General features: G+C 42.6%; 4 protein-coding genes across 7 annotated transcripts; 1 reads left to right on the forward strand and 3 right to left on the reverse strand.

The window, feature by feature from the left end:
• Nucleotides 1-24234: 24234 nt before the first annotated feature.
• LOC146635221 (low affinity immunoglobulin gamma Fc region receptor III-like) lies at nucleotides 24235-26426 on the reverse strand. 2 transcript variants are annotated; one of them, XM_085345754.1, is made up of 6 exons: nucleotides 26396-26426; nucleotides 25619-25654; nucleotides 25057-25320; nucleotides 24732-24977; nucleotides 24480-24659; nucleotides 24235-24395 (listed from the first exon to the last, which is right to left on the reverse strand). In XM_085345754.1, exons 1-6 carry the CDS (start codon nucleotides 26424-26426, stop codon nucleotides 24292-24294), a joined length of 861 nt encoding a protein of 286 aa, XP_085201880.1. In that variant the 3' UTR covers nucleotides 24235-24291. The 2 variants fall into 2 exon arrangements, with proteins under 2 accessions (XP_085201880.1, XP_085201890.1); XM_085345764.1 differs by having other exon boundaries at nucleotides 24235-24365; nucleotides 24468-24659.
• Nucleotides 26427-29918: 3492 nt separating this feature from the next.
• Nucleotides 29919-32103, reverse strand: LOC146635222 (low affinity immunoglobulin gamma Fc region receptor III-like). Its single transcript, XM_085345801.1, has 6 exons — nucleotides 32073-32103; nucleotides 31229-31264; nucleotides 30676-30939; nucleotides 30351-30596; nucleotides 30107-30286; nucleotides 29919-30022 (listed from the first exon to the last, which is right to left on the reverse strand). The coding sequence occupies exons 1-6, from the start codon at nucleotides 32101-32103 to the stop codon at nucleotides 29919-29921; spliced, it is 861 nt and encodes a 286-aa protein (XP_085201927.1).
• A 4604-nt stretch (nucleotides 32104-36707) lies between these two features.
• Nucleotides 36708-45810, forward strand: LOC146635223 (junctional adhesion molecule C-like). 3 transcript variants are annotated; one of them, XM_085345574.1, is made up of 5 exons: nucleotides 36708-36882; nucleotides 39927-40280; nucleotides 40389-40748; nucleotides 43054-43097; nucleotides 45325-45810. In XM_085345574.1, exons 1-5 carry the CDS (start codon nucleotides 36810-36812, stop codon nucleotides 45340-45342), a joined length of 849 nt encoding a protein of 282 aa, XP_085201700.1. In that variant the 5' UTR covers nucleotides 36708-36809; the 3' UTR covers nucleotides 45343-45810. The 3 variants fall into 3 exon arrangements, with proteins under 3 accessions (XP_085201700.1, XP_085201703.1, XP_085201695.1); XM_085345577.1 differs by lacking the exon at nucleotides 43054-43097; XM_085345569.1 differs by lacking the exon at nucleotides 45325-45810 and having other exon boundaries at nucleotides 43054-43746.
• Nucleotides 45811-59142: 13332 nt separating this feature from the next.
• LOC146635224 (Fc receptor-like protein 5) lies at nucleotides 59143-60447 on the reverse strand. The gene is made up of 5 exons (XM_085345789.1): nucleotides 60372-60447; nucleotides 59892-60158; nucleotides 59567-59812; nucleotides 59319-59498; nucleotides 59143-59216 (listed from the first exon to the last, which is right to left on the reverse strand). Exons 1-5 carry the CDS (start codon nucleotides 60445-60447, stop codon nucleotides 59143-59145), a joined length of 843 nt encoding a protein of 280 aa, XP_085201915.1.
• Nucleotides 60448-70969: the final 10522 nt, after the last annotated feature.

Here is a 70969-nt window from a genome sequence, read left to right on the forward strand (position 1 = left end):
TAACAAAGTCAAGGCCGACATGGGACCAGGGACGTCTCGGCACAGGGAGAGGGCGAAGGTCGCCAGCGGGCGGCTGGGTGGAGGACTTGGCCCGAGCACAGGTGTCACAGGCGGAAACGAAGTCACGGATGTCCCGAGTCATGGAGGGCCACCAGAAGGCACGACGGAGGAGTTGGAGGGTCCTGTCGGGCCCCGGGTGACCAGAAAGTGGGGAGGAGTGAGCCCAGAGCAAGGCCTCCTGACGGCACCGGGATGGTACATAGAGCCTCCCAGCCGGGGTGTCAGGCGGAGGCGGTTCGGCGGTCAGGGCATCCCGTATAGAGTCCTCCAAGGGCCACCGAAGGGGGGCAGCGAAACAACGAGATGGTAGGATAGGTCCAGGGTCCGACGTGAGGCCGTCCTGGGCGAACTGCCTGGAGAGAGCGTCCGCCTTGGTATTCTTGGAGCCAGGGCGGTAGGCGAGGTGGAAGTTGTAAGGTTCGAAGAATAAGGCCCAACGGGCCTGCCTTGGGTTGAGCTGCTTGGCAGAACGAATATGGATCAGATTCTGATGATCAGTCCAGATCAGAAACGGTTCTTTCGCTCCCAGGAGCCAATGTCGCCACTCTTCCAGGGCCCACTTGATGGCCAGGAGTTCTCGGTCGCCGACACCGTACCGTTGCTGCGTGTCAGAGAATTTCCTCGAGAAATAGCAGCACGGGTGAAGTTTTCCATCCGGGCCGTGTTGAGAGAGGACGGCGCCAGCGCCAACATCGGAGGCATCCACCTCCACCACAAAATCTCCGGCAGGATCAGGGTGGAGCAGGACGGGAGCCATAGCAAACCGGCGGATAAGGTCTTGGAATGCCTGTTTCGCACTTGGGGGGAGGCAGAAGGGCTTGGGCAGGTTAGCTGGTTTGGTGAGGGATGTCAGAGGGGCGACAATGGTGCTGAAATTGCGGATAAAGCGCCGATAGAAATTGGCAAAGCCCAGGAAGCTCTGTAGCTGCTTAAGGCTGGAGGGCTGAGGCCACTGGGTCACGGCTTGGACCTTTTGCGGGTCCATGGTCAGGCCGTTGGAGGAGATGGTGAAGCCCAGGAAGGTGGTGGACAGCTGATGGAAGGCACACTTTTCCAGTTTGCAGAACAGCTGGTACTCGAGCAGCCTGCTCAGCACGGCCCGCACATGGCGAACATGGTCCACTTCGGTGCGGGAGTAGATCAAGATGTCATCCAGATAGGCAAACACCCACCGGCCCAGCATGTCCCGCAAGACATCGTTGATCAGATGTTGGAAGACAGCAGGGCTGTTGCAGAGGCCGAAGGGCATCACCAGATACTCCCAGTGCCCGTGAGGGGTGATGAAGGCCGTCTTCCATTCGTCCCCTTCCCTAATCCGCACCAAATTGTAGGCGCTGCGTAGGTCTAGTTTGGCATCCTCTTCCACTGCTATCCACCACGCTCGATTCCCTCTCCCAGGCCTGCATCTTCACCGGTTCTTAACAGTGACTTTATTCAAGCCCCGGTAATCTATGCAGGGGCGAAGCCCGCCGTCTTTCTTCTTGACAAAGAAGAATCCCGCAGCTGCAGGGGAGGTAGAAGGGCGAATGAAGCCCTGTTGGAGAGCCTCAGCGACGTACTCCTCCATGGCTTTGTTCTCTGCGGGTGACAGCGAGAACAGGCGACCACGAGGAGGGACCGCTCCCGGGAGGAGCTCGATGGCCATGTCGTAGGAGCGATGAGGAGGGAGAGCAGAGGTTCGCCTCTTACTGAAGACCTCAGACAGGTCATGGTAAGCCGGAGGGATCTTCTCCAGATCAACAGGCTCCGGGGGTGACGCCTCTTCTGTCTTTGAGTCCTTTTCAGTCCGGAAGAGAAGGCAGCGGCGTGAACACCGGGGACCCCAGTCCAGGATCTGGCAGGAAGACCAGGAGACGTGGGGGTCATGTTGACGGAACCAGGGGTATCCGAGGATGAGAGGAGAGGAAGTGGCCGAGACTACTAGAAACCGGATCTCCTCCTGATGATCCCCGACAGACATGCGGACTGGCTGGGTCTGGAACTGGACCGGGTAGGGTTGGAGTGGTCGCCCGTCTACTGAGGTCACCGGGAGGAATCGGTCGACGGAAGTCAACGGGATGCGAAGCCGAGAGGCTAGTTTTTGGTCGATGAAGTTCTCAGCGGCTCCGGTGTCCAGGAGGGCCTCAGATGAGAGCTGTTGGTGTTTCAGGTGAAATGTGACCGGTAACAGAAAACGAGAGGGGTCAGAGGAGTGGGAAGGGCCAGGTGGGACACCCCCGCAGTCTACCTGGCGTCGTCGTTTCCCGGCCGTAGCGGGCACTGGGGACGACGGTGTCGAGCTGATCCACAGTAGGCGCAGAGGCCCTCACGCCAGCGTCTCTCTTTCTCCTCTTTGGGGAGTCCACCCAGCTGCATAGGCTCCTCGCTGGATGTGCGGCTTGGGCTAGCCGTGGCTCCATCAGAGGGGGGAGGAGGTCGCGACGACGTGGTCCTCTGAGGCTGGAAGGGTTTGAAGGCCCGAGGGGTATGGCGAGGCCGCGACATCACACGTTGGTCGATCTTCAGGGCAAGGTCCACGGCCTCATCCAAAGTCTTTGGGGCCTCACGGCCGGCCATCTCATCTCGGATGTAATCGGCCAGTCCATCCAGAAAGATGGAGCGCAGAGAAGCATCTCCCCATTGTAGCTTAGCAGCCAGGGTACGGAATTGGGAGGCGAAGTAACAGACAGGTCGACTGCCCTGGCGTAAATGAAGCAGCTGTGACTCCACTTCCACTTCACTGCTCGGGGGAACAAAAGTCTTTTTTAACTCCTCCACAAACAGGGCATAGTCATTACACGCTGCAGATTTATTGTTGTAGAGAGCCGCGGCCCATTCCTGAGCCTGGCCAGACAAGAGAGAGGTTAACATTGCCACTTTTGCACGGGCAGTGGCGTATTTAGTGGGTTGACATTCAAACATCATGTCTAAGGTGGCGAGCAACCCATCAGGCCGGCCGTCTACTCCGTTCCACTTATCTGGTAGTCCGATCCGGGGTTCAGCGCTCACCGGCGCTGGCTGACGTTGCAGCGAGGTGACGGAAGAGGAAAGTTGGAGGACAGTTTCGGTGAGAGACTCCATCTTTGTGCTCATCCGATCCACCACACCGCGAAGATATAATACTTCGGCTTTCAGCCGTTCGAATTCCGCTGGGTCTATGTGGGGCTCAGACATCCTGTCACGGTCGGGCGGATTACACACAGTAATTCGGCGTGCCCGTGTGGCGTGCTGGCTAGACCCAAGCGCGGCGAAGGTTAGCGGTGGGTTTGGAGCAGACACGCAGTTGTTCTAGTAACGATCAGGGCACGAAGCGTGGCTTCGGAGCTGTCGTTACCGACAGAGAGCGAGCGGAGCCAGGAAGAGAAAAAGGATTGAAAGGGAAAATCACTCACGGTTGCTGAATCAGGCGGAGACTGACGTCGGCAGAGTTTCGGAGCTCCTGACACTAAGAGAATGATGTCTGAGCGGCGAACAGGTGGGTGGCGTCTCTCTTTTAACCCCGGCCCCGTGATCAGCTGATCACAGCTGATCACCGGCTGACACATTCTTTTTAAAGAGAATCGCAACACCTCTGGCCTTACTGGTAAAAGGAGCTTGATACACTTGAGATATCCACTTTACTCTTAATGTTTGTTGGTTGTTAATATTTATATGAGTTTCCTGAAGGAATATTACATCTGCTTTAAGTGATTTAAGATGTGAAAAAACTTTACCTCTTTTAATTATACAGTGGGGCAAAAAAGTATTTAGTCAGCCACCGATTGTGCAAGTTCCCCCACTTAAAATGATGACAGAGGTCAGTAATTTGCACCAGAGGTACACTTCAACTATGAGAGACAGAATGTGGAAAAAAAAATCCATGAATTCACATGGTAGGATTTGTAAAGAATTTATTCGTAAATTAGGGTGGAAAATAAGTATTTGGTCACCTCAAACAAGGAAAATCTCTGTCTCTCACAGACCTGTAACGTCTTCTGTAAGAAGCTTTTCTGTCCCCCACTCGTTACCTGTATGAATGGCACCTGTTTGAACTCATCATCTGTATAAAAGACACCTGTCCACAGCCTCAAACAGTCAGACTCCAAACTCCGCCATGGCCAAGACCAAAGAGCTTTCGAAGGACACCAGGAAAAGTATTGTAGACCTGCACCAGACTGGGAAGAGTGAATATACAATAGGCAAGCAGCTTGGTGTGAAAAAATCAACTGTGGGAGCAATCATCAGAAAATGGAAGACATACAAGACCACTGATAATCTCCCTCGATCTGGGGCTTCACGCAAGATCTCATCCCGTGGGGTCAAAATGATCATGAGAACGGTGAGCAAAGATCCCAGAACCACACGGGGGGACCTGGTGAATGACCTGCAGAGAGCTGGGACCAAAGTAACAAAGGTCACCATCAGTAACACACTACAACGGCAGGGAATCAAATCCCGCAGTGCCAGACGTGTTCCGCTGCTGAAGCCAGTGCATGTCCAGGCCCGTCTGAAGTTTGCCAGAGAGCACATGGATGATACAGCAGAGGATTGGGAGAATGTCATGTGGTCAGATGAAACCAAAGTAGAACTTTTTGGTATAAACTCAACTCGTCGTGTTTGGAGGACGAAGAATACTGAGTTGCATCCCAAGAACACCATACCTACTGTGAAGCATGGGGGTGGAAACATCATGCTATGGGGCTGTTTTTCTGCCAAGGGGACAGGACGACTGATCCGTGTTAAGGACAGAATGAATGGGGCCATGTATCGTGAGATTTTGAGCCAAAACCTCCTTCCATCAGTGAGAACTTTGAAGATGAAACGAGGCTGGGTCTTCCAACATGACAATGATCCAAAACACACCGCCCGGGCAACAAAGGAGTGGCTCCGTAAGAAGCATTTGAAAGTCCTGGAGTGGCCTAGCCAGTCTCCAGACCTCAACCCCATAGAAAATCTGTGGCGGGAGTTGAAAGTCCGTGTTGCTCGGCGACAGCCCCAAAACATCACTGCTCTCGAGAAGATCTGCATGGAGGAATGGGCCAAAATACCAGCTACTGTGTGTGCAAACCTGGTAAAGACCTATAGTAAGCGTTTGACCTCTGTTATTGCCAACAAAGGTTATGTTACAAAGTATTGAGTTGTATTTTTGTTATTGACCAAATACTTATTTTCCACCCTGATTTACGAATAAATTCTTTACAAATCCTACCATGTGGATTCATGGATTTTTTTTTCACATTCTGTCTCTCACAGTTGAAGTGTACCTCTGGTGCAAATTACTGACCTCTGTCATCATTTTAGGTGGGGGAACTTGCACAATCGGTGGCTGACTAAATACTTTTTTGCCCCACTGTATGTCCAAGACCTTTTACATTCCAAGAGACTATTTTTACATCGTTTCCCTCAACACACGACTCTTTGTTTAACCCAAACATCATGTATCAACTCGCTCAGATATCGACTTCCATCGCCATCCACGTACAGACACACACATACAAAAAAATAAATAAATAAATAAATAAATAAAAAAATAAAATAAAAGAGAAATAACCCCATAGGCACTCCCCACTCCCCATCCACCCCCACCCCCGCATAAAGCACTTCTAAACTGAAGTACTGGCGTCCCTCTCGGCTCAAGGCCACTGGGCACACGGCCTTCAACACATTCCTCCACGGAGTATTCCGTTCAATCAGAGAAAAGAAAACACTACGCTTAACTACGTGCTCAAACAAACTGTTAAATAGGAAAGGAAAAAGAAAAAAATCAATATACCGGTCTCTCAGAACATTAAGGAATCTTTAACAAAAGAAGCTTAACTCATACAGCTCAATTACATACTATTCAGCTCGGAGTTTATAAACACAGACACCTCACCCGGTGTAGCAAAGACCTTCAGATGTCCATTGTATTTCACATGAAGTTTAGCAGGATACCGAAGACTGTGTTCCATTTTTTTCTCCCGCAATGTCTTCAACACCTCGCTGAACTCACGTCGTTGCTGCCTCACCTCCGGTGTGTAATGAGTTCTTTATCCCGATAAAAGTAGATTCGTACAATAAATGGTCTTGGTGCTGCGCCCACCGCCGGTGGAGGTCTCAACGAGCGGTGTGCTCGGTCAACAATAACCGGGGATTTAAAATGATCCTCCCCGAGGAGTTTAGGGATCAAATCTTGAATGAATTCAGCCGGTCTGGGTCCCTCTACTTTCTCAGGGATGCCGATGATCATAATGTTATTTCGGCGCGATCTACCCTCCAAGTCATCCACTTTTAATGTCAATGCTTTATTCTTGCTCTCCAAGATGGAAACCACTTTCTCCAAGCGGGACAGTCGATTTTCCTGATTTAGGGCCTGCTCTTCCATAGATTTCACTTTCTCCAGTAGATCTCTTTGGGATTCCTGTAGTGCATGAAGAGTATGATCCAAATTATCAAACCTTTCATTTATATGACGGAGAATTTTGTTAGAGATCTTCTCCCATAGTAGCGGCATCTCTTCAGTATCGCTGTCTTCTTTGTCCTCGGGAGAGACAATGCTAACGGTAGGGTTAGCCTCAGCACTAGCAGCGTTGACTGAAGTCATAATTCGTAATGAAGAGTTAGTCTGTTTACCCGGTTTTCTGGGCATCCTTAGTTGTATACAGTAAAGACTACAATAGTTGGCTTTTTTTTTTTTTTTTTTTTCTCGAATTAGGAGACCGTAAAAATAGATTTCTAAGTTTGGCACGGAGGAGCGTCAGGGAACGCGTCTATTCCATGTGCTACTCCGGTAGTGACCTCAAGTGGTTAAAAATTTGACACACGTTATTTCTTATTTTAGTTAAACAGGCTTAAAAATAATAATAATATGACACAGAATGTAATAAATTCAGATGTAACGTCCAGAAGCAGCTGAACAGAGGATCAGGAGAGACAGGAAAATCCATCGAAGTGGCAAAAATGTGGCAGCATTCATTTATACCCTGAGTTCCACCATCAGACTGAATGCTGGAATAATTCCCAAGTGGGTGCTGTGTTTCATGGACAACATGAGCACAGTGTATACTTGAGAGCATCCTCACCTGCTGCATCACTGTGTGGTATGACTCCTGCACTGGGTCCTTCCCGAAAAAGTTATAACAGGTAATGGGAGCAGCAGAGAGGATTGTAGGTACTTCTCTTCTCTCCCTTCTGGACATCTACTGCACCCAGGCTAGAACCAGCAGACTGACAGACAGCTTTGTCTATCAGGTTATCAGGATGCTGAATTCACTCCCTGCTCTCACACGAACTTCAGACCTGCATTCACCTCTTCCTCCCTCTGAACCCGCCAGCTCCCCAAAACATACAAAGAACATTATGGAAAGCGGATGCTCAGATTGGCTGAAGTTTTCTTACTGCATATCTTGGGCTGCATAAATGTGGATGGGAAAGTGAAGAATCTGATTGATTGATTGATTGATTGATTGATTGATTGATTGATTGAGCTGATAAATTGCCACTAGCAATATTACAATTACATGTTACATGCAGTGAAATATGACCATAAAGGCCAGAGAGACATATGATGGTATGAAAAATAATGCAAGTCCACAATACACGAGGGAAAAGGAGGGTATAAAAGAACTAAGCATCTGATGGGAGAGCAGTTCGAGAACCGAAAAAGTCAGGAAGATGTAGCAGACACCACAAACACACAACGTTTTAGTGTGTCAGCGTCCCTTCTATACCACATCCTTTGTTTTACTTCTTTGCTGAAGTTTTTGTAGAGGAACTGGAAACCACAGGAACATTTTCACATCCAGTTTAGAGTTTTACATTAGCATTTGGAGTGGTAGCAGCATGCAACTCTGTAATTTGACATTAACAAATATGACATTTGACAAATATCCTTGCCTTGCAACTTAAAACCTGTAGGAATTTCACACTGAAATTTGCTGCATCAGCTGTTGCACATCCATATGTGCCCCTCCCAGGCTGTGCGTATGTTCCCCAACCAAAAATTGTATTTATTTAATTATTTATTTTTAAATTTGTGTAAATATATCTTTTATTAGAAGCAAGTATCGCAGTTGTTACACAGTAGAACTTATGCCTCCTTTTTCTCTAAACAAAACAAACAAATAAACAAAGAGAAAAAAAAACCCTCTATGGGCCCCATCCCACGACTGCCAAAAATGTATATTTTCCCAAGATATGCAAGTAAAGGATGCCAAATTAGTTCAAAATCTTTCACATTGCCATTCATGGTATATCTTATTTTTTCAAGGTGAAGAGTATTTTTAATTTGCAAGCCACATCTTTAGCACAGGAACCTCTTTACCTTTCCAAAGCTGCAGGATCAATTTCTTTGGGATAATCAATGCATATGATATAAACCTATTTTGAGAATGTTGTAAACTTTGTGTGTCTTTGGAGATCCCAAAGATAATTACTGTTGGATTTGGCTCAATCTTGTTTTTAAGAATATTATTAGAATATTAGACAGGTAAGTAAAAATGTCACACCAAAAACCCTTAAGCCTTGGACAGCGTGCAAAACTATGTAACAGATTTCCATAATGTATGATACATTTTTCACAGAGAGGAGAGCAGCCTGGGTACATTTTGTGAAGTCTTTCCCTTGAATAATGTAACCTATGTACAATTTTATACTGAATTAAACAGTGACAGGAATTAATAAAAAGCATATTTATATTACGTAACACCTCCTGCCAAAAGTCTTCCGGTAGGGAAATCCCAAATTCCTTTTCCCACTCCACTTTAATTGAGTGAGTTGAAGGTATACTCATCTCCTGTTCGGACCCCCAGTTATCACTAAGGCATCTATCCAAGGTGTCAGACGACATGCTTTCAAACTGCGGCAGATGTGTGCAGATATAATTTCGTAGTTGAAGATATCTAAAAAAATGGCTGCGCGGTAGTCCAAATCTATCTATTAATTGTTGAAATGACATGAAGGTGTCATTTGAATGTAAGTCTTTACGAATTCCCAATTCCTGCCACACGTTTAAGGCTCCGTCTGCACATGATGGAAGGAAAGAGGGGTTAGCTGTAACTCATACTCATTGATAATGGTTTCAGTTTAAAGTTCTTAACTATTTGTTTCCAAATTCGCAAAGTGGTATGGATCACTGGGTTATAATTATAGTATGCATTTGTCAAGGGAGTGGGAGAAAGTAATATTCCACCAACACAGTAAGGAAGGCAGTCCTCCCGCTCCATCTGCAGACCATGGGGGAGTAACGCTGTATCATCCAGTAGAAGGGATATTATTCTTAAATTTGATGCCCAGTAGTAATGCATAAAGTTAGGTAGTGCAAGTCCACCAAGGGATCCGTGTTTACATAGATGTTCTTTTTTTTATTCTATGTGTTTTGTAGTTCCATATAAATGGCATAATAATGGTATCCAGCTTTTTGAAGAAAGATTTGGACAGGAAAATTGGGATATTTTGGACCAAATACAGATATTGGAGAAATACCATTATTACCATTATTGAATTCAGTCTTCCTATCAATGAGATAGGGAGTGTCCTCTAAAACTGGATGTTGTTTTTTAACCTCTCCAGTAGAGGGAGAAAGTTTTCTTTCACTAAGGAACTATATTTTCTTGTTATTGTGATGCCCAGATATGTAATTTTTTCATAAGTTATTTTAAATAGAAGAGATGCAAGCCACTCATTGCTTTCCAATTTGATGGGCAGTACTTCACTTTTCCCCCAGTTGATCTTGTAACCAGCAAAGCTGCCAAATTTGTCAAAAATGGAGAAGATTGCTGGGATGGAAGTTTGGGGTTTTGTTATGTATAGTAAAATGTCATCAGCATAGAGCGATATAGTATTAGAGGTATATACTGTGTCGTAGCCATGTATATCAGGGTGAGTACGAATAGTCTGTGCCAGGGGTTCCAGAGCCAGAGCAAACAATAATGGACTGAGACCACATCCCTGTCGTGTCCCTCTGCTGAGCTTAAACTGAGTGGATAATGTTTGGTTTGTGAGGATTCTGGGATTCTTGTAGAGTAATTTTATCCAGGAAATAAAATCTTGTCCCAGTTGAAATTTCTCTAAAACAGCAAAGAGATAGGGCCACTCCACATGATCAAATGCCTTTTCGGCATCTAAGCTAAGTACAAGTAGATCCTGTTGCACTTTGGAGGAGTAAATTATATTAAATAGACGCCTAAAATTATTAAAGGAGCTCCTATCTGGTATGAAGCCTGTTTGATCTGAGTGTACCAGTTTATCTATTACCATATTGAGTCTACTCGCTAGAATTTTAGCCAGGATTTTTTGATCCGAATTTAAAAAAGAAATAGGTCTATATGATCCCACTTCCTCCAAGTCTTTACCTTTTTTTGGGAGTACTGTAATAATACTTTTAATTTAATTTTAATGGGGAGTGGACCCGGCCCACTTAGATCGTGAAGGCCATGTCCTCAGGTGAACACAGCCTCTGACACCCCCAGCCTGTTTCCGGCTCAACAATAATAACGGTGACAATTAATTTATTTTATCCAATAAATAAACACTGAAAGATTCAAGGTTTTTTGTATATATCTATATTTATACCACTCCCCCCACCAACAGCCCTTTTGAATGTCTCCCTAATTCTCAAGGTTGGCAAGTATGTGCTAGGCTTTGGCCCACATCAGTCTAAAATTGTATGTAACCATGAATAACGTGTTGCCATGTCCACCAGGAGAGACTGGACAGTATAGATGTAAAACAAAATATGCCAGCAGTTTGTCTCAGTTAATGAGAGGAGAAGGCATGTGTTTGGCTCCTTCACATAGTGGACATTGAGTTGTTGTGTGGGCACCAGTAGTCCATGTCTGTTGCTGTAACAGTAGTTCATGTTTAGAATAAAAAATCCCAGCTCACTGATCTGATAGGGGCAATATTGCCTAAAATGTTGCAATATTTTGCTGAGAGATGTTTTATGCTTTTTCACGCTTCGACCACATAAACACAAAACTTGCATTCACCACTTAGCCTAACACACTTCTGTGTGAACTGTTGGACGAAGATGAAAACCTGAAAGACGCACGCAGAAAGACAACAACTGGAAATTGAACTGTTGCTAACCACTCCACCATCATCCCACCTGATTACAGATGTTTTCTTTTCAAGGCCCTCTCTGACCTCTGCTCCTTATGTGTACCATATATAAGAGCTCCTAAGCTGTTTTATTATTTAGCTGGTTGTGGATTCCCCCATGATCATGAAAAATGTGCAGGCGTGAGTCTCTGGGGCAACCTCTGCAAATGTGGTGGCAACACAGTTCTCATGACAGTGTCAAAGTAGCCCTTAACTTCTGTCACCACTGCCCCATGAAAGAAGATAAATCTGATCTGGAACAATCTCAGTTTGCAGCTTAGGGTCACTTCAGGAAAAGTCATTACGTTAACACTAAAAGAATGACAGTTAGGCAGTTTTTGTCGAAACAGGTCAAATGTTCTGCAATCAGGAAGTAAGAATTCTATTTTCTTTTTGCTTAAAGGTGGATTACAGTGGTGTGGAAAAGTATCCCCCCATTTCCAGAGTTCTCATTTTTTACATATTGATACATTTACATCATTCAGAACATCACACAAATGAAATTATTAGACAAAGATATCTCAAGGAGCGCTCGCTTTGATGTCGTTTTCTGTGAAATCAGAAAAGAATTTTCAAATTCACTCCAACAGAATCAACTCCAAGCATGAAGGGTGCTAACAAAGACAACTAAAAATAACACATGAAGCAGAAGCAAACCAGTCAAGTGATGATTGTCACATTTATTCTCTTTATTCTTTTACATTTTGAATTAAAAACATGAACAAAATCTTAAACAAGTAATGAAAGAGTCCCCTCAAAGCTTCAAGCTGCCTCCATCGGCAGAAGTGCATCATAAGTGTCGCACACATTCTTATTTGATTTAAAAACACTTTTACATCAGGATGTGAAGGTATTCCTAAAGGAGTCGCTGCAGTTTGTCTAATACTTTAGTTACATTCTTCTTCTTCTTTGCTTTAGTTACATTTGGGTTTAAGTTGAAGGTAAATTCCATAATCCACAAATAATCATTTACAGCCATATTTTCTGCTTTAAATCTTTACAACTCACAACAGAGAACACAATAAAACTAATAACTGCTGCACACAGACACATTCATTTCATTTTCTGGGTTATTTGACAATTATTGAATCCTCTACAAATAAATAATAATCTGAAACCAAGAAACTGATGTTTTACACATCAGTGTAGAAACATCTGGATTATCAGCCTGCAAAGACAAATAATCAGCTGGACTGAGTCAGAGAAGAGACCTGCTGATGTTTGAAACATGAAGCTTGTGTTGGACAGAACAGTTCTTTCTCACTGAGGCTGGGTTCAGTAACAGCAACAGTAAAAGTTTGGCTCAGCTGTGGGCACTGTGGGAAGTGATAGCAGAGCTGTACGTTTGAATTTGTTTCCAAAATCCCTCAGTTAGGACATGCTATATTGTATTTAGATAGAATCTAGCGAGCTAACTTCCTGCTAATTTCGTTTTCATGGATGCCTGGATGATAAACTCAATTGTTACACATGGTAGAGCAGAACGCTGATCATTTTATTACAGATGAAAGACTTTAGATAGTTTTTCAACACTCAGTGATGCCACAGTGATCGTGTGATTTATGGACCTGCAGCGGAGTTTGAGCCAAGACACGGCTAGTGATGTCAGACTTAAAAGACCGGATAAAGAGTGATATGAACATATCTATAACTTACCAGAATGAAAATGTCTGGAGCACACCAACAGATATTTGGAGATGGAAGAGAACAGGATATCAGCTGATCTCACAGCTGCTATCCAGACTAGACGCCTTCTTTTGGTAACATCCGATACATGAGCTGCCTCATGTTGCTTCCAGGTGGGGAAAGAATGAAAAGATAAACCATTTTCAACCTTATTCCCTTGCCGGTCGTGCAATCTAACTTTACAACCGACCGCACAGCAAGTACGAACCATAGCTGGTGTTATCCGTGTACTTTCACTCCTCTTTCGCTAGCGCTTTGTTCGGCCCAGAAACATGGCGCCTCAACCAAAAATCCTGGCCACGCCCCCTCTCGTGACATCACTCTCCAAAAGCCCTATTAGGCTAATCGTTGTGTCACTTCCGGTATTTCAGACAATCCCTTTCCGTCAAGGATTTTTAATTTGTTGTGGTTTTTTAATTTGTTGTGGATTTTTAATTTGTTGCGGTCTTTTAATTTGTTGTGGTTTTTTAATTTGTTGTGGATTTTTAATTTGTTGCGGTCTTTTAATTTGTTGTGGATTTTTAATTTGTTGCGGTTTTTTAATGTGTTGTGGATTTTTAATTTGTTGCGGTTTTTTAATTTGTTGTGGATTTTTAATGTGTTGCGGTTTTTTAATGTGTTGTGGATTTTTAATTTGTTGCGGTTTTTTAATTTGTTGTGGATTTTTAATTTGTTGCTGTTTTTTAATTTGTTGCGCTTTGAACTTCCCAGTCACCGTAGTAGGTGGCTATGGTAACACTAAGACAACACTGCCACCTAGAGGTCAAACTAAAACATTTGTTTCTTCTGCAAAGTTTCTAAGATTTAAAAGAAGATTAAAAATGTAACGTTTGTTTTGAAAGATGAACAATGTTACTGAGGAAAAAAAGTAGGAAAAAACAGCAGCAGTAGGGAAAGCAGCATATGGTGATAAACTGGACTCACTCAGACTGACACAAGGTCAAAATCTTAAACAGAACATTATAGCTTCTACTTTATGGCCACTTTATTAGGTACAAAATGCTTGTTACATGTGTTACGCTTTTTTTGTCACCTGAAAGGTTGCAGGCTGTGATGTAATTTAAGTCCGTGGAAAAATGTGCATGAAGAGCAGCAGAGGCATGCCTGCGTGGGTTTCCTCTTATAATCCAAAGATGTAAAATGTAAATTTTAAGCTGGCCCAGGGGATATCCAGGCCCCAAGGATTTCGTGCAGGTTTTAGATGTGTTATGGTAAATGGCCTGTATTTAAATAGCGCTTTACTAGTCCCTAAGGACCCCAAAGTGCTTTACACAACCAGTCCTCCACCCATTCACACACACATTCACACAATGGTGATGGCAAGCTACATTGCATTCTTGATCCAGCACAGCTAATTCAAATGGCTGAATTACCTCCTCAACGGCTGTATCCCAATTAAGGGTTTGCAGCCTTAAAGGCCGCATTTTAATGCCAATTACATCACAGCGACGTGACGAAGTCTGTCCCAATTCAAAGGCTGCACGAAATGCGGCCCTCAAATGCGTCCTTCATTTCCCTGAATTTTAAGGATGTGGAGGTGTAGACTTCGTGGCCCAACATATCCCAGACTTCATAGCGCGGTGGTGGGTGTGGATAATTTTGTGGTGGAAGTGGAGCGGCCAAAGGGTAATCAGTATCCCACATTCTTGAGTTTTAGTTCACAAACACTTCTTGTAATGATTAACTACTCCTGACATTTTGGAGATGTTACTTCTTTATACAGTAAAATTACAGTGGGATACAAATAATATCAGGCTGATCCTGCCACGATTTGTTCCCCCGGTTCAAATCACGGACAAACAGGATCCCACAGCTGTTTATGTTTTTAAATCTATTTTGCACAGAGAGGCATTTTTTGAAAGATTTATTGATAGCATTGTTGAAAATTATTACACGGGGAAAAAAAACAACTACACGTAAAATAATCACATCGTGACTCCTCTGCCTTTGTAAATGGAGGGACAGTAACTGCGTGTAAAATCTGAGGATAGTCAGATTAACAGTATTTTGTCTCTATCTGCAATTCAACTCATGTAAACAATAACGTGGCGCACAGCGTGACGTGAAAAAGGCACATACCTTTGACATTGCGTGACGAACTCTGTATTCCTCGTCCATACGTAAACGCAAAAAAGGAGTTTTAAAAAAAATCTCAGTTTTCTGTGATTCGAAACGCCGTTTACGTGTGGATGAAACAGCTGCGTTTTCAAAAATACCCGTGTACATGTGGACGTAGCGTAAAAGAGTGTGAGATTATTCTGTTATCATATGTTATCTTATATCTGTAGTTAAAGTAGTTGAATTATGTTAACTGCTGTAGGTCATATAATATCCTTTAGTCTAGATTGTGTGCTGTGTATGTAGCTTAGTTTCCATTATATTTTTGGGTTAAAAGAATGTGACCATTTTTGGATTTGTTAAACAGGTGTGCATTACCCTGTACCCTTGATCTGCTGTGAATGTGTTACACTGTTTCTTGACATTTCAGACTGCTAAATCATGAAGAGAATGTTGTGTGCAGAGGACCTTGTGCCGATAATAGAAGAGACAGACCACATTCCATACCCCCACCTTTACAGAGAGCAGAAAGACAGGAAGCCGAGGTCATAACTTAGGAGCCGTAACAGAGAAAGAATGTGAATGTTTAGGCTTTTACGACTAGGTGGGGGCCACTAGAGGCTATAAGAAGCTGACTAACCCGTCACCATTTTGAGATTTGCTGTGACCCTCTTCATCCATGTCTCCCCATCATGATGGCTTATGCTCATAAGTGTTGAATTGTATGGAAATAAAAGAATTGTTGATTGAGCATTTATACACCGAGTATTGTCCTTCCTTCAGCCCAAAGATTCAAAGAATTGGGAGATTTTAACAAGAGTTAGTTTATTTTCTTACTACCTGTAATTTATTGCAGATTACTTGTATTTGCTTAATTGTTTACTAAATGTTTGAGGTGTGAAATAAAATGCAATGGAGCAAAATATGGGTGTGTGTAGTTGGAGGATGTGTTCGTGCGTGTGCGTGCCTGTGCATGCGCGCGAACTTTTTCTTGTAAAACAAAGGGGGGCCCAGCAAAAAAAGTTTGGGAAACACTGCTGTACACTATGCCGGCCACTTGGTTATGGCGTTCCATGTATGCCTTGCCTGCTAGCATCTTGCACCCTGCTGTTATGTGCTGGATTGTCTCTGGGGCATCTTTACACAGCCTGCACCTGGGGTCTTGCCTGGTGTGATAGACCCCAGCCTCTATGGATCTTGTACTCAGAGCTTGTTCTTGTGCTGCCATGATTAGTGCCTCTGTCCTGTCTTTCAGTCCAGCTTTGTCCAGCCACTGGTGGGATTTCTGGATATCAGCCACCTCCTCTATCTGCCGGTGGTACTTACCGTGCAGGGTCCTCGCCTTCCTCCACTTTCTTGGGTTTCTGCTGCCTGAGGTATTCATTGAGCACGCTGTCAGTTGGGGCCATCTTTGTGATGTATTCGTGGATGCTCGTTGTCTCATCCTGGACTGTGGTGCTGACACTCACCAGTCCCCGGCCCCCTTCCTTCCGCTTAGCGTACAGCCTCAGGGTGCTGGACTTGTGGTGAAACCCTCCATGCATGGTAAGGAGCTTTCTTGTCTTTATGTCAGTGGCTTCTATCTCCTCCTTTGGCCAGCCTATTACCCCAGCAGGGTACCTGATCACGGGCAGGGCGTACGTGTTGATGGCCCGGATCTTGTTCTTACCGTTCAGCTGACTCCTCAGGACTTGCCTGACCCTCTGCAGGTACTTGGTGGTTGCAGCTTTTCTAGCGGCCTCTTCATGGTTCCCATTCGCCTGCGGGATCCCCAGGTACTTGTAACTGTCCTCTATGTCTGCAATGTTGCCTTCTGGTAGTTTGATCCCCTCTGTTCTGGTTCATCGACTCACATCATATGTATATATATATATATATATATATATATATACATACATACATACAGGGAGAAAGAGAGGGAGAGAAAGAAAACCATGGGGGGGAAGAAAGGAAAAACAAAAAAAAAAAACAAAAAACACCTGGATCACCTGTATGGAGAAAAAAAAACAGAAGAGAAAGCAAACAATAAAGAGCAACTTAATAAAAAAAAAAAACAGCACCATCACAAAAAATTAGCTAGCAGTAGATATCAGTAGATACTAAATAATAAACAATATTGTGCAGCACGCAAGATAGACAGCGTACAATGTGCTTTGAGGCAGCAGCCAAGAAAGCTGTAGTCCGCGTCTGTGAACACCCGTGTGTACACCTGTGTGGGTCAGCATGCTTGCATTCCAAAGGTTTCTCCATGTAACGATCTGCTAGGGAGTGTGGGGAGCCACAGCCCTGTCCTCCAGGGTATGAAGCAGGTATGGAGGAGATCCAGGCCCCAGATATCCAGAGGCCCCAGAGTACAAGGACCCGAGGAGGACCAAAGGGGGGGGAACCGTGCCACCCTCCTGGGAAGAGCTGAGTTAAAGTCACGTTTTTGGGTGTGATTTTCAGAGATGGGCAGTAACGTGTTACAAGTGTGCTGCTACTGTGCTGCGTTACTGCGTTACTAAAACTGCGATTTTTTTTTTTTTGCGAGAGTGTCTCATGACAATGACGTAAGCGAGTGCGACGTTCGTAGCAAAGGCTGGATAATATATCGAGTGCAGAGAGAGTATGAGCGTGCAGCGTTTAAAGCGTGGAAGTACTGACCTTACTTTGAGTTTGATTCCGTAAAAAGTGACAAAAACATTAGGGTCCGTTGTTCACTGCGAGGGAAAAAAAAATTCTTTTTACAGCAAAAAAAACCCCCTTAACTTCCGAGCAAACACCGAGTGCGCTGCTAAGGAATGGGAAATTCACAGACAAACTCGCGAATTCTTCCACTGACATGCGGCACACCTTCACCAGGGTAAACATCCACCTGCTATACAGGTGAAAATAGAGCAACCGGACCGCTGAGTCTTTGATTTTATTTATTTTCTGCTGTGTTACACTTGGATTTATTTGAAAGACTGAGTGTAAACACCAAACAATATTACATTTTTTGTGCTGGAATGTGCAGAAAATAGGTTTAAATGTTAAAAAAATTTCTTCCAGTCAGATAATGTTGCATATAATTTAAATTTTGCTTGATGCATAAAGTTAAAAGATTAAAACTAATAAAACAAGTTTTAAAAAGAGACTTTTCCATTTGATTACATTTTGTATGATGGATTATGCAGAAAAAGTAGAATTGGGCTGAAAGATCTATCGCTTTATCCCCTCTTCAGGTTGTAAATCCTGTTTTTAAAAGTAACTAAGTAATTAATTACTTTTGAAAAGAAGTAATCAGTTAAGTAACGGAATTACTTTTGGGGGAAGTAATCAGTAATTAGTTACTAATCAGTAATTAGTTACTGATTACTGACCAACACTGGTGATTTTCCAATCTGCAGGTGAGTGAAGAAGATTTTCAGCTCAGGCTACAAATCTGCAATCTGCTCAGTTAGTATTTAGTAAAAGTTAACTGCAAAAATTCATTGTGTGAATAAGAACAGAAAATTAAATGCATTTGACTCTAAATCACCGTTTAGGCCTGTCCCTGTCAGACAGCAGAGAAATACTGAGTCGCCATGATGGTTTTGTGGTTGGAAGCTGTGCAGCAGATTGCAGCACTTCCTGCACTCTGGATACAAAACAGAACCAGCTTCCTCGGTCATGTCTCTTCAGTGTTTCCCACAATCCTTTCTCAGAGATGTTTCAGAGTTGAGGCTAAATGACTCTGAAGTCTTCAAGACATCAACAAAATTCATCAGCTATATTTTTTATAATCAGTCTCTTCTTTAAAGTAACAGAGTCTCCCTCTTTTGCTGTTATGTAGTGCTAGTCTCAACCCATACTCTTTATAACACATATCCACTTATATTAATATCATACAACTGCAGTCAAAGCTTCTTCCTCTACGACAGCAGAATTCCTCCTCCTCTTTCCTCCACCCACAGACAAAGCTGTTGATGAAACCTCTCTGTTCAGTTCAGACTACAGTCATGCCATGAACTCTCCATTTGTCATGGATGGATTCTCTTGAAGTCCTCTTGTTTTTGTTTGGGATTTGTGACGCTACATGTGAGTGAAACTGAGCATCTAATGTGTTTCATGTTTGTTTGTGTAAGAGCAGCTTACTTCATCTATGGTATTTCAAATTTTGCATTGCTGAAGTTTTAAAGTTTAGTTGAATATCAGTGTATTTTGAATCAGTTCTTCCAGGGTTGAAAGGGCAGAAAACAGTGTAAAAAATCAACAACTGTTTTAATTATCTAATACTTAAATGTCTAAGTTGCTCCAACTTGTGTCGAGGGATCAGCATGTTGTTAGTGTCACTTTTATTCCACTGACTGTTTCTCCAGCAATAATATTTCTCTGTAAGATCTTTTTCTATTGCTAGAATATTGTCTGAACAGACTGGTTGAACTGAACATGAGCAGGAGGAAGTTTCAGACTGATGAAATAAGACATTAAAATACCACAGTCACAAAGCATTGAAAGCTGAACAGCCTGGATGTTGTTACTTATATGTTAACTTTAAAGGAACAACAGAAAATGTCTATCACATTTCCTTTCATTGCACATACAATAAATGTGTTGCTATCCTTCTCAACCAAAATACCATAATTATTATTCATAGTTATTGTGGTGTGACCTCGTAATCTCGTTTGACCTTTGACATGCTTCAACACCAAACAGGCTGAAAACACTTTAACGCTAGAAGCAGGTTGCGAGGTTAACATCTGCATGCTTCATTTGTGTAAAAACCTTCCAGGCATCTTTGAAGTTCTGTGAAAATTAAGTGAATCCCACGATACATAGGTTTGCAGATCCAACTTAAGGAGCAGTGACTTGAATTCATTTCCTGAACTTTAATATTTAACCTATTAAACAGAGACTGTGATCTTATTTGGCTGCCTCTCACACTCTTAGTGTCAGGGGCTGGGATCTGTGACCTAGCATTTTGAGTTGATTGTTATATTGGTGATTTCTTAGGTACATTGAAAGGATGTTAAATTCTTGTATTGTTATCAGGTTGCCTTGAGTTTTAAGTCTAGTTTATTCTATTTAATCTTGGTTATGAGTTTGTTTCTGTTTACTATATTATATGGTCTGCATTTGGATCCGTTCCTTAAACACAACGGCGCACCCTGCAGTGACACTTAGTTTCCTTTAGAAGCATTGAGGGGACTGTTTAACAGGAGTCCACCTGGTGTTTCTGTGCAGCGATTAGCATCGCAAAGAAAAGAGGGACCCCAACACCAGGTTATACTGTAGAGTCTCCTCATAAGCCATTGTTGGTCTTATTTTCTGTGGTACTTAAATAGCAAAGCCGACTTCCTTCCTGCTTTTGCTCTTCTGTTTAGGTGCAAGAGACATACACGTAGTTTTCGTAGCTTTCTCTTTCCCCCTCTTTTTTGTAAGCAGAATTTTCTTGAATTACAAGACTTACTCTCGCCCTACTTTCCTCCTCCCATATCCTCAGAGCTGTTCACTAAAACTTCTCTGTTTCATTCAGACTACGACACTCCTTAGAGTGTGCGAGATGAATTCTGTGAAAGTCGTGTTTTTGTTTCTGATTTGCATTGTAACATTGTAACACACTGCAGTCTGTAGGTGAGTGGAAAAAAAGACTTTTTTAAAAGTCTCTTTTTAACCAAAAACCCCCCAAAAAACATCAGTATGACAAGTGGGTCATGTTTGAAACTGTGTCCATGTGTTTAAATGACATTTGATTTTTAAATATTATTTAGTACAATTGATTTTTTGTGTGTTGTTCAAATCACAAAAATCACAAAAAGAAAAGAAAAAAGAAAAGCTGAGTACACTTTCTACTATGTGATAGAGTAGACAGCCAAACCACTCAAACCTTTAACCTGCTCTAACATGCATAGATGAGTCAGCATGTTGCTTGTGTTGTTTTTCCTCTTCAAATTCCTGCCAATGGCTGGATGAGTGTAAACAAGCCTAGTTTAAAATTTTAACACAGTTATCACAGCAGTAAAACAACACCGTGATTTAAAAAAAGGGGGAAAAATACCTAAACACATTTTTTTCTTTTTAAGACAGTTTGAGAAAGAAAGCTTGTGACTTCACACCTGAAAACTGTTAATAACAAACACTTAGAGGAACTCCAGGGAGCTGAGAGTCAGTGAATTGTAAAGAGTGCTAAAACATCATGAGGTCGGTATTTACTAAAAACACAGGGAAACAAGAACACCACTCCATTCATCTCTGATAAGTATGAAATCGCATGTTCAACAGGAACCTTAGAACATTTATTCCTTCATTATTTGATCATTTCTACCTCAGACAAGCTCATCTCTGATCCAAAAGATAAACTTGTTCAACTTTGGTCTCTATCCCTGTCTGAGGACTGTGTCTGTGATTCAGGTTGTTTTCATTGATTCAGTTGAAGTAAATAAAACAGAGGAGAAGCAGACTGTCATCACCTTCAGAGTTGGAACACAGTTCAACATCGGGTTTCTCTTTTCAGACCATCCATCCATCCATCCATCCATCTTCATCCGCTTTATCCGGAGCCGGGTCGCGGGGGCAGCAGCCTAAGCAAAGAGGCCCAGACCTCCCTCTCCCCAGCCACCTCCTCCAGCTTATCCGGGGGAACACCAAGGCGTTCCCAGGCCAGCCGAGAGATATAATCTCTCCAGCGTGTCCTGGGTCTGCCCCGGGGCCTCCTCCCGGTGGGACATGCCTGGAACACCTCACCCAGGAGGCGCCCAGGGGGCATCCTTGTCAGATGCCCGAACCACCTCAGCTGGCTCCTTTCGATGTGGAGCAGCAGCTGCTCTACTCTGAGCCCCTCCCGGATGGCCGAACTTCTCACCCTATCTCTAAGGGAGAGGCCAGCCACCCTTCGGAGGAAGCTCATTTCTGCCGCTTGTATCCGCGATCTCGTTCTTTCGGTCACTACCCACAGCTCGTGGCCATAGGTGAGGGTAGGGACGTAGATCGACAGGTAAATTGAGAGCTTCGCTTTTACACTCAGCTCCCTCTTCACCACGACGGACCGGTGCAGCGTCCGCATTACTGCAGCCGCAGCCCCAATCCGTCTGTCGATCTCCGGCTCCCTTCTCCCATCACTCGCGAACAAGACCCCGAGATACTTGAACTCCTCCACTTGGGGCAGGAACTCATCCCCGACCCGGAGTGGGCACTCCACCCTTTTCCAGCTGAGAACCATGGCCTCAGATTTGGAGGTGCTGATCCTCATTCCCGCTGCTTCACACTCGGCTGCGAACCGTTCCAGTGCGAGCTGGAGGCCCTCACCCGATGAAGCCAACAGAACCGCATCATCTGCAAAAATCAGAGATGAGATTCTGAGGCCACCAAAGCGAAAGCCCTCCACCACTTGGCTGCGCCTAGAAATCCTGTCCATAAAAATTATGAACAGAACCGGAGACAAAGGGCAGCCCTGGCGGAGCCCATCACCCACCGGGAACGAGTCCGACTTATTGCCGGCAATGCGAACCAAGCTCTTGCAACGGTTGTATAGGGATCGAATGGCCCGTAGCAATGGGCCAGACACCCCATACTCCCGCAACACCTCCCACAGGACACCCCGAGGGACACGGTCGAATGCCTTCTCCAAGTCCACAAAACACATGTAGACTGGTTGGGCAAACTCCCATGCACCCTCAAGTATCCTGGAGAGGATAAAGAGCTGGTCCAGTGTTCCGCGACCAGGACGAAAACCGCATTGTTCCTCCTGTATCCGAGGTTCGACTAGCGGACGAACTCTCCTTTCCAGCACCCTGGCATAGACTTTCCCAGGGAGGCTGAGGAGTGTGATCCCCCTGTAGTTGGAACACACCCTCCGGTCCCCCTTCTTAAAGATGGGGACCACCACCCCGGTCTGCCAGTCCACAGGTACTGCCCCTGATCTCCACGCAATATTGCAGAGGCGTGTCAACCAGGACAGCCCTACAACGTCCAGAGCCTTCAGGAACTCGGGGCGGACCTCATCAACACCAGGGGCTCTGCCACCAAGGAGTTGTTTAACTGCCTCAGTGACCTCGCCCCCGGAAATTGGCGGGTCATTCCCCTCATCCCCAGACTCTGCTTCCTCCTCGGAAGACGTGTCAGTAGGATTAAGGAGGTCCTCGAAGTATTCCTTCCACCGCCTGACAATTTTCTCAGTCGACGTCAGTAGCGCTCCGCCAGCACTATACACAGTGCAGGCAGAGCACCGCTTTCCCCTCCTGAGACGCCTGACGGTTTGCCAGAATCTCTTCGAGGCAGTCCGAAAGTCTTTTTCCATGGCCTCTCCGAACTCCTCCCACACCCGAGTTTTTGCTTCAGCCACTGCCCGAGCCGCATTCCGCTTGGCCTGTCGATACCCGTCGGCTGCCTCCGGAGTCCCACAGGCTAACCAAGCCCGATAGGACTCCTTCTTCAGCCTGGTGGCTCCCTTCACCTCTGGTGTCCACCATTTGGTTCGGGGATTACCACCGCGGCAGGCACCAACCACCTTGCGGCTGCAGCTCAATGCAGCAGCTTCGGCAATGGAGACGCTGAACATGGTCCATTCGGACTCAATGTCCCCAGTCTCCCTCGGAATGCTGTTGAAGCTCTGCCGGAGGTGTGCGTTGAAGATCTCGCGGACTGGGGCCTCTGCTAGACGTTCCCAACACACCCTCACTACGCGTTTAGGTGCACCAGGTCTGTCCAGCGTCCTCCCCCACCACCTGATCCAACTCACCACCAGGTGGTGATCAGTTGACAGCTCAGCCCCTCTCTTTACCCGAGTGTCCAGAACATATGGTCGCAGGTCTGCTGATACGATTACAAAATCGATCATGGACCTACGGCCTAGAGCGTCTTGGTGCCACGTGCACTTATGGACACTCTTATGTTCGAACAGGGTGTTCGTTATGGCCAAACTGTGATTAGCACAGAAGTCCAATAACAAAGCACCACTCGGGTTCAGATCAGGGAGGCCGTTCCTCCCAATCACGCCCCTCCAGGTCTTGCTGTCGTTACCCACGTGAGCATTGAAGTCTCCCAGCAGGACAACAGAGTCTCCAGGTGGAGCACTCTTTTCAGACCATTCTCTGTAAACTCTATACATGGTTGTGTGGGGAAATGCGACCAGATCAGAAACACAGATCTGAAAGTCGAGTACTGCAGCTGAGAGTAACCACACAACAGACGGCTAAAATAGAGCCTGGGTCTGTAGAAAAACATACATACGAGGCAGCAGAAAAGGAGCCTATGTGGGTTCACTACCACAGTCTAAAGACACGAATGTCATGTTAACTTCTTACATGTACTTCTGCTGTTCTCGATCAAGCCTGCATATCTTCCCTCTCACTGACACCAACATAAAACTTAAAAACTACAAAAATGTGAAAAAGCAACACCAGGATGTCAACAAGGAAAACCTTTATTCATAAAGTTCACATGAGCAAAGCCAGGTGTGATGATATCACATGTAATTCAGTCACAGTGAACTCCCTCTGATGGAGCATGAGCTTAGAACTGATGCTCAGTGGTCACCGCCCCAATATCATCATAGTCCTCACACAATCTCTGCTCAGCATTGGTTGCTGTTGCCATGGGGATAGTGGGGTCATTTTCTGTAAAATGAGGTCATCAGAGAAATAATACAAAAGCAATCATAAATGATAATGATAAATTATCGAGGAGACACAGGGAGTTACCTTTGGCTCTGCCTCGATATAGAGACACCGCGATGAAACTGGAGATGAAGTATGGACAGAACACCACCAGGTGACAGACTACTCTGATCACAAGATGGAGGATGGTAGAGTAAGGGGACAAAGCAGAGGTAGGTGGCATATTTGTAGAAGTGGTGGGCGAGGTTGTGGTTGTAGGTCTCCCTGCAGAGAGAACCCCACCTGTTCAGTTAGTATGTGGATGAAGTAAGAGGTGAAATCAGTGAAGCTCCTCACCTGTGACAGTGATCCAGCTGGATGGAGACTCTCCATGACCGCTGATGTCACACTTGTAGAGGCCTTCATCAGACCTGGAAACATGCTGGATGGTCATGTGACCTGTAGGCTGCTTCCTGATGAGGGAGCCATCTTTATAGAAAGCAGCTGGGAGGTTGGAGGGAGTGGTCTTTGTTTTACAGAGCAGAGTGACGTCATCTCCCTCCATCACAGGGAGGACAGGACTCTGCAGGATCACTGATCCACCTCAACACAGAGACAAACTACAGCATTTCATCCATTTACACACAGCTTCATCAACACTAACTCCACACACTCAGCTTACCAGTGACTGTCAGGTTAACCATGTTACTGATGGGACCCTCTCTGGACTCACACCAGTAAACTCCACTGTCTCGTTCAACGGTGTAGCTGATGTCACAGGAAGAGTTAACTGATGTTCCCCACTCATCTCCACACTGAGTCCTCTGTTGTTTGCTTGTGTTTCTCCTCAGAGTCCATCCAGCAGAGCTGTCGTCCTCCTCACAGCTCAGAGACACAAAGTCTCCTTCAAAGAACTGAGAGCTGCTGGGACTCACAGTCAGACCAGCTGTGAGGGGGATGTTTTGGGATATTATGCAAGAAAAATTATTTTCTTCTTCTAGTCTGTTAAAACCACTTAAATCTCAAGTCTCAGACTGTCTGCCTCCTGATTAAATCAACTCTATCAAATACTGATCAGTTTTTCGTATCTGGAATTATTTTAAGGGTGAATATACGTCCTTCATTTTTTTGAGGGTCAAATATTCAGCAGTCCATCAATTACTGTGATAATTATCATCGCATGCTACAGCAAAGCATAAAAAAGGACCATTGGTGTAACTCAGTTATGGTTTAAATTGACTGACCTTGACATGTTGAGCTGCTCAGCAGTGACATCAGAACTAAAGAGAAATGAGACTCGTGTAATTTTGAGTTTGGCATTCAACGAAACAGCAGCGAAACCACCAGACTGTGGAGAACACAGACGTCATGGGTTTGGTTGAATTACACACTAATAAGTGGAGAGAGGAAGAAACAGTTTATTCTCCTATATCCTACACAGAGTGTTGACATGACTGAATATAAAGTACTTACAGAGTATGATTCATACCATATGTTTAAACCTTTGTTTTGTAGTTTTCTATTTCTCCTCCACTGTATTTTGAAGATTGTACTCCTTGCCATTCATTTACTTACTATGTGATGCTATAACTATAACTATAAAGTTACTCAGCAGTATGTAAGTTGTTCTAACCATCTCAAACATTGAAACACAATTAAGTAAAACAATATGATGCAATAATATCATCTATATGATTTTGTTGAATAAGTACCATTTCTTTAAGTATATTGCTTTTGTATGATTCTAAAGCAGGATTCTGACTTTAACAAAAAAACATAATTCATCACATTTTAAAACTGTATTCCGACTTTGTTTAAACTCCTGTGCACCCAACTGTATGATTGCTGCAATATCTCTATATCGGTCACTTGCACTGTATTTACTTATAGTTAAATATTTCCTGTTGACCCGAATCTTCGCCTCAGTCTCCTCAATCAAAACTGATCTAAAACACCTCTGATTGTACACCACAATGGATGTTTGTGATGAAGAACCAGTAGATGTTTTACAGTGTACTTACAGAGCAGGCACAGCACAGACGCGTTCTTCATCCCACACTTGGTGATATCAGATCAACACTTTGACCAGGGGCCCGTTCTTCGTACCTCGCTAAGTAGGTTAGCCGGATTAGATTGTTGACGATTTCGCGTGATCCTGGATCAGTCGGTTCCCCGAAGCTCATCCGGGACTTGCTGTCATAGCAACAGAGCCGTAAGCGTAAACCTGCTCGGGAGCAGGTTTACTTTATGTAAACAGGATTAGATCGCGGCCACGCAGGTATGTCCGCTTCATTTATACGAAAGCAACAGCGATAAATAAATAACATCAATGTAACTGAAGATAATGCAGCACTTGATCCTTTTATTGATGTCACACAGATACATACAGGTCATTTCCTAAAAAAGGGAAATGTACTATTAACATTCTATTACATGTATGTGATTATTACAGATGTAATTCATATTTCAGAGTAGTAATTGTAAATTACTTCGTGTAATCAAGATGAGAGACCACGGCTATAAAAGTGAAGGTGGATTTGGGAAGCCTGTCGCAGCCATGTCCTGTCCGTTTACGCGAGCAGCCCATTGCGGAAGGTGCAAGATTGATAAGGAGAGTCCTCAGAATTCAGCATATATTGCGGGACAGACAGGATCCTTTAGCTCAGCGCGACAGTGTGCTCATTGAGAGATATCGATTTTCCCGTGAGGATATTATTTACTTAACCAACTTGTTGACGAGGGGGTGCAGGACCACCACCTGTCTTTTTTTGCTCTGCCCTTTTCTTGGTTGCTGTTATAAACAAACAAACAGATTATTTCAGGGTCTCTTTCCAAGAGACTAAAAGCAATATAAGTGATAAATATTACCATTCTGTAGAATATTCTTATATTTCACTTTTACTTGTTCCCATGTTCTAGTGGGTCCTGTTGTGGCTCTAATGTGAAAGAGGATATAATATAACAATATAATATAATGTAATATAATATTGGATAATATAGTGTGATATGATAAATCTACCCTACTGCCTACTGGTGTTGGCCAGAGGGGCCGATGGCGCGATATGGCAGCCTCGCTTCTGTCAGTCTGCCCCAGGGCAGCTGTGGCTACAACCGTAGCTGCCTCCACCAGTGTGTGAATGTGAGAGTGAATGAATAGTGGCATTGTAAAGCGCTTTGGGTGCCTTGAAAAGCGCTATATAAATCCAATATATTATTATTAAATTACTTACGAGTTTAATTTGTCAGCAACTTTCTGCCAGCCCTCGCTCCTTGCTTTTGCAGCCTTTGCAGTGTTCCCTTGCGTTCTGATTAAACTCTGAAACTCCTGAAATCCCTCACTCAGGAGTTCTTGCTCTGCTGCCGAAAAATACCGAGCCGAGCGCGCTCCTTCGACATTTTCGCCGACCAATCAGAGGGTTGCCGATCAATGTTTCTACTATCGATGCGTATCCCCTTTTACGACACCCAGTGATGTCACATTACTGCGTCCAGCTGTAGTAATCGTCAACAGCAGGTGTGTTCGGGGAACCGGATTAGCGAGCTCACGGTTAGCGCGATGATTTGATCTTGGATGTGTCATTTGATCTTGGATGTAGTAAGCGACGTACGAAGAACGGGCCCCAGTTCAAAGTCAAATCCTCCTCCTCTTCCTCTCTGACAGGATACCAGTGTTGTGGTTTTCAGTGGGAGCAAAGGTTTCTCTGTCAGTCTGCAACAAAAATGAGAAAAAAAACCCTTTAAAATAGTTAAAGACTGGTGAACCTGCCCGGGGTGTATCCTGCCTCTATGAGAGAATCTCAACATTAATTATCAAATAGTTTGATTCATTTTTGTCTTAGCCATCTGTTGTGTTGGTCATGTTGCAGATTTGTGGAAACAACGTGCATGTTTCTGTACCTGACTGTGGTTCAGCTGACAGGAAGTGAGCTGGAGGTGGTCTGATTTCTGATGAGTGACTGCAGTAATCAAGCTGCTTTAACCACTGACTTGCTGTCAGAAACAGATAAAACTTCTCCTATTGAGACAAAGACCGACACTGTGATTAGTCATCAGTGTGGGAAACACATTTCTAAAGTCTTTTTTATCCAGAAAACAGGGAAGGCTTCATACGGGTTGACCTGTCACGGTCTTCCTGCCAACACTACACAAAAGATATTGAGCCAAGACAATGAAACAAAACTATACAAGTTTCTGTAGAATATGATGGACGCCATCCCCAAGAAAATTAAATTCATCTGTTATAGTGACTGGCATTTTTGCCAGAGTTGTCTTTCCTTTGTCACACCCACATTCTCTTTTACACATAGTTTGTTTTGGACCTTGTACCTGGCAATTGAGATTGTGCTGTTAGATGATACAGGTAAACCATGAAGAGTGTGGATCATCTGCTCTAATGAAGTTCACCAACACTGGGAGCTGCTTCTGTCCTGAAGATGCTGCAGCAGAGGAGATGCTCTGTAGCTGCTGATGTCAGTGAGCTGCAGACTCTGGTATGCCCAAGCATATCAGATATGTGCTCCATATGGTAGTGTACAGTATAATTAATTATTTATATTTAAACATTTAATATCTTTCTGTCTTAATATTGAATAAATGAATTAATAATTGATAAAGTGCACCAGATGATATGCTGGAGTTAAACAATACCAACAAAGTGTGAGAATGTAAACAGCCAAAAAGATCAAAAATTATTATGTATAGGTCGTTATATTAGGTACACTTCGCTTCTACTGGGATTGAACTCCATTTTTTGCCTTCAGAACTGTGTTAAATCTTCATGCCATTGATTCAACAAGATGCTGGAAACATTTTTCAGTCATGTTCACATGATAGTGTCACATATTTGCTTCAGATTTGTCTTCCTCCAGTTCAACCACATTCCAAAGGTCGTCTGTTGGATTGAGATCTGGTGACTGTTGAAACGATCTGAGTGCAGTGACCTCATTTTAACGTTCAAGGAAGGGTACAAAGTGTGCCAAGAAAATATGGCCCACACCTCGACATCTCCACCATCAGCAGCCTGACCTGCTGATAAATGGAAGGATGGATCAGTGCTTTCATGACATTGTTGTAGCCCATCTGACTCAAGGTGTAAATGTTGTGTTTGTGTATATATATATTGTTTTGATTTGATTTATTTTTCTGACTTTGGTAATCAGGTAATCAATTTGTTATTAATGATCTGACATCACTGTTTTCTATTTCTGCCAAACATACAAGGCAGCAGAGCCTGTTTGGGTTTAATACCACAGTCATCTTAACTGCTGACATGTACTTGTGTTGTTGTTGATCAACCCTGCATATCTTCTGTCTCATTGACGCTAACATAAAACCTATAATATAAAAATGGGACAAAGTAACATCAACATCAACGAGCTCTTTCTGTCAAACTGACACATTAAAAAAGAAGAAAAGGATGTGAGCTGATAGAACAATCAAAACTTTATTTAAAAGTTCACACAAACAAAGCCTCGTATTATGATAACTTTTATGAAATCATTTAGTCACAGTGACCTGATAAAAACAATCTGATGGAGAATAAGCTTAGAACGGATGCTCAGTGGTCACCTTGGCAATATCATCATAGTCCTCAGACGATTTCTCCTCATCATTGGTTGCTGTTTCCAAGGAGATGGTGGGGTCATTTCCTGTAACATGAAATCATCAGACATATTTAAATCAGGCAAAAGCAATTGAGCTTAGTAAATAACAAAAGCTACTCAGAGAGTTACCTTTGGCTCTGTGTCGATATAAAGACACCACAAGGAGAGTGGAGATGATGTATGGAGAGAACATAACCAGGTGACAGACCAGTCTCATCACAAGGTGGAGTGTGGTGGAGGAAGGGGTCAAAGAAGAGGTAGGGGGCATATTTGTAGAGCTGGTGGGCGAGGATGTGGTTGTAGGTCTCCCTGCAGACTTTTGTTCAGTGAATATATGGACAAAGGAAGATGAAATCAGAGTGAAAATCCTCACCTGTGACAGTGATCCAGCTGGATGGAGACTCTCCATGACCGCTGATGTCACACTTGTAGAGGCCTTCATCAGACCTGGAAACATGCTGGATGGTCATGTGACCTGTAGGCTGCTTCCTGATGAGGGAGCCATCTTTATAGAAAGCAGCTGGGAGGTTGGAGGGAGTGGTCTTTGTTTTACAGAGCAGAGTGACGTCATCTCCCTCCATCACAGGGAGGACAGGACTCTGCAGGATCACTGATCCACCTCAACACAGAGACAAACTACAGCATTTCATCCATTTACACACAGCTTCATCAACACTAACTCCACACACTCAGCTTACCAGTGACTGTCAGGTTAACCATGTTACTGATGGGACCCTCTCTGGACTCACACCAGTAAACTCCACTGTCTCGTTCAACGGTGTAGCTGATGTCACAGGAAGAGTTAACTGATGTTCCCCACTCATCTCCACACTGAGTCCTCTGTTGTTTGCTTGTGTTTCTCCTCAGAGTCCATCCAGCAGAGCTGTCGTCCTCCTCACAGCTCAGAGACACAAAGTCTCCTTTAAAGAACTGAGAGCTGCTGGGACTCACAGTCAGACGAGCTGTGAGGGGGATGTTTTGGGATTATGTAAACAAAATAAATTATCTTCTTCTAGTCTGTTAGAACCACTCGAGATTCAGACTGTCTGCTTCCTGTGGTTAAATTAAATACTGATCAGTATATTTAGAAACTGGAATTTTTAAGGGTGAATATACTTCCTTTATACTTTGGAAGGTCAATTAATCAGCAGGCTTCAGCCATCAATTACTGTAGTAATTATCATCTCATGCTACAGCAAAGCATAAAAAGGACCAAAGGTATAACCCATTAACTGATTTAAATGGACTGACCTTGATTTGTTGGGCTGCTCTGCAGTGGGATCAGAACTAAAGAGAAATGACACTGAGGTAAGTTTCAGTTTGACATTCAACAGAACAGAAGAACAAACAGAAAACCACCAAACTGTGGAGAACACAGACGTTATGTGTTTGGTTGAGTTACACACTGATGAGTGAAGAAAGTAGGAAACTTCTATATACTACACAGAGTGCTGGCAATCTGTTAATATAACTGCAAAGAAAAGTAAAGAAAGTGAAAGCAAAGAAAGGAGCACTTTATAGAGTACAATTCATACCACGTGTCTGAATGTTTTTGAGGTATTTCTTTGTTTTGTAGTTTTATACTTCAGCTCCCGCACATTTTGGATTCAATCACTGTGTTCCTCAACATTTATAATAGATAAAGTTACACATCATTATATAAGTTGTTCTAACCATCTCAAGCTGCAACATTAAAACAAAACACACACAAATAAATGATATCCAATATCACTGATATAATTTGGAAGAATAAGTACTATTTCTTTAGGTATATCACTTTTTTTTTTGCCTGTTTATCATTATTCAAGAAGGATTCCGACTTTTACTAAAGAGTCAAAAAACTTAACTTATTAACTTTGTTTAAAGTCCTGTGCAGCCATCTGCATAGGTGGAGCATATTAACTGATAACTCAGTGTTTCCACATCAGTTTTCTACACTGTATTTATTTGTAAAGAAAATCTTTGATTTCCTGTTGACCCCTTTTCCTTGTCTCAATAATAATAACATGATCTAATACCTCTCCGATTCTACACGAAACTCACTGTTTAAATTGGAGTACCAACAGATTTTCATAGATCATTACAGTGCACTTACAGAGCAGCCACAGCAGACATCTGTTCTTCATCCTGCTCTCGGTGATAACAGATCAATAGTTTGACCAGCTCACAGTCACTTATAGTCAAACCCTCCTCCTTTTCCTCTGTGACAGGTTGCCAGTGTTGCGGTCATCAGTGAAATGGTTTCTCTGTCAGACTGCAAAAAAGAAAAAAAATCACTAAAGGTTAAAACAAGCATTGAAAGTGGCTGAAGTCAATCAGGAAACCACAGACAACAATAAACACATATAAATGAAACCTGCCTCATGCCTTCATTGACAGTTCCCTGTGTTCTGTGTGGCAAACGTTTCTTATATAATATGAGAGAATCTCAAAAGTGATTATCTGTGTATTTGATTAACTTTGATCTTAATCATCTCCTGTGTTGGTCGTGTTGCAGATTTGTGGAAACAATGTGGTTCTTTCTGTAGCTGACTGCAGCTCAGCTGAGAGACAGTGACCTGCAGTTGTTTTGATTGCTGCTTCTCTCTGCTTAAACCGTTGACTTGCTGTCAGAAACAGGTAAAACTTCTATTACTGAGACAAAGACCAACACTGTGATTGGTTCTGTTTATCCAAAGTCATCAGTGTGGGAGAGACATGTTTATAAAGTCTTTTTTTAACCACTGACTGTGAAGAAAACAGGAAAGGTTTTATGCACGTTGAGATGTCACTGTCTTTCTGACAACACTGCACCCTTAAATATTACATTGGGGCAGCAGCCTAAACAGAGAAACCTAGACCTCCTTCTCCCCTGGGCACCTCCTCCAGCTTGTCCAGGGGAACAAGAAATCGTTCCCAGGCAAGCCGAGATACATAATCTCTCGAGGGTGTCCTGGCTCTGCCCCGGGGCCTCCTCCTGATGGGACGGTCTGAAACACCTCACCGAGGAAGCATACCTTTCAGATCCCAGAAATACCTATTTTCAATGTGGACGAGCAGCGGCTCTACTCTGAGCTCCTCCTGGATGGTCAAACTCCTCATCCTATCTCTAAAGGAGAAGCCAGCTACCCTTAGGAGAAAGCTTATTTCCACTGCTTGTATCTGCGATTTGTTCTTTCAGTCACTACCTAAAGTTGTTCCACTCTGTCGGTCCCAGTTGCTGCCTCCGGAGATTGAAGGGAGCAATCTTCAGCCTAATTGCTCCCTTCACCTCTGATGTCCACCATTTGTTCGGGGGTTACCACCACAACAAGCACCAACCACCTTGCGGCCATAGCTGAGTACAGCAGCAGCAATGGAGGTGTGGAAAATGGTCCGTTTGAGTTTAGTATCCCCAGTCTCCCTCGGAATGCTGTTGAAGCTCTACTGAATGTGGGAGTTGAATATTTTGGAGATCAGGGCCTCTGTCAGATGTTCCCTGTGTACCCTGAGTATACGTTTGGGTACCTCAGGTCTGTCCAGCATCCTCCCCACCACATGATCCACGTGATCTGGTAACAGAACACCACTTGGGTTCAGATCTGGCAGAGCCTTCCTCCAGGTCTCGCTATCGTTTCCCACATAAGTGTTGAAATCTTTCAGTAGGACAACAGAGTCCACAGGTGGAGCACCTTTCAGCACACCGACTATATCTAGCCAGTACCTCTCCTCTTTGCCTAAACTCGGGCTCCTTCCAGAGAGGTGACATTCATTGTCCGAACAGCAAGTGTCAGTAGCCAGGGATCAGTCTGCCAGGGTCTCCCGCTTCTTGTCGCCGCCCAGCACGCATTGCACCTACCCCTACAGTGCCTCATATGGGTGGTGGGCCTAAAGGAGGGTGGGAACCATCCTTTAGGACCTTGTTTGTGCTGTGCCGGCCAGGCCCCATGAACTAGGGCCCTGCAGCACAATAAAGTAGCAATTAATGTTAATCAATTTGTTGTTAATGATGCAACATCATTATTTTTTAATTTCTGCTTTGATCTGCTTTGCCACAGACCTGAATAGCACTGCAGTTGTAGTGGATGTTTGTTGTGAGGCATGCTGCAGACAAAGCTGAGAGCAAACACACCACAGATGGCTAAAGTTAAGCCACAGCCAACGTGTCAGTTACATAGAAAGGTGTCACATGTGAGTCTGCTGGCTGTGATGTACACGAGTCTGTGGAAAACCAGACAGCAGACAGGAGCATGTGTGGGTTTCCTACCACAGTGTAAAGATATGCATGTCATTACTGGTGACATGTGGCTGAAGCCAGAACGTGAGGTGGTCCTAAAAGCAGACTTAAAACGGAGGCCCAGAATGAAGTGAACAAGAATTTAATTCACAGTGATGTTGTGACAATAATATTTACATGGAGTAAAAATGAAGTTACTGTAACATGAAGTATGAGGTCTCAGACAAAGTGAGTGTGATGTACTATGAACAGAAGCTATGAGATTACTGTGAACTTTGAACATAAACTGTGATAGACGCAGCTCAGCAAGGGGAACAGTGATGATGGAGTGGCACTGAAAGAGAGGGAGAGCTGAGTCCGAGTTGGTTTGGGAAAATGACAAGGCAGATCCACAGTTGAAGAATGAAACAGAGATGGCGAACCACTGATCATTCTGTGGAGAGATATGGAGCCAGAAGAGAGGAGGTCCTGTCGTGTATGTGAGTTGATTCTGGTCAATCAGGTGGGTTTGCCAGGTTTTAGTTCTTTTTGTTTACTTTGGTTTTGTGCTTATTTATGTGCGTGTTTCTATCTGAAAATGTGAAAAACTTAAAATGTCAAAAATCCGCTTTTCATAATATAAATATCATTATATAACTTATAAACACATTTAGAAAGACATGAATTTAATATAATATTTTTTTTTTTTAAATAATCTTAAAATGTTATTCTACAAAATGTCCAGCAATTTAATCTGTTTATTCTTTTAAGGTGATCCTCTGTGGGACCCAGGAAGACCGTATAACTGCATCTCTACCAACTTGAATTGCAGTTTCTCTGCATTCCAGCCTCTTCCGTTTCATGGGAAAGAATTTTCTCTAAGGCAGGAGAAATTATCTCCAAGAAAAGAAACAGCCTCAGCCATCGCACAGCAGAACAAATTCTCTTCTTAAAGAAAAATGAAAAAGTGTTACCTTAAATGCATCAAGTTTTTATTTTGCAAGTTCATAAGCATTCTCCCTTTCCAGTTCACAATCAATTCAACCCCTAGGTCAAAAATATGTGTAAGAAAATTGGCCTAATATTATATTTATAAACATACTTGTTCAGCTGTCCAGTGAATTATATGTATGTTACATGTATTTTTCATCAAGAAGTCACAAGTAAAAAAGAACCACACCATGGCGCATGTTTAAACAAGGAAAATTTACTGAGCAAAATTATTTATTAAAGAAATGGACAACGATTTTTTTCAAAGTTCAAAGCAACACAGCGGTGGCCCAATATCAAACAGAACTCCATTCTGTAGAGTGAGCAGTCATAATGAAGCAGTTCGTTTTATTTTGTAGATTCAAGCTGCTCTTCATATTTTTGGCCACCAGATGTCACCAGAGAGGACTGTGTAAAGCTTCGCGTAATGAGCCGTTTTTCAATACAAGCTTCAATGCGTCAGAAAGCCTCATTTGGCCATCACTGATAAAAAGCAGCTGTGATGTTGGAGGGAGTGGTCTTTGATTTACAGAGCAGAGTGACGTCATCTCCCTCCATCACAGGGAGGACAGGACAGTGCCCTTCATGCCACTCTCGGTAATATCAAATCAACACTGACCAGTTCAAAGTCACTCAAGCCCTCCTCCTCTTCCTCTGTGACATGATGTCGTTGTTGTGGTTATCATGAAAGCAATGGTTCGACTGTTTGACAAAGCTTTCAGAAAGCGTTCAAATGCTCAAACAGAATGATAACTAACTATAAAGGAATAATTTGATGCCTTCTTTGACTGTTAAAACAAATTGTGAGTGGCTGAATTAACTCAGGAAGCCGCAGACAGTAAATCCACATGAATGAAAACATGTCAGTACTTGTGCGATGCCTTCACTGACAGTATGATGCCTCTGAGATTACAGAGCAAAACTTTTCTTTTTGAACCTGAATGACTACCAATGACTTTGTTTAATGTTTATCTTAACGTGACTTGTGTTGATCGTGTTGCAGATTCGTGGAAACAGCTTGCATCTTCCTGTAGCTGAAAGCGGTTTGGCTGAGAGGAAGTGAGCGGAAACGTTGTGTGAATACTGCTTAATCGACTGCACCTCTCTGCTTTAATAACTTCCCACTGAGGCTGAAAAGCTTCGTGCATGTTGACCACTAATCTGCTCACTGATCAATAATTTCCTGACACAGCCCCCCTCCCACAACACGAAACGAAACAAACAAAACAACAACAACTGTGAGTCACCAAAGAGTCAGAAAACTGAACGGGAATGGAAAAAAATGACGCAACTCGAACAAAAGCATTTGTAAGACTCCGCTGCGCGCCATGAGGTGATCCCAGGAGGAGGCGTCTCAGCGGAAGGATAAATAGTTCCTATATCAGGTATTTTTTACTCTGGAGTTTCTTCGTATTGTATTCGTCTCCTTCTGTGTCCTCTTTTGATAACAAAATACACATTTAGCTCAAATCAGTGACGTTAAAAATTGAGTTTCGAACATCCAAATGAAGTTCAGAGCAGGAACTTACAAATCTAAAGTTTCGGTATCAATCCGCAGCCTAGTATTGATCCTCCGGTACGCTGTAAAACAGAAGCTGAAACATGGAGTTGTATTTGGAATAAACTTTGGAAACTTTGTTTGATGTTTATAGAGATGTCACCGAGAACATGTGTAACATCTTCCGCGCAGGATTTGTGCCGTGGATCATACTCTCTGTGACTCTCGCCTCAGGCTCCAATGGTAAGTGACAGTTTGTTTTAATCTAATCTCATTTAAATGTTGTTCTGACGGAACCTTTTGCAGACATGTTCACGTTGTTTGTAGTGACGCATTTTGTTTGGAGTTCACTTTGATTTTTCTGTGTGAAAACAAACCAAACCACCAGTTTAGAAACTGGGATTGGGACCAGAGTAAACGAGCTTTAGGTGTGGAAACGCCCTTACTCTACTGCTGTCGCAGTTACAAGAACGCAGAACACACACCAAGAATATGTGTTCAATCAGTCACATTCAACTGACTTTGTTCTGCAAACGAGTGATTTCCACGTTTGGCGGTGGGACAGTCAGCTTTTATGTTTAAATGGTTTCAGAGCGCTGATGTGCTGCCGCCACCTTCACAGCAGCACTGAGAGCGCGCTCAGTGATAAAATAATTAACTGTAATTAAAATCTTTGTTTTACCGCTTTGTGCGATAAATCACCACATTAACGATTTTCTGCAGCATTCATATTTTCTAATTTGAAAGTATTAGCGAAGGAGAAATGCGCAGGAATTCTGGTGTAAATATCGAGACTGCGCCGAGGATTATTACGGAGGAATAAACACACAACAGCCTTCCGCCATTTTTAGACTTAACATGCTCCGAGAGAGAGAGAGAGAGAGAGAGTAACTTTATTGACAGGCACATGCACGTCACATGCCAAACAATGATTTTATTGGCTGTTTCCATTTTCCTCTATATGCTCTCTACATCAGCGCAAACATTGTCTGTGTCTAGAAAATACTAAAGAAAGATGACCTTCTTACAGTTTAGAGCATATTTTTTATCTAACACCTCCACTTGCTCTCACTTTGTCATTCTCCTAAAAACAGGAGGTTTCTCACCCAGTATCATATAAAACTTTTTTATGCATGGTATGAACATGAACCATTCATATTTAAACAACTTAACTTTTGTAGCAGGTTTTGTCATCACATCCATCCATTGGACAGCTATCCAAAATCATTTTCCTTTCATTTACAGCTGACCTTATAAAGTGATAGTTTATGTCACTATGCTTGCATCTCTGTCTGGTTAAAGGATTCATTGCCAATGCTATCACACCCTGGTTGTCTTCATAAACCTTAGGTGGTGCATAGGTCCATCGATACCTTCGAACAGCTGTATGAGTACATACTCTCTTGTACAGTTGTAGCTAAGGCCATGTACTCAGCTTCACAGCTGGATAATGACACAGTGGTTTGCTGATGATCATTCACAGTCAGGCCTATACAGTAACCAGTTCTGCTGTGTCATTCTGTCTGTTACATCAGCCCCACAATCTGTATCACTATGTGCTCAGAACTCTGGTTTTATTGCAGCACTGATCAGACGGCCTCTCTGTACCTTTGGAAATCGTTCATCTTTTCTACACCATCAGTGTAGTTCAGTTTTTGCTCACAAGGTGTCGCTCTAGCTTTGTAACCTTGCATATTAAACCTTTCAAGGATTTTTTTCCCCACATATTTTTCTTTTTTCTGTGACATCCTCACATAGTTATCTCTCTGGTCAAAATCAATACCAATACAATGTTTCAGTTAACTCTTTCATTTAGAATTTTCCTGCATACATTTCCTTCACAACAATCAGTGTGTTGTTATTGCTGGCGTCAATGATCAGGCCATTTACCCATCAAGATTACGTTTTCATTCTTTGGTGTTCATGTGTAACCATAAAATTGAGGAGCACAAAGTTGTTCCCACTCATATGTTCATGTAACATCTTATTCCAGCTTCTGCCTGATTGTTTTAGCCCATACAGTTACTATTTCAACCTTTCATGTGTATCAGATTCAGCTACCTTTTAGCTCTCCGGTTGTTTCATGTATGTCTCACAATTTAGTGGTGTGCGTAGATAGGCAGTTTTAACATCCATCTGATGTAAAACCATGTTTAATTGTACTGCTCTTTGCATAGACACCATGATAGTGGTCAGATAAGCAGTGGGAGAGAAAGTTTCTTCAAAGTCTACACCCATCTTCTGACTTCAACTTTTTAGTCCTATTTTATATCTCAAAGTCATCTTTATCACATGGCATCATGTCAGTTTGTGTTTGTCTTCCCACAGTTGTTTTCATCACAGACATGACGAGTCTGTGGCTGAGCACTTTCCCACTGTTAGGACAAAAGACCCAGAAGGCTGAAATATTTTTGTCATTTCCAGCTAACATTCCCTTTGCACACCTTGAGTATAGTTTTCTCTTGTTCTGTTTATAAAAATAATATGCTGTTCCAAATGTTTGCATCTTGAAAAGTTTTGGCTTTCTTCTTGTCAGCATCAACTAAAGTGTCTGTTTTGTGAGTTTGTTAAAACATCTGTTCCTCACCACAGCTGCTGTTTGTACTGCATACAAACTCCTTAAGTAACTCTCTCTCTGTTAGCATACATCTGGCCACGTCAAAAAGTGTATGCCAGTTTTGCTTAGCAGTACTCTTTTGTGTGTGGTTCTTAGGTCTCATGTCTGATCCCAGTTTTGCTAAGAAGAGTCTGATAAGTTTTCCCCATAAAGTCTGTTCTGATCTGATACATTTAATCTGCCCATACGTGGCTGTATCAGCCAGAAACTTTTGTGTTGCTTGCACCTTGTCACTCTTACTTTCGAGATAATACACAAACACTGCACTGGAATAATCATTACCTATACTCTTACATCAGGCTCCTTATTTCTAGTCTGCATAAACTTTACCTTTGTGCACCCCACACCCAGCCTTGTGAACAAGATAACTTGAGAAAGAGGACTTTCAAACTGATGCCTCAGCTTTAAAAGGCTGATGGGGTATTGTTGTCAACTGGTTAGGCAGGTGGGTAGTGGCCTGGACAACCAACTATGTGAATGTGAGAATGAAGATGAGGTTGAATCTCAGTGGCCTTGACCAGACCTTGGTCAGAAGTCAAGTTTTCCAAAAATCTTGTGAGTGCGGTAACTCGAGAACAAGGCAACATTGGATTTTTTTAAATGGATACCATTAGCTTTATCTCTGTTTTCTTTTTCTCTTACTTTAGCTATCTTGTATTTCTTCTTTCAGACAAGATAAACATCACAGCTGAGTCTGGACAGAACATCACTTTGCCATGTCGAGCTCACAGCAATCAGAAGCCCATCATAGTTGTAGAGTGGATCAGATCTGATTTGGGGGCAGGTTATGCCTTGTTGTTCCAGGATGGGCACTTTGTTCCAGATCATCAGCATCCGTTTTTTAAGAATCGGGTGGATCTTCAGGACAGGCAGAAGAAGGATGGAGATGTATCTTTGATTCTGAACAATGTGACGCCTGCTGATAGTGGAACATATGAATGCCATGTCGTCACGCGAGGAGCAAACCAGAGGGAGAGAGCAACAGAGCACACCTGTACAATCGAGCTTAAGATTCTTCCTCGTGGTGAGTTATTACAATTGTTTTTGATCAAAAAACAAGCTGCTTCCTAGTTGCTGATGTTTTCTATGACGTTTTTAACCTCTCTGCTCTGTGGTGTTTCCTGTCCTTCAGTCCAGATAAACACGACAGCTGGACAGACAGCCATTCTGCCATGTCAAGTTCCAAACCTCAACAGTGATCCCAGTGTGGTTATAGAGTGGAGCAGAACCGATCTGGGGAAAGAAAATGTCTTTTTTTACCAGGACCAGAAGTTTATTCCAGATGACCAGCATTCATCTTTTAAGAACCGAGTGGATCTGCAGGACAGACAGATGAAGGATGGAGATGTGTCTTTGATTCTGAACAATGTGACAATTAATGACACTGGAACATACATGTGTTGCGTCTTCATGAAGGGAGCAAAACACAGAAGGAGAGCAAAACTGGATAGTGACCTCATCAGTGTTGTCAACCTTCATGTTGTTCGTCCAGGTGAGTGAGTAGAGTTGAGTGTAAGTGTGATCAGAGGTGAAGCTGCTTCCTGGTTGTTGATGTTTGTTTGTCTGTGAAGGTTTTCAGTCATCCAAATTATCATAATCTAAGGAGCTTGGAAAGAAAAGCATTTGGACTTCTTTACGTTGCTTAAAGATGTCTCACCTCTCATCCAAGAAGCTTCTTCAGTTCTAGGTTCAAATGGCGGAGAGTCCCAGACTTAAGCCCGATGGGAGAACATCCCAGTGTACCTCAGACCCAGCAACACACCCAGAAGAAAACTGGTTCTTCCCAAAGACAGAACTCCTAATCACAAACGTAAATCCTAGTGTATACTGTACAATGTAACGAGGAATGCTCAGACCTCTAAATTGGAGAAACCAAACAGCCACTTCATAAACGCATGGCACAATGTAACGCAGTAAAGGATCAGCCTGACTGCAGCTTGATAATAAGCTAGTCAGAAGTGCTTCGACTACGGAGCCTGAGTGTGCGGATAAAATACAAACAACAGAAGTAGAGCTCAAATATACATGTATTATGTATCTTATGGTGAGATGAAATTTATAGACAGATAAACAAAAGAAAAATATATATACATTGTAAATATCAACACTTCACCGAGTTCTTTTGATTCCTCAGAGGCATCCGATGGAAGACAAAACACTGCTCAGTAGACCATTCAACACTTTATTACTTTTAGAAGGGAGATGCGTCCTGCATGACACGTTGCCGCAGATCTCAAATTGGTGGTGTGCCCCTGACAGTTTTATTACAGAAGCTCTCTCACTCTAGTCTAAACAACAGTGTCTCAGTAACTTTCCACTAGAGACAGCCCCCTCTTGTCTAATTTTCCCAGGCAAGCGTGAGCAAGAGCCTGCAGCTTTCTACTCCCCAAGGACACATGGTCTAATGCCTTTATTTTTCAGGGCTGTGTCAACTTAATACTACACTATATAACTTCATAACACTTATTAATAAATAAGCATAGCATTATTGAGGCACTGAAAAATTTTTTATTCCCAACAGCATATATATTATAAAAAACACAATGATAGTGATAATAATAACACTAATAATAATAATAATAATAATAATAATAATACAAAACAACTAATTTAGTCCCAAGAGGAAGTTGGACAAGGTTTAGTCAGTTCAGTTTAGTTGACCTGCAATAAGCCGTGTTTCCAAACAGGTAGGAAGTTGAAGTCCATTTATCAGTTCATATAGATTTATCAGTCCTACCGCAATACAGCGGTGGTCAGGTGGCTCGCCATCCTGCGCTGATCAGGGGTTTGATAATGGGGAAAAAACTCTGACTTAATCAAGGTTAAAAACATAAATTAGCATTCACAGTTAAATTGGAACAGCGTTCTACTGCCATTACAATTGAAAAATAAATCCATAAATAGAAAAGTCAAATAATTAATGTCATATTTTATATAACAGCCAATAAACCAATAACCAAAGTCATAACATTTGATTCTTATAATGAATTTCATTCAAAAATAATGTTATAGAAAACCATTTGCATGGGTCCCATCAAAGTAAAGTAATTTAGCAAGAGTAATAAACATTATCCAAGGTTAATCAAATATTTCCAACACACATTTAATTATATGTGTTGTGCAACACGTTCAATAATCTAAAAGGAATTCAAATCAATTCAGAAGTCCCAAAAGAAGGCCCAGAAGGCCGTTTTGGCATTCACTTAGAAAAGTAACAAAAAACTTCCAAAATGGACAAAACTACAAAAATCAGATCTCTCACTCAACTCTTCAAACAGTAATTTAACATTCAGCCATAGTGAAAAACTGTCTGTCACCAACTGTCTGCCATCTATAATTCAGTTTTGAGATCCTTTCCCAGACACCTTAACACCTACGCACATCCTGGGCCTTTTGACCTCTCATAATAGGACTAGGGTCTTATGGGGCTAGATTTCACAATGAACTCACCTGAAACCTTGGCTGATTGTGACCTACACCTGTTTTTACACCTTGGCTATTGTGATTAGGTAGAGGATCATTAGGGGATCCATGTCCCTTTTGGGGGGACACTCTTCTCGGTTGAGAGGTGAAATGTCTTCAAGCAACTTAAAGAAGTTCAGACGCTCCTTAGACTTGATGTTTGTTTCTAAAGATGTTGTTGATGAGACTTTGTAGAAAGCAGCTGGTCTGAGTGATGTGATCAGAGTGCAGTAGATAATGTTTGACAGCAGTTTGAAGAGGAAATGGATTCTGTTCTGTTCTTCACTCATCACCTACCTGACAGCTGACACTTCACACCTGTTTCTCACCTGCAGGTCAGACAGGAGGAGACACAGAGGATGGAGTCATTAGATATAAAGTGATATATTTTGTTTTGTTTCTTGTACCAGCTCTTGTGGCTGTTATTTTGATCTGTAAAAAAAAGAACAAAAATAATCCCCCACTTCCTACTCCTCTGACTGATGAAGTAGGAAATGAAGTTTACTGAACAATCTCTGCGTTGATATTAGGGCTGCCACGATTACGTCGACTATCAAAATCATCGACAACTAATTAAATAGTCGACGCGTCGTTTGAAGCTTCGTAAGATCCCAAAAGACGCAGGAATAAGTAGTAGGATTTAAGAGGGTAATAACGGACTGAAACAGAAGATGGCAGCACTGCATGTACAAGGATGCCAGCTGCCGTTAAACCCCAAAGAAGAAGAAACTTTGTCCCAGAATTCATAGTGCGGCCCTGCTCAGTTTCCAACAATGGCAGCAGCTAGTTAGTTTTAATATTACTCTTATTATTCTTTCTGGGTCACAAAATAAATGTTTAACATATTTTCAGGCGAGAATGTAGCTGTGTAAACCTAAAATATCTGCTCAGTTTATCAAGACACCACATATTTTCAAAAGCGCTCCGACGTCTTCTGTTACCCACCAGCTCGATAGCTAAGCGGGGTTCAAGGCTCACCAGAGCCGGTGAGAACACCGGACTCCCGACAAATCATTTTCAAACCTACCGCGGTCTTTCGCTACTCAGGTTAATTTATAATTAATCTTTACTATATTATTAGACCTTTATTTATCCATATAAAAATCTCATTAAGATTCAAATCACATTTCCTAGAGAGACCTAAAGTAAAAACACATACAGCATATAATAACATAACAATATCTATATCAAATTGATATTACTAAAATTTTTAAATAGTGTTATGTAAAATCAAAAGTATCTCTAAAACATCAAACATCGATCAAACTCTGATTCGATGTACAAGGATCTTTGATATATCAAATCTTGTGATTTGACATCAATAGGGCAGAACGGCGGCACGGTGGTTAGCACTGTTGCCGCACAGCAAGAAAGTCCTGAGTTCAATTCCACCATCAGACCGCGGTCTTTCTGTGTGGAGTTTGCGTGGGTTCCCTCCGGGTACTCCGGCTTCCTCCCACCGTCCAAAGACATGCAGCTTGTGGGGATAGGTTAATTGGATAATCCAAATTGCCACTAGGTGTGAATGGGAGTGTGAATGGTTTTCTGTCCCTGTGTGTTAGCCCTGCGACAGAGCCTGTCCAGGGTGTACCCTGCCTCTCGCCCTATGACAGCTGGGATAGGCTCCAGCACCCCCCGCGACCCTGAAAAGCATAAGCGGAAGCGAATGGATGGATGGAGATCACTTGTCATCGATCAAACTGATTCGATGTACAAGGATCTTTGATATATCAAATCTTGTGATTTGACATCAATAGATCACTTGTCATCAATCAAACTCTGATTCGATATCCAAGTATCTTTGATATATCAAATCTTGTGATTTGACATCAATAGATCACTTGACATCGATTACACTCTGATTCGATGTACAAGGATTTTTGATATATCAAATCTTGTGATTTGACATCAATAGATCACTTGACATCGATCAAACTCTGATTCGAGTACGAGGCAGCAGAGAGGACCTTGTATGGGTTTACTACCACATTCTAAAGGTACGCATGTGATGTCAACTGGTGAAATACAAATTTGACACACCAACATCAGGATCAGCGCTTTCCCTCAGACTGACATGTAGAGAATGTGAGCTGACAGAAAAAATAAAATTTATGTACGAAGTTTACACAAACAACCAGGTATTATAGTATATATATTTATATATATTATAGTGGCACACGTAATTCAATTACAGTGATCTGAGAGCCACCATCTAACTGATGGAGCACAGGCTCAGAACTGATGTTCAGTGGTTACCTGCGTAATGTCATCATAGTCCTCAGACAATCTCTCTGTTGACAAAATAATAATAATGTAAGATACTCATAGTGTTACCTTTGGCTCTGCGTCAATATAAAGAAAACTGTTAATATGTCAGTTAGCAGTCTAACAAAGCTCTGGCTGCAGAGCACAAGTTAGTCCAAAAACTGTTTAGCAAGAGATGTGTTACAGGGGTACCTAGCACGACGCACACACAGTGGTTTAGCTGTGATGCTTGTGGCCTTATTAATGCAGCTTATTTCAAGCTGCCGTAAACACTGTTGTACACACTGCTTCCTTACCGAGCTTGCTCGTCCTGCACTAAGCTCTCCCCTCTTCCTTTCTAGGTCCTGGCATTCTACTGAAGTAGGGAAGGCGTCATTAGATGATGACTCCTAGTGATGGTAAGATGAAGCCTCGTGAGGAACTGAAGGTTTCCATCCAACTGGTCGACTCATGGTTCAAAGCATTGTGATGATTCATTTGCTCTACTGCGCCATCAAGTGGACGATTCAAGTGAAAAAGGCTCTTTGATTGTAATGATGGGATGTGTAAACCTCTAAACTGAATAAATAAATAGTTTTCATGGTTATTTATTACGAATATTGTCTCACCATGTCTGATACAAAAGAGAAAGTGGAAACTATCAGGACAGAGCTTTGGTATGATTGTGTAACTGTGTAATCATGCTTATGTACATCTGGATAATCACACAAACTGTGTGGCGCTTCACTTTTTAATAAACCAGTGATTCTTGAGATAAGGGACAAAACATGTCCAGCAGATAAAACCCAATTTTGTTGTTAAAAATATGCATACAAGTGTTAACCCAACTGCCTAAAGTGTTAACCCAACTGCCTAAAAGACAAACCAAGGCAATGTTTATACAACAAAACTATGATTTTTTATAAATATATATTTATTTTAAATGGTACAATACATTACCAGTACCTTAAAAATCCATTGTCCTGAAGCAGGTGTGATAATATTAAAATACAGAAAAAAAATTAAAAGTAATGTAAAATTAAACATCATGGCTCTCGTCACTAAGTATTAAAGTCAATACCTTATATCAAAATATGCAATTGAAAATTTATTTTTACATATTTTTTAAGTGATTAAAATCGTGCGTCAAGTCGATGTAATCCAAGATTTGATTATTTTTTCTTGTAAAAACAGCCTCATTTAGGCAGATTGTTGAGGCCATAAGCAAATGATGAAAAACAAGATGGCTTCTGTCAGAAAAACATGTGTTATGAGAGAAAGTATGGTATTTTGTCAACACCATCAGATGTCTGATACAAAAGAAAGTGGAAACTATCAGGACAACGTTTTGGCATGCTTATTTACATCTGGATAATGACACAAACTAGTGTGTGGTGCTTCAGTTTTTAATAAACTAAAAGACAGAAATCAGATTATAGGATCTGTGGTGTTGTTTATTTATATTATGGTTCTTATCATTTGTGATATTTATTACTCTGTGCATACTTTATTAGGAGAGATGAGATATTAAAAAAAAGCTCTTCCTTGCTGGTTACATTGAAGAAGAAGCTCAACTATGTAGCACGTACGTAATCAACTTCAACAACACAATGTGATGGGGAAATCAGCTGTGTTTTTCTGCCCATTTGATTTCGAATCTGGCACACACCAGAAAACCAGTTCCTGAATCAGTCACGTGATACGGACTGCCCGCGAGGCCTCGAGCGTCACTGCATACGTAATCAAAGTGTGCCTCGATACGTGCTTCACAAAAACAACCTGAGACTAGAAAAAATTGCATTTCCTGCGAAAATGCTGTGTGGATGCCTTACGCTGAAGATTTCTGCTGAAAAAAGCAGAAAAAGTTGAAAAAACAAAAAACATTGCCCTGAGCGAGATTCGAACCTGGCCTTTCTGATCTATAGGCGGCGTCTCACCTTACTGGACCAAACTGATTCTTACAAAGAAGAGGTGGAGAGACTGACAATTCTGGTGAAATTAGCAGAAGCTGCTTAGTATTGTGCTAATAAGAGGTGAAAAGGCTAAACATTTAGCAGAAAAGAGGTGAATCAGAAGAAGTTCTGCTGAAAAGAGGTAAAGAAGCAAAAAGATGAGTTGAAAAGAGGTGTAGAAGTGCTTGCTGAAGATGGCTGTATGTGTAATGACACACTGGAGAGTGTCAAGAAAGCAGAGCGCATGCAAGCAGGGAACATGTGTAGCAACTGTCACAGGTAGGATTCGAAACTCTGCCCCCGGGTCTCACGGCAGCTGCCCTACCCTCTGAGCCAAATGAGTTCTGGTCTCAAGCAAATATATGATGAGAGAGAAAATGTGCACTGTGGAGCAGAAGCTCAAATTAGCAGAAAAGAGGTGAAGAGGAAGAACTTTGTTGTGAAATGAGGTAAAGAAACTGAAATTTGTGCTTAAAACAAGTGAAAAAGCTGAACTCTGAAATCCTGCTAAAACAGTAGTAGAGGCTGATATTTTTCAGCTACTCACTGAGCCAAACTGGTTCTCACGTAACTGAAAAAAGGTGGAAAAGCTTAAAATTCTAATGAAAACAGCAGAAGAGGCTAAGTGCACTGTGGAGCAGGAGCTCTAATTAGCAGAAAAGAGGTGAAGAGGAATAATTTCTGCTGAAAAGAGGTAAAGAAGCAAAAAGCCGAGTTGAAAAGAAGTGTAGAAGCAGAAGTGCTTGCTGAAGATGGCTGTATGTGTAATGACACACTGGAGAGTGTCAAGAAAGCAGAGCGCATGCAAGCAGTGAACATGTGTAGCAGCTGTCACAGGTAGGATTCGAACCTCTGCCACCGGGTCTCACGACAGATGCCCTACCCTCTGAGCCAAATGAGTTCTGGTCACAAGCAAAGATATGATGAGAGGGAAAATGTGCACTGTGGAGCAGCAGCTCAAATTAGCAGAAAAGAGGTGAAGAGGAAGAACTTTGTTGTGAAATGAGGTAAAGAAACTGAAATTTGTGCTTAAAACAAGTGAAAAAGCTGAACTCTGAAATCCTGCTAAAACAGCAGAAGAGGCTGATATTTTTCAGCTACTCATTGAGCCAAACTGGTTCTCACGTAACTGAAAAAAGGTGGAAAAGCTTAAAATTCTAATGAAAACAGCAGAAGAGGCTGAGTGCACTGTGGAACAGAAGCTCAAATTAGCAGAAAAGAGGTGAAAACAGCAGAAGAGGGTGAGATTTGTGCTGATAAGAGGTGAAACTGCGGAACCAATCAGAGGTACTGCTTCTGTCTGCTTCATCAGGCTGTGTACTTGTATGTATTTCTGCCATAGACTGTTAACCAGAATCTGAGGTCCATATTAGAAAAGCTGCTAAAATCATTAAACTTTGCAGAATTGTAATAAATTATCAATATGAATTACCGGTCTGTGATAGTGTATAAATTTGTAGTTAAAAAAAAAACATGTGGGCCAAGGTGGAATCGAACCCACGACCTCTGGTCTGAAGAGCGGTGTCATTACCAATCGCGCCACCTCTAAGGGGGCGGGCGCTTTGAAAAAAAGGGTGATGAGGAGTCAGAATTAGATCGCGGTGAGACGCGAAAAACGCCGTTTTTTGGAGTTACAAAACGTCGTGTAACTCAAAAACTAGGTGGGATAGAAGCATAATTCTTGCACTGGGTGAATCAGCGGACTTTGGTGTACTTTGACTGCGATTTACATAGCTCTTTGTATCTCCGTCGCGGAGATATGACGAGAGAAGAAACGGCTTCATTTTCGGAATTTGAAAAATGAGAGGAGGACAGATTTCCACCCCTCAAACAAGTCTAACTCATCTCAGAACGGTAATAGGTGAGAAAATAATTCTTGAATTGTGAGTGTCAGGAGTGTCTGAAGATATACAGGGACAAGCCTCATGTCTTAACTTTGCTTCGTTAAGGAGATATGACGATTTGAAAATGCCTTCAGTTTCAGTATTTCAGCTCTGAGTTTCACAACCTCCCCATAGACTTTGAATGGGGAGTTTTTAGACCATGTGTCACTTCGAGGCAAATTGTGAAAAAAACGTAACTCTCACAATAATTATAGTGACACTGTCTTAAAGCCAGCAAAAATACCTACGTTTTGATGTATAATTTGTGGAAGTTGAGTGGAAATTGAGCGAGTAGCAAGGAGTTGTTCAGACATGAAGAGAAAATTCAGAACGGACGAGTGTGCAGTGGGAGTTAATTGCATAGCAACCATAGCAACACATGTATTTTCTGAAAAATCACAAAGTTGTAACTGAAAACTTAAAGAGTCATTACATGAAAACGGTAACAGATATGAAAAAGCTGAATCACACAGGAATAGCCCAATCATCTGAGAACGTTTTAAAGTTTGAATGGAGTTTCTAGGTGAAAGTATGAGGAAGTAGTTAAGTTTCAAAGACAAGCAAGTTTTAGCAGAATTGTAGAAGTTTCCCATTCATTTCAATGGGACAAATTAAAGGAAAAAAGTGTAATATTTTAAAAAGTATAATAGTAATAAGTACCAAAAGATATAGCAGTCGAAAGCAGAAATAGCAGAACAGTTTAGAGTTTGAATGGTAAAAATCGGCTGAAAACTGAGGGAGTAGTTAAGCGGCAAAGAAACGGAGCAACTAGAATAATAAAGGATAAAGAACTAGAAAAAATTGCATTTCCTGCGAAAATGCTGTGTGGATGCCTTACGCTGAAGATTTCTGCTGAAAAAAGCAGAAAAAGTTGAAAAAACAAAAAACATTGCCCTGAGCGAGATTCGAACCTGGCCTTTCTGATCTATAGGCGGCGTCTCACCTTACTGGACCAAACTGATTCTTACAAAGAAGAGGTGGAGAGACTGACAATTCTGGTGAAATTAGCAGAAGCTGCTTAGTATTGTGCTAATAAGAGGTGAAAAGGCTAAACATTTAGCAGAAAAGAGGTGAATCAGAAGAAGTTCTGCTGAAAAGAGGTAAAGAAGCAAAAAGATGAGTTGAAAAGAGGTGTAGAAGTGCTTGCTGAAGATGGCTGTATGTGTAATGACACACTGGAGAGTGTCAAGAAAGCAGAGCGCATGCAAGCAGGGAACATGTGTAGCAACTGTCACAGGTAGGATTCGAAACTCTGCCCCCGGGTCTCACGGCAGCTGCCCTACCCTCTGAGCCAAATGAGTTCTGGTCTCAAGCAAATATATGATGAGAGAGAAAATGTGCACTGTGGAGCAGAAGCTCAAATTAGCAGAAAAGAGGTGAAGAGGAAGAACTTTGTTGTGAAATGAGGTAAAGAAACTGAAATTTGTGCTTAAAACAAGTGAAAAAGCTGAACTCTGAAATCCTGCTAAAACAGTAGTAGAGGCTGATATTTTTCAGCTACTCACTGAGCCAAACTGGTTCTCACGTAACTGAAAAAAGGTGGAAAAGCTTAAAATTCTAATGAAAACAGCAGAAGAGGCTAAGTGCACTGTGGAGCAGGAGCTCTAATTAGCAGAAAAGAGGTGAAGAGGAATAATTTCTGCTGAAAAGAGGTAAAGAAGCAAAAAGCCGAGTTGAAAAGAAGTGTAGAAGCAGAAGTGCTTGCTGAAGATGGCTGTATGTGTAATGACACACTGGAGAGTGTCAAGAAAGCAGAGCGCATGCAAGCAGTGAACATGTGTAGCAGCTGTCACAGGTAGGATTCGAACCTCTGCCACCGGGTCTCACGACAGATGCCCTACCCTCTGAGCCAAATGAGTTCTGGTCACAAGCAAAGATATGATGAGAGGGAAAATGTGCACTGTGGAGCAGCAGCTCAAATTAGCAGAAAAGAGGTGAAGAGGAAGAACTTTGTTGTGAAATGAGGTAAAGAAACTGAAATTTGTGCTTAAAACAAGTGAAAAAGCTGAACTCTGAAATCCTGCTAAAACAGCAGAAGAGGCTGATATTTTTCAGCTACTCATTGAGCCAAACTGGTTCTCACGTAACTGAAAAAAGGTGGAAAAGCTTAAAATTCTAATGAAAACAGCAGAAGAGGCTGAGTGCACTGTGGAACAGAAGCTCAAATTAGCAGAAAAGAGGTGAAAACAGCAGAAGAGGGTGAGATTTGTGCTGATAAGAGGTGAAACTGCGGAACCAATCAGAGGTACTGCTTCTGTCTGCTTCATCAGGCTGTGTACTTGTATGTATTTCTGCCATAGACTGTTAACCAGAATCTGAGGTCCATATTAGAAAAGCTGCTAAAATCATTAAACTTTGCAGAATTGTAATAAATTATCAATATGAATTACCGGTCTGTGATAGTGTATAAATTTGTAGTTAAAAAAAAAACATGTGGGCCAAGGTGGAATCGAACCCACGACCTCTGGTCTGAAGAGCGGTGTCATTACCAATCGCGCCACCTCTAAGGGGGCGGGCGCTTTGAAAAAAAGGGTGATGAGGAGTCAGAATTAGATCGCGGTGAGACGCGAAAAACGCCGTTTTTTGGAGTTACAAAACGTCGTGTAACTCAAAAACTAGGTGGGATAGAAGCATAATTCTTGCACTGGGTGAATCAGCGGACTTTGGTGTACTTTGACTGCGATTTACATAGCTCTTTGTATCTCCGTCGCGGAGATATGACGAGAGAAGAAACGGCTTCATTTTCGGAATTTGAAAAATGAGAGGAGGACAGATTTCCACCCCTCAAACAAGTCTAACTCATCTCAGAACGGTAATAGGTGAGAAAATAATTCTTGAATTGTGAGTGTCAGGAGTGTCTGAAGATATACAGGGACAAGCCTCATGTCTTAACTTTGCTTCGTTAAGGAGATATGACGATTTGAAAATGCCTTCAGTTTCAGTATTTCAGCTCTGAGTTTCACAACCTCCCCATAGACTTTGAATGGGGAGTTTTTAGACCATGTGTCACTTCGAGGCAAATTGTGAAAAAAACGTAACTCTCACAATAATTATAGTGACACTGTCTTAAAGCCAGCAAAAATACCTACGTTTTGATGTATAATTTGTGGAAGTTGAGTGGAAATTGAGCGAGTAGCAAGGAGTTGTTCAGACATGAAGAGAAAATTCAGAACGGACGAGTGTGCAGTGGGAGTTAATTGCATAGCAACCATAGCAACACATGTATTTTCTGAAAAATCACAAAGTTGTAACTGAAAACTTAAAGAGTCATTACATGAAAACGGTAACAGATATGAAAAAGCTGAATCACACAGGAATAGCCCAATCATCTGAGAACGTTTTAAAGTTTGAATGGAGTTTCTAGGTGAAAGTATGAGGAAGTAGTTAAGTTTCAAAGACAAGCAAGTTTTAGCAGAATTGTAGAAGTTTCCCATTCATTTCAATGGGACAAATTAAAGGAAAAAAGTGTAATATTTTAAAAAGTATAATAGTAATAAGTACCAAAAGATATAGCAGTCGAAAGCAGAAATAGCAGAACAGTTTAGAGTTTGAATGGTAAAAATCGGCTGAAAACTGAGGGAGTAGTTAAGCGGCAAAGAAACGGAGCAACTAGAATAATAAAGGATAAAGAATAAAGAGAAACAGGATCTCAATAGTGTGGATGCCTACGGCATCCACCCAATAAAGAGAAACAGGATCTCAATAGTGTGGATGCCTACGGCATCCACCCAATTACCCGACACACGCTTTGGAGCTTCGACACACACGACACATCGTTAGGCTTCAGTGATCAATTACTGTAATAATTATCATGCATGACATGATAATTATTACAGCAAAGCCTAAAAAGCATCAAATGTCTGAACTCATGTCAGGTTTAAATTGACTGACCCTGATTTGTTGCACTGCTCAGCAGTGACATCACAACTTAATTGAAATGCCACTGAGGTTAGTTTGAGTTTGACATTCAACAAAACAGCAGAGAAAACAGAAAACCACCAGACTGTGGAGAACACAGACGTTATGGGTTTGGTTGAGTTACAGACTGATGAGTGGAGAAAGTAGGAAACAGCTTATTCTTCTATATCTTACACAGAGTGCTGTAAATCTGTTAATACCACCAGTGACACAAAGTAAAGTTGTACATGTACTTGAGTACTTATAGAGTATAATTCATACTGTATGTTTGAATCGTATTGATGTATTTTTTTTTTTGGTAGTTTTCTATTTCTGCTCTACTGTATTTTGAATTCAAACATTGTACTCCCTGACATTTATTTAATTACTATGTAATGCTACATTATTATAGATAAAGTGACTCAGCAGTATATAAGTTGTACCAACCATCTAAAGCTGCAACATTAAAATAAAACCGACATAAATCAATAATTATGATCCTGTATCATCTATATGATTTTGGAGAGTAAGTTCTGTTAGTATTTCTTTAGGTATATTACTTTTGTATGATTACTATATTCTCTGCACTTATAATTCTGGTTGCGCTTACTGACCTCAAACCGATTTTACGTGGTACACGGTGCTCAAAACCTATCAAAACATGTTTTAGTATGACTTTGGTAAGCTACGAAGATGGATTGCGGGAGCATTACGGTTACCGCAGTCAGGAGGCTCGCAGAGTAAACTGGGTCTAAAACTCAGTCTGCTTCAGGTCCCAAAGTCAAACAAACACTGCAACATCACAGAGTTAAAAACCATCTCAATTGGATGAATGCTAACTCTTTTCCACCTGATAAAAGTTAAAGTGAGGGTTTCTGGTGGTTAGAGACAAATGCAATCGCATGGCAGGATGCTGTAAATGGACCAAACTTCAGTCAGGAGAACAACTGAGATTCACAATACCAGGTTAGTCATTAATATACTGCAACAACATGGGAATAAAGCAGCTGTGAGAGAATTCAACATGAATGAATCAATGGTACAGAAGTGGAGGAGGCAAGAAGAATGAGTTGAGTAAACTTTGACTTATCTGACTGTTTTGTTTTGCTTAATGTGCCTTATGGTTTGAAAAATATGGTATTCAAGCAGAATTCTGACTTTACCAGTCATAAAACATCACCTTGTAAAACGGTTATTTCACGCTGTTTAAACTTCTGTGCAGCTATCTGTATAGTTCCTGTATAGCAATGTAAAATTCAGTATTTAATTAGTTGTGATTTCCTGTTGACCCTTTGTCTCGCTCTCCTCTATCAAAACTGATCTAATACACCTCTGATCCAATGTTCCCTCTAATTTTTCATGTGTCTGAGCAAACACACAAACTCCCAGCCGCGGAGGTGTGCACGTGGATAGCGAATGAGCAACAGCTTCTGACTTTCCAAAAGTACTCATTTATTTAGAATATCAAAAATAAAAGTGCTACCTCTACCACACATTACTCGAGAACACACTAGTCCGCGTACACATGGGAGCATCCATTACAGGGAGAGTGAGAAGAAGAACAAAAAGGGGTTGACACACCAGTCATGAGACGGGAGGCGCCGCCATGTGGTGATACACTGCATTACAACAGCAACTGTTACAAAATGTGAATCGCGTCATTGGCTGGACTATGGGATAAGATGGCATCGTTCTAATCCCATATGGGAGTAGCCATTCACTTACTGACTAACACTGCAAAACAGAATTGTTAAAGTTTTAATTTTAATTTCAACTCAGGTTAGATTTTTTTCTGTGCGCAACGTAGATTTTTTGTGCGCATAGACGTGCGATTGTGCACCCGCGCAGTTTAGAGGGAACATTGCTCTGATCCCACACCAAACTGGAAGTTTGTGATAAAGAAACAATAGATTTTTATAGATAATCATTGCATGTGTTCTTTATCCAACTCTCAGTGATATCAGATTAACACTTTGACCAGTTCAAACTTGAACCCTCCTCCTCTTCCTCTGTGACAGGATGCCAGTGTTGTGGTTTGTAGTAAAAGCAAAGTTTTCCCTGTCAGTCTGCAACAAACATGAGAAAAACCCATTTAAATAGTTAAGCTGGCTGATAACTGTCTATTAAGATGGACAGAAACAAATTGGTACCTCTATGATGGTCTGAGACAAAGCAAAAATTGTGGGCAAGTGGCTGAAATCAGTCAGGAAACTGCACAAATGAATACATGAAAACATCTCAGTGTCTGTCAGACGCATTGACAGTTCTCCATGTCCAAGATTTGAGGGAAACCTCAAATCTTGGACCTCTTTTCTTACTTAAAATGAGAGAATCTCAATATTAATTATCAATGGGTTTCATTATTTTTTTCATTGCCATCTTGTGTTGATCGTGTTGCAGATTTGTGGAAACAACTTGCATGTTTCTGTACCTGACTGTGGTTCAGCGGACAGGAAGTGAGCTGGAGGTGGTCTGATTTCTGATGAGTGACTGCATCAGTAATCAAACTGCTTTAACCACTGACTTGCTGTCAGAAACAGATCAAACTTCTCCTACTGAGACAAAGATCAACACTGTGATTGGTTCTATTCATCAGTGTGGGAGACACATTTCTGAAGTTATTCATACAGGTTGACCTGTCACGGTCTTCCTGACAACCCTACACATACAAAAAAAAAAATTGTGCGCCACGCAAAAAGTCACTGCTGAGACAATCTGAGTGCAGTGAATTCATTTTCTTGTTCAAGGAAGGGTACAAAGTGGCCCACACCTCTGCACCATGACTATCATCAGCCTGAACTGCTAATAAAAGGAAGGATGGATCCATTCTTTCATGATGTTGTTGTAGCCCTTCTGATTCAAGGTGTAAACATTGTCCTTTCATACTTTGATTATGACAATAAGTTATCGATGGTGGCCCTGAGACATCAAACGGACTGCAACTTAAAAAACAAAGAAGGTTTTAAGCTTCACTGGTGAGAGTGTCCAGATGATACATGCTGAGGGGAGATGAGAACATAGCAGGTTAATTGCATGCACGCTTACGATACACATATTAATCTAGTAGCAGGTCTGAGCAAAGGCCTAAGCGTCTTCTGCTTCAGTTTGAGACTGGCTGCAAAAGTACTCTACTTAGTGATTAATGACGAGGGTCCATTATTAGCTCTCGGAGATGGTGAGACCTGAAGTTATTACCCTAAAAGGCAAGCAATGTAGAAAAGAGAAGTTATATGTCGGTGTATGGTTATTAGAAGTGTACGTGATGTACCCTTGTCTGCACGGGTTGAACTTTTGCCCGTCTGTCACCATGTATTTTTGAACTGTATTGACGTAGGTGTGATATTTTGTCCTATAAAACCAGAACCCAGTGTATTCTTGGGAGAGCAAAAACAATCCCTATGTTGATGGTTGGTTGTTCTCCTGTGATAATAAAACTCATCATTTGATTGCACTTTTCCGGAGCCTCTGTCGTTTGTTGTCTGGTCTAAAGTTGATCGATCTCGTAACAAGGGTGCATGGGAGTTTGCCCAACCAGTCTACATGTGTTTTGTGGACTTGGAGAAGGCATTCGACCATGTCCCTCGGGGTGTCCTGTGGGAGGTGTTGCGGGAGTATGGGGTGTCTGGCCCATTGCTACGGGCCATTCGATCCCTGTACAAGCGTTGCAAGAGCTTGGTTCGCATTGCCGGCAATAAGTCTGACTCGTTCCCGGTGGGTGATGGGCTCCGCCGGGGCTGCCCTTTGTCACCGATTCTGTTCATAATTTTTATGGACAGGATTTCTAGGCCTGGCAAGTGGCGGAGGGCTTTCACTTTGGTGGCCTCAGAATCTCATCTCTGCTTTTTGCAGATGATGTGGTTCTGTTGGCTTCATCGGGTGAGGGCCTCCAGCTCGCACTGGAACGGTTCGCAGCCGAGTGTGAAGCAGCGGGTCGGGGGTGAGTTCCTGCCCCAAGTGGAGGAGTTCAAGTATCTCGGGGTCTTGTTCGCGAGTGATGGGAGAAGGCAGCCGGAGATCGACAGACGGATTGGGGCTGCAGCTGCAGTAATGCGGATGCTGCACCGGTCCGTCGTGGTGAAGAGGGAGCTGAGTGTAAAAGTGAAGCTCTCAATTTACCGGTCGATCTACGTCCCTACCCTCACCTATGGCCACGAGCTGTGGGTAGTGACCGAAAGAACGACATCGCGGATACAAGCAGCAGAAATGAGCTTCCTCCAAAGGGTGGCTGGCCTCTCCCTTAGAGATAGGGTGAGAAGTTCGGTCATCCGGGAGGGGCTCAGAGTAGAGCCGCTGCTGCTCGACATCGAAAGGAGCCAGCTGAGGTGGTTCGGGCATCTGACAAGGATGCCTCCTGGGCGCCTCCTGGGTGAGGTGTTCTGGGCATGTCCCACCGGGAGGAGGCCCCGGGGCAGACCCAGGACACGCTGGAGAGATTATATCTCTCGGCTGGCCTGGGAATGCCTTGGTGTTCCCCCGGATAAGCTGGAGGAGGTGGCTGGGGAGAAGGAGGTCTGGGCCTCTCTGCTTAGGCTGCTGCCCCCGTGACCCGGCCTCGGATAAAGCGGATGAAGATCGATGGATGGATAGTTAGGCTAAGACATTTACCTCTCATCTTTTCTTTCCTCACAAAACTAATAATTCTTTTAAGTGTCTCCCAGGGCAGTTCTTAGCATATTTTGGTTCCTGCAACTGGTCCGTCGGGTTAATGTCTCTCCAGAATTACCTCAGTTATTATCACTGTGCCATGAAAGATGTCTAGTCGTTCTCCTCAGATCTATGACATCAACAAGGAATTTTGTCCCACAGAAGAGCTGCTTCCTGGATATTTTCCATTTTCAGACTGTTCTCTATCAACTCTGGAGATGGTTGTGATAATGCGAATAGATTAACAGTTTGTGAAACACTCAGACCAGCCTGCTGGCACACACAACCATCCTAAGTTCAAAGTCATCATCTTTCTTCTTGATTCAGATTCTTATCAATCAGGTTTCTTGATAATGACTAGTTACCAAAATTTATGAGCTGCTGTCATGTGACTGGGTGTTTGGTTACTGATATAAATCCTCAACCTACTGCCATGGGACTGTGCAGACAGCGGAGGTACAGCTGTACTCATAAATTTATATAACCTGGCATAACCTTTGTGCTTTTGGGGATATTTTTCAGAGAATATGAGAAAAGATAAAAAAATCTTTTATTTCAAATGTGGTTATGTTTGCCCTATTTCAATCATGATGACATCAGAAAACACCTAAATGATGCCAATCAAAAGATTACATACCTTGGAAGTTTTGGCATGATAACACACAGGTTCACACACACAGGTCTAAATGATGATAAATTATGGTAACCATCCTTACCTGCCATCTGTTTGCTTGTTTGTGTTTATCAAAAGTCAGTGAGGTTCTGGTCTTCAGACAGACCACTGCACGTTTTTTTTAGCACTGACGTTGATGAAATCAGAGACAAAGGGAGAGCAAAAGAATTATCAGAGAATTTGTAGAAGAAAGTTTAACTTTATGAAACAGTAAAATGATGTTTAAAGATATCCCACAAGTGAAAACATCAGTCAGCAATGTCCAAACTCTAAGTATGAAGTGGAAAATTAGGAATTCTGTAGAAACCAAGCCTCAGTAAGTGTAGGCCAAAAAGAAATTTCAGCCACAGCTGTCAGAAAATGTTTGGGATGAAAAGAACCCACAAATAACTTCAGCTGACATAGAGGACAAAAACTGACTGTGGCTGTGTTATGTCCCCACAAATGAGGTCTGGGGGATGGAGAACAGTAACAAACAGGTCCAGAATAAAATGAAAAGGAAACCAGACAGAGGTAGCATATAATATGGTTTTCAAGATGCACAAAAAAGAGGCGCTTCAAGAAAAATGGGCTGCATGGTCGAGCCGCTAGAATAAACTTTTGCTACATTAATGTCACAAAGCAGCTCGTTTACAAGATGCCAAACAGCTCAGTGACGAGCACAACTTTATGTGTTTTTCAGAGATGTTTAAAAAAAACAAAAAAACAACCTAGTATTCTATGTATTTTTTTTTGTTTTGATTTGTTTGTCTGACTTTGGTAATCAATTTGTTACTAGAGATGTGACATCACTGTTTTCTATTTCTGCCAAACATGCAAGGCAGCAGAGGGGAGACTGCATGGGTTTACTACCACAGTCTAAAAATATGGATGTTACGTTAATTACTTATGTTGTTGTTGATGAAGCCTCCATATCTTCCCTCTCACTGGTGCTAACATAAAACCTATAATATAAAAATGTGACACAGCAACATCAGGATGTCAACAAGCTCTTTTTGCCATTTTGACATGTAAAAAACAAACAAACTCTGAGCTGACAGAACAAACAAAACTTTATTTACAAAGTTAACACAAACAAAGACTCGTATTATGATAACTTTTATGATAACCACCATCTGATGGGGAATAAGCTCAGAGCTGATGCTCAGTGGTCACCTCGGCAATATCATCATAGTCCTCACAGAGTCTCTCATCAGCGTTAGTTTCTGTTGCCAAGAAGATGGTGGGGTCATTTCCTGTAACATGAGGTTATTAGACATATTTAAATGAGGCAAAAGCAATTGTGCTTAGTAAATAATCAAGGATACTCAGAGAGTTACCTTTGGCTCTGTGTTGATATAAAGACACTACGAGGAGAGTGGAGATGAAGTATGGACAGATCACCACCAGGTGACAGACCAGTCTCAGCGTGGTGGAGTAAGAGGGCAAAGATATGGTCGGGGGCATGTTTGAAGAGGTGATGGGCGAGGTTGTGGTTGTAGGTCTACCTGCAGAGACTTCTGGTCAGTGAATATGTGGACAAAATAAAAGGTGAAATCAGAGTGAAGCTCCTCACCTGTGACAGTGATCCAGCTGGATGGAGACTCTCCATGATCACTGATGTCACACTTGTAGAGGCCTTCATCAGACCTGGAAACATGCTGGATGGTCATGTGACCTGTAGGCTGCTTCCTGATGAGGGAGCCATCTTTATAGAAAGCAGCTGGGAGGTTGGAGGGAGGGGTCTTTGTTTTACATAGCAGAGTGACGTCATCTCCCTCCATCACAGGGAGGACAGGACTCTGCAGGATCACTGATCCACCTCAACACAGAGACAAACTACAGCATTTCATCCATTTACACACAGCTTCATCAACACTAACTCCACACACTCAGCTTACCAGTGACTGTCAGGTTAACCATGTTACTGATGGGACCCTCTCTGGACTCACACCAGTAAACCCCACTGTCCCATGTGAAGATGTAGCTGATGTTGCAGGAAGAACCAGCACCTTCTCCCCACCCATCTCCACACCTCTGAGTCCTCTGTTGTTTGCTTGTGTTTCTCCTCAGAGTCCATCCAGCAGAGCTGTCGTCCTCCTCACAGCTCAGAGACACAAAGTCTCCTTCAAAGAACTGAGAGCTGCTGGGACTCACAGTCAGACGAGCTGTGAAGAAGACTTTATGATATTATTTACATAAAATTGATTATTTTACTCTACTTCCTTTATACTTAGGAGGTTGAAATATTCAGTGGGCTGTAGTGATCAACTATTGTATGATTGCCATGTCATGCCACAAGAAAGGTTAAAAAAGAACTGGGCACTTAGTGAGGTTTAGTTCATGTCAGGTTTAAACTGTGACAGAAGAAGGTTACTGACCTTGGTTTGTTGTGCAGCTCAGCAGTGAGATCAGAACTAAAGAGAAATGACACTCAGGTTGATTTGAGTTTGACATTTAACAAAACAGGAGTAAAAACAAATCCACCAGACTGCGGAGAACACAGACGGGTTTTTCTGAGTTGTCCACTGATGAGCGTAGAAAGGATGAAACAGTTTTCTCTTTAATGTCCTAAACAGAGGCATGTCTGCTGGAGTAGAGTGCTGGTAACCTGTTAATATCAGCAGTGAAACAATGTAAAGAAGTACATTTACTCTGAGCTGACAGAACAAATAAAACTTTATTTACAAAGTTCACACAAACAAAGACTCGTGTTATGATGACTTTTACAATGTAAAGAATGACACAATGTAAAGAATTTACTCGAGTAGTTAATGGAAATTCTTCATACTATATTCAAGTATTTCTTTGTTTCTTTGTTTCACAGCTTTCTAGATTTCTGCATTCTGGATTCAAACATTGTACTCCACACTATTTATTTTACAGATTTCATTACTGTATGTTGTTATATTATTAGAGATAAAGTTACTGGGCAGTCTCTATTTCATTGAAACATTTGTGTACCAGGCAGGATAAGGATCCAGATGCTGGACTCACAAGACAGGAAATGAACTCAAAATAGTTTTAACGCTGAATTTGTTTAAAATACAAAATGGCAAAACAGGCAGTTCTGGAGCCAGGAGTACAAAACTAGAAATCTAAATACAGAACCAAAATACAAAGTAAGTAAGTAAGTTAGTAAGTAAAATTTATTTATATAGCACTTTTCACAGATAAAAAAAATCGCAAAGTGCAATAAAACAATAAAAACAACGTAAGAGGAAATTAATAAAATGCTTTTCTAAATAAAAATGTCTTCAGCTGTTTTTTAAAAGAATCAATGGAGTCTGTGCAGCGTAGGTACAATGGAAGAGAATTCCACAACCATGGTGCCACCGTCTGAAAGGCCCGATCACCACGAGTTTTAAAACGAGTGCGCGGTACCACCAGCAGTCTCTGATCTAATGACCTTAAAGCTTGAGAGGATGAATGTGGTTTCAGCAGGTCAGATAAATATTGAGGAGCTTGTAGGGCCCCAAAGGCCCCACGTAAAAGACCAAGACTGGTCTTGAGACACCCAACTCTAATTTTTATAGCGCTTAATAATTTGGCCTAGGTGGAATATATAAAGTAGAAAGAGAATTGGACCCAGGACAGATCCCTGAGGAACCCCATAAGGCAAAACTGTTAAGTCTGACATCACATGATTCATGCAAACAGTAAAAGATCTCTCAGACAAATATGACATAAACCATTTTAAAACAACACCAGTAATCCCAAACAAGTTCTTGAGTCTGTTTATCATGATACTGTGATCTACAGTGTCAAAAGTAGAGCTGAGATCCAACAGGACCAGCACTGTATATTCTCCAGAGTCTGCTGCCATCAAGATATCACTAGATACTCTAAGTAAGGCCGTTTCAGTGGGATGCAATTTACGAAAACCAGACTGGAAAGTGTCCATAACAGCATTTTTATCCAGGGAATAGTTAAGTTGTTCTACTACTACTTTTTCTAAAATCTTTGATATAAAAGGTAATTTGGTTATTGGCCTATAACTGTTAGGAAGAGATGGATCCATCTGGGGTTTCTTTAATATTGTCTCAACAACAGCTTGTTTAAAGAAATTGGGGACTGAGCCAGTATGAAGAGAAGTATTTATCATTTCCACAATACAGGGGCCAATGGAATCAAACACACTAGTGAAAAGTGAAGATGGAAGGACATCAAGGGGGCTTGAAGTCTGTTTTATACGACAAAGCAGGACTCTGATGTCTTGTAATGTAACAGGAGTAAAAGAGAACCAAGTATCAGAGGAGAGAAAATTGTAAATTTGATATTGAGAAGATGATGGAGAGATATTAGACCTGATGGCAGTGACCTTATTTGTGAAGTAGTTCATAAACTCATTGCATTCAGAGGTTGAGTGCACTGATGCACAAGGAGCATCAGGAGAAACAATAGCCAGAGGCTCCAAATAAAACGACAAGTTAAAATTTATGCAGCTATGGTCACTCACATGGACATCTTCCACACGAATGTCATTTATATTTAAACCCAAGGAGAAAACAAGATCCAATGTGTGACCCTTTATATGTGTGGGACCAGAAACATGCTGCCTAAAGTTAAAAGACTCTGTGATAGTCAGCAGCCATGTTACAGGATGCATCATCAATATGAAGGTTAAAATCTCCCAACATTACCACCTTCTCTAATTTAATAATGGATGACAAGAGGTCGTTAAATTCAGTTAGAAAGACTTCGGCAGCTCCAGGAGGTCAGTAGAGTAAAATACAATAAAAGGTGTGCAAAGAGCCGACCTTAATCATTTGCAGCTCAAATGAAGTGAAGGAATCTGAATTCATCAGTCTGCATGTGAATCTGTCCTGGTTCACAACAGCGAGTCCTCCGCCACGTCCCAAAAGACGTGGAGTTCCAATGACGGAGCAGCCAGTCGAACAAATTTCCTTCAGATGTATATAATCCATGTTTTGTTGCCACGTCTCAGTTAAACCCATGAAGTTGAGAGATTCCTTTATAAAAAGATCGTTTAAAATAAACGATTTGTTTGTGATTGAGCGAGTGTTGAGCAGGGCAAACCTGATCGATGATGTTTGGTTGGTGCACTCAACAGCTGACTGCAGTGCCACTTGAATTAAACACCTGTGCACCTCTACACCTGTTACGCTGGGCGGTGACTTCAGGGCTAACTGAAGCTAATATCCATGGTAGTACATCACCTCTGCCATCAAAACGACTGTCGGATGACAGACACAAGGTGAGCATGCAGCCATCAGACCATAGATTCCGGGCTTGGAACTGAAGTGTAGCGTCGGCACCCGGTGACAGTAGCTGAATTGGTTGTAGGCACTGGGAATATTCCTACATCCAACAAGCTAATCTTTGGTACCTTCTCAGTCGCACTTGGACACCGGCCCTGGTTCCCCTCCTTCTTTTCTTCGTGTTGAATCCCACCGATATGTATGGTACTGTGCACTCAGGTGAGGAACACACAAAAGGTGGAGGGAAAAATTTCCTGTAACTGTCCCAGCTGTCAAAGTAGCTCTCCATTGAGTCTTTAATATACAACAGTGTGCCCCGAACATAAATATTGGTGGCAGAGACAAAATGAAGACACAAAACGGTAAAATTAATATTGCAAGCGACAATAGCGGTCAATATAAAACTATACCAGCGAGCTGTACTAGCGGCACAGGCGGCGAAGCCAAACACAGGCGCCATCTTGCCGACAGACACAAAAAGCTGAGAAAATCTGAACATCCCAAAATTTCAAAACCCTGAGTCCCAGATACAGGCACCATGACACTATTATATCTTGAGGAATTAAATTTTTGAAAAGTAAAATGTTTGTACTAATACTTTCTAATATTTGCAAAAGTAAAGTGTTTAAAACTTATTTTACCACTTTCTGAAGTAGTTTAACACAAATAGTATTTAAACCTTAAACTTTGAATGTCGTGCATCTGTATGAGGGCTGGACAAAAAAATGTTAATCAATGTATTCATGTCAGTTTTCTGCACTGTATTTATTTGTTATAAAATATTCTGATATCCTTGTTGACCCTCTTCCTTCTTCTTAGTGTTCTTGATCAAAACTCATCTAAGCCCTCCTATTCTAATCCAACCTGAATGTTTGTGATGAAGAAAAAACAGATTTTCATAGATAATCATTACAGTGTACTTACTGAGCAGCCACAGCAGAGATGTGTTCATCATTCTACTCTCGATATCAGGTCAACAGTTTGACCAGTTCACAGTCATTTAAAGTCAAACCCTCCTCCTCTTCCTCTGTGACAGGATGCCAGTGTTGTGGTTTTTAGTGGAAGGTTTCTTTGTCTGACTGCAACAACGAGAGAGAGAAAAAGCTTTAAAAATGGTAAAACTGACTAATGACTATAGACATGAGCCCCAGCAAAATTAGCAGACATTAAGGGGAACATGGGTACCTCTGAGATGCCTTCACTGACTTAAAAAAAACCTAACATTGTGAGTGGCTGAAATCGGTCAGGAAACCACACACACAACCCCCCCCCCTTCCCCCTCCCAAAAAAAAGAAAAATTTAAAAAATTTAAAAAACATGTAAATAACAAAATAATTATATTTAAAGATCACCCACATGGCGCCTTCACTGACAGGATGGTGTCTTTGTCATTATAGAGCAAACTATTCTTATCTCAAAAAGGATTTATTTACTTTTTATCTTAAATGTTGGTTGTGTTGCTGATTCGTGGAAATACCTCGCATCTTCCTGTAGCTGACCACAGTTCAGCTGAGAGGAAGTGAGTTGGAGGTGGTGCGAATGCTGTTTGACTGATTGCATCTCTCTGCTTTAACCACTGATATGCTGTCACGCCTGAAAGGCTTCATGCAGATTGACCACCAATGACTTCTTGAAAACACTACCCCCAAAAAACTGTGAGCCTCCATAAAGTCGCAAAACTCACTCCTACCATCACATATGTCCATAATGCACTGAGCATTAACAACACTCGCAAAGCTGTTGGCCCTGACAACATTCCTGAATGTGTGCTTCAAGGATGTGCTGAGCAGCTAGAGGTCTTTACCAATATCTTTAACCTGTTAACCATTATGTGTCCTCCAGTTGCCTCGTTAACGTTCGTTCACCTTCTTGCTGTGTGTCTCCCATTGTCTTCCCATATTATTAGAATTCTCCCAGTTTAGTTTTGATATTATTTTGTATTACTTCTGAGCCTGCAACAAAAACAATGTTTTTGAGTTCACGTTTTGCCTCTTTGGGTCCTCTTCCCTGCCTGCACACAGTCGTTCAATGACAGAACAGCACGACCACAAGCACTGGAGGACACACTATGGCTGTGTCCCAATTTAGCAACCGCACACTTGGAGTACGCATTTTGAGACCTATTACGTCACAGCGACACGACAACAGATGTCCCAATCCGAAGTGTATTCCAAATGCGCCGTCCCCAAATATCAAGCGTGGTCCGTGTTGCTACCCGATCCGTACCGGAAACCCGATCGGTACCCCGCATGCGCAAATCTTACGTCACTTCCTCTCTTTGCCAACATTGCGACATTCAATATATTTGAATGATACGGTTAGTGCCCAGTTAGCTCCTAGCATTTCTCAACAGCTCTGCCTCCTTTTTCGACTACTGGGACATTTAAACAATGGATAATCTGTATACAAACAAATTCACGCTTTTCTCCTCAATAGAGAGTGTTCCCTGATTGAACAACAGCGCCGTAAAATAAGAAGAATGGCGCCTAATTACAGAGTTAATAATACAGACTTTGTAATATGTCATGTAAAGATTCAACAGCCAGATGAAGTGTTTACTGACAATTGACAGTGATAGTGAACATCATCATCACTATACCAACAATCCTCTCCACACAGACAAGCATAAACACACTCGACTATCACTAAATCAAATTTAATACATGTTTGTAATGACGATAATTCAGTTTACAATAGGATTCATTCGCTCGGTCAGCAGGTGGCGGTATCCTCATACACTGGGGAGTAAACTGCCATTAAATGAACAGAAGAAGAAGAAAACCCCTGCACATGCGCAGTAAGGATCGGGGATGTTGTGTTTACATACACTGCTAAGATGGTGAAGGGTTGCTTACAAGGGGGACTGAATATGAACATATACTCAGTTACCAGTAGGGGGCTCTGTGACTAAGAATGATGGAAGGAGAGAAGAAGTGAAGTGTATGGTGAGATGTAAAATGGCGAGCTACTGCTGAATATATACGTTCCATTACAAACCAAGCCGTCTCCGTTCTTCTGTCGAAACACCACAAATTGGCGACGAGGATGAGTGCATCAGTTCCGAGTCCACCATCTTTTCTTCCACATGTGGGTGAGCCGCCGATTCCATTTACTACATGGCGGAAAATATTCGACAATTACATGCTAGTAATCAATGCCACGGGAGACGCATGGCCGGATGCTAGGAAACGCGCTGTTTTGCTACACTGCTTGGGCCCGGAGGGACAGCGGTTATTCTACACGTTACCGGAGCAAGGTGATACATATGCTGACGCCATGAGCGCACTGGAGAAGCACTTTGTGCCGAAAGTGAATGTCGTGGCGTGCCGTCATACATTCAGACAGCGTATTCAACGAGCGGATGAGACTGTTTCTCAGTATGTGGTGGCTCTGAGAGCGTTAGCTTCATCTTGTAACTTTGGACAAATGGAAAGTGAAATGATAAGAGATCAGTTGATCTCCAATGCTCATCTCAGCGTTGTGAAAGACAAACTGTTACTGGAGGATGAACTCACACTGGATAAGGCTCTAACTATTGCGAGCCAGGTAGAAGCAGCAGTCAAAAACGCTACTCTACTCTCCACACCCGGCTCGTGTCCGACCGCGCCTGTTCAGACAGTCGACGCGGCAAATTCCCACTCTCACCAGAGGAGAGGACCTCGCCCCGCTAAAGGCTGCACTCCAGACCAATGCAAACGGGGAGGTTCAAAGCAGCAGCAGCGGAAGTGCTTCAGGTGTGGTTCTCACAAGCACTTAGCTAATGATAAAAAACTGCCCGGCTGCTTCTTCAAAATGCAATAACTGCGGGAAAAAGGGACATTTTGCCAAGGTATGTAAGTCGTCAGTCAGTGAAGTGAGAGAAGTAGTGGTTCCAGAATTGGCAGTACTGTGCGTGCAAGATGCTAAAATGATGGCAGCTATTCAAGATAAGCTTACCTGCACTGTCGACATTGAAACTGTACAAGGTGGCTCTAAGACAGTAGAGCTGATAGTAGACACTGGAGCTTCTGTGTCTATTCTGCCAGAAACTATCTACAGACAGTATTTTGCAGACTGTTCACTGGTGCGACCTAAAGTCAAACTAGTTACTTATGCTAAAGATGAGTTGGCTGTGATGGGTTGTCTGCCTGCATCAGTTGCACTGCATGCACAGAATGAAAAAGTTCCTGCTTCCTTCTACATTGTCAAAGCTGGTTCCCCGCTATTAGGCCTCGACCTCATTAGAGCACTGAACGTCTGCATCATCGGAGGCAAAGTGGACCGCATTCAGGATGAAACTGCAGATGATCCGGATTCGTCTAACCAGAAGTCTGCTGTGTACAATGTTGATCCTATTCCACCAGCTCAACTTGGATGTGTTAAAGGGTTCATCCATAAAGTACAGGTAAACAACAATGTGCGGCCTGTACGCCAAAAGCTGAGACGCCTGCCATTAAGTGTACGTACAGAGGTGTCAGCAGAACTCTCTCGCTTACTCAAAGCTGGCATAATTGAAAGGATCGATGCAGCTGAGTGGGTGAGTCCTTTGGTCGAGGCCAGAAAGCGAAAAAAGGAGTTGAGACTGTGTGTTGACCTTCGTGAACCCAATAAGAGCATTATTGCTGACTGCCATCCTCTTCCTCATATGGAGGATCTGTTTTCTGACTTGGCAGGTGCCACTCACTACAGCCAGATTGACCTCAGCTCAGCATACCACCAATTACCTTTGCATCCGGAGAGCCGCAAGCTGACTGCTTTCATCACTCATGAGGGACTGTTCCAGTTCACGCGTGTCCCATCTGGCCTAGCATCAGCACCTTCGGCGTTCCAGAAAATGATGCAAACGGTCCTGAAAGATCTGCCTGGTGTTCGCAACTACTTGGATGACATCATCGTCTACGGAACATCAAAGGAGGTGCATGATACACGCCTGCAAGCTGTTCTCCAACGTCTCAGAGATGTTGGCCTGCAGATTAATGCTGGGAAAAGTTCCTTCTGCCAGTCACACATCACATTCCTGGGCCATGTAATCTCAAAGGAAGGCCTACGTCCAAGCCAACATCACCTTACTGCTATTGCCGAGGCTCCTGCTCCAAAGGATATGGCTGCGTTGCGCTCGTTCCTGGGTTTGTCATCCTGGTTCAGTAAATTCATTCCAGATTATGCTACACTGGTGGAACCACTGCGACAGTTGCTGAAAACAGACATGAAAGTTGAACTCCAGTGGAACGAGGCAGCACATGAGCGCTTCAGTAACCTGAAAAAACTCCTTCTGGAAAGTCCCGCACTTGCCGTCTATGACCCTGACTTCCCTGCTTTTATCACCACAGACGCATCAGACTATGGGCTAGGCGCTGTGTTGACACAGTTACACCTAGATCAAGTGGAGCGGGTTGTGGCGTTCGCCTCCCGAACACTGTCTCCTGCTGAAAGAAAGTACTCCACCATAGAAAAGGAGGCGTTAGCCTGTGTCTGGGCGGTGGAAAGGTGGCGTACATATGTATGGGGCCGCAGATTCACGCTTCGTACTGACCACCAAGCTCTTACTACCCTTCTCAGCACCAAAGGTATGAACAGAGCGGGCATGAGAATCGCACGATGGTCTGCAAGGTTGATGTGTTTTCAGTATGATGTGCAGTACCGTCCTGGTGTTCAGAATGTCATCGCAGACTGCCTCTCACGGGTTCCCCTGACGTACTCCAGCACTGACATTGATGCTGTAAAAGACCTTCTCTTGGAGATAGCTGAAGTTTCTCCTCTCTTGACAGCGACACCGTTGACGGATTTTAAAGCTGAATGTGAGGACTGCCCTGACCTTTCTCTGCTGCGACAGGTTGTCCGCTCAGGCTGGCCTAAGGTGAAAAGGTCTCTCCCACCTGAGATGCAGCCGTATTTCCTGGTGCGACATGAACTTGCTGTGGAATCACCGTTGGTTTTCCGGGGGACACGTCTGGTAGTCCCAAGGTCCCTGCGGGAAAAGGTGATATGTCTCGCACACGAAGGTCACCAGGGCATAGTTCGCACAAAGCAGCGGCTCAGAGAGCTTTACTGGTGGCCATGCATGGATACTCAAGTCCATGCGATTCTGTCATCGTGCTCAGTCTGTCAATTGTGTGACAAAACAGCCAAAACTGCTCCTACTCCCTTACAGCCGGTTCAGTTTCCAGATGGTCCCTTTCAGCATGTGGCCGTTGACATTGTTGGACCTTTTGACCGCGGGTCGCAGGACTGCAGGTTTGCCATCACACTGGTCGATTACTTCAGCAAATGGCCAGAAGTAGCCTTTACTTCATCAGCTACTACAGACACTGTGATTAGGTTCTTGTCTTCAGTCTTTGCACGGGAGGGAAACCCTTGTGAGCTTACCACAGATAATGGACCACAATTCACTTCATCTGCCTTTGCTGATTTCCTGAAGGAAAGGGGCATCAAGCACATCAGAACAAGTGTGTATCACCCTCAAGCGAACGGGTGTGTTGAAAGATTCAACAGAGTGCTGAAGGACTGTGTTCAGGCTGCACAGGTGTCCCAGAAGCTGTGGAAGCCCACCGTGACAGAGATGCTACAGAATTACCGTGCTACAGCTCATGCAATGACTGGAGCAGCTCCGTTCCAGCTTCTCAGAGGGAGACCCATGAGAACAAAGCTAAATGTCCTGCCGTTTCCCAAAGACACAGGACAGTATGACCAATGCAGGGCCAGAGTCTCTCACCAGCAACGTAAGAGTAAACGCTACACTGATGCAAAGAGGGGGGCACAACCTCCCCAGCTTGTGGTCGGTGACAGGGTGCGGATACGTAAACCTTTCCGAGTGGGGAAGGGAGAGAGACAGTTCACTGATCCACTGTCAGTGCAGCAACAGACTGGACTGAGCACCTTCATCTTGAGTGATGGAAAGAGATGGAATGCAGCCCGTCTCTCACTCTGCCGCGCAGAGAATGCTGAGCCGTTGCAGGCTGGTGACGAGGTTGAAAATAACACAAGAGAAACTCCTAAAAGACCTTCTGTTCCTAACAGACCGAGACAGTTACCAGCTTGGACCAAGGATTATGTTATGAAATGAGTTTAAAAAAAAAAATGAAAAGAAAAAAAAGTGAAAAAAAAAAAACACGCTTGAGCTGTTGGGTGCTAATGTTAAGTTCCATACTGCTAGTTCTGAGGTCCAAGTATAATAGAGGATTGATTTACTGTGATTTATTTGTGAGTTTTGTGACTTAAGGTTGTTAAGTTACTACAGTAACCTTAACGGTACAAGTATTCATTATAAAGGACGATTTAGGCACCATAACAAGATTGTATGTTAAGATCACGGGTATAGTTCAAACACCCAGTAATGTTATAAGTGAAATAGGTATTGAAAATGCTGTCTGGTTGCAAAGTTTACTACTGATAATGTTCTGTGCAAATAGTAATGTTGCCATGCTAAGTAAGTAATACTGAGGTAGTAGAATTCTGTGAGAATGAGGAGAGATGTTGTGTTTACATACACTGCTAAGATGGTTGAAGGGTTGCTTACAAGGGGGACTGAATATGAACATATACTCAGTTACCAGTAGGGGGCTCTGTGACTAAGAATGATGGAAGGAGAGAAGAAGTGAAGTGTATGGTGAGATGTAAAATGGCGAGCTACTGCTGAATATATACGTTCCATTACAAACCAAGCCGTCTCCGTTCTTCTGTCGAAACACCACAGGGGAGTCCTGATCCATAACTATCTTTTTATTTTTTGTTTTTGTCTTCATCAGTGGTTCCCAAACTTTTTTTGCTGGGCCCCCCTT

Source organism: Diplotaxodon limnothrissa, linkage group LG3 (genome assembly GCF_057381915.1).
Source record: "Diplotaxodon limnothrissa isolate DT_005_m linkage group LG3, D_limnothrissa_male_GT1.1, whole genome shotgun sequence".
NCBI lineage: Eukaryota > Metazoa > Chordata > Actinopteri > Cichliformes > Cichlidae > Diplotaxodon > Diplotaxodon limnothrissa.

What these genes read in the sequence shown, in the direction of transcription:
- LOC146635224 (XM_085345789.1), bottom strand. Translation starts at nt 60,447, where the DNA reads ATGTCAAACTCAAATCAACCTGAGTGTCATTTCTCTTTAGTTCTGATC. An exon ending in GGTTAACCTGACAGTCACTG is followed by an intron (nt 59,813 to 59,891) that starts GTAAGCTGAGTG and finishes CTCTGTGTTGAG; the next exon opens with GTGGATCAGTGATCCTGCAG. An exon ending in CAGCTGGATCACTGTCACAG is followed by an intron (nt 59,499 to 59,566) that starts GTGAGGAGCTTC and finishes AAGTCTCTGCAG; the next exon opens with GTAGACCTACAACCACAACC.
- LOC146635222 (XM_085345801.1), bottom strand. Translation starts at nt 32,103, where the DNA reads ATGAAGAACAGATGTCTGCTGTGGCTGCTCT. An exon ending in ATGTCTGCTGTGGCTGCTCT is followed by an intron (nt 31,265 to 32,072) that starts GTAAGTGCACTG and finishes ATTTCTCTTTAG; the next exon opens with TTCTGATCCCACTGCAGAGC. An exon ending in GAGCAGCCCAACAAATCAAG is followed by an intron (nt 30,940 to 31,228) that starts GTCAGTCCATTT and finishes TCCCCCTCACAG; the next exon opens with CTCGTCTGACTGTGAGTCCC.
- LOC146635223 (XM_085345569.1), top strand. Translation starts at nt 36,810, where the DNA reads ATGTGTAACATCTTCCGCGCAGGATTTGTGCCGTGGATCATACTCTCT. An exon ending in GCTTAAGATTCTTCCTCGTG is followed by an intron (nt 40,281 to 40,388) that starts GTGAGTTATTAC and finishes CCTGTCCTTCAG; the next exon opens with TCCAGATAAACACGACAGCT. An exon ending in CCTTCATGTTGTTCGTCCAG is followed by an intron (nt 40,749 to 43,053) that starts GTGAGTGAGTAG and finishes TCTCACCTGCAG; the next exon opens with GTCAGACAGGAGGAGACACA.
- LOC146635221 (XM_085345754.1), bottom strand. Translation starts at nt 26,426, where the DNA reads ATGAAGAACGCGTCTGTGCTGTGCCTGCTCT. An exon ending in GAGCAGCTCAACATGTCAAG is followed by an intron (nt 25,321 to 25,618) that starts GTCAGTCAATTT and finishes TCCCCCTCACAG; the next exon opens with CTGGTCTGACTGTGAGTCCC. An exon ending in ATATCGAGGCAGAGCCAAAG is followed by an intron (nt 24,396 to 24,479) that starts GTAACTCCCTGT and finishes CTCATTTTACAG; the next exon opens with AAAATGACCCCACTATCCCC.